Genomic DNA, 72,089 nt, shown 5'->3' on the forward strand with positions numbered 1-72,089 from the left:
TGAATTAACAATTTTAATCCTCATGATTGATGGATATATCACAGCTCCTTATAAGATGAAGTATATTTTATATCTGGTAATCCTCAATGTAGTGTTCTTTTCCTATTCAAGTCCCTGATGTTTGGTGCAAACACAGTACATTTAATGGTTTTTATTTGTATTATAATATATCTATTTTTTAAGTATTGTGTATACTTTGAAATGACAATATTATAGCACTTTATTTCGGTGAGCACTTTATATTTCAAGTTTATAATGCAACAAAATCAATTTTTGAGTAATTGACGATACTCTCATTATATATTTCCCCAAACAAGCACATTATTGAGTTATACATATTTATATGTATAAATACAAAAGGCATTTAGGCTTTTTATTGTATGTGTAAAATTATTTTAACAATGGGGGATTTCCTCAACATGATTGAAAATAATTTTTTATATAATGTTTTGTGAACAATGATGGCAAAAATTTGCCGTGATTAATAATAATGAGACCATAGTATGTCATCTATGTTTATTGTTGCACTTGCACTTTAAAAATGGGTCACTCAGTGACGTGCGATCAGGTGATCAAGGCCGCTTGGACGGCCGAAACGCGTTCTGACACAGGAGGAGATTGAAAATAAAAAATAATGCTGCAAAAGTTGGTCTGTACTGGTGATTTTCGTGCTTAAACGGATTGCATCACGAGTTGCTGCGATATATATATATATATATATATATATATATATATATATATATATATATATATATGGATATATCCTCCGTCGTAGTCTCTTGTGACCTGCCGCTACTTCTCCTGACCATAGTTATAGTTAGGACCATGTTTCCATAGGAAGAGCATTTTTTGTTTTGCTTATAACTTTGGCGTTGTTTGATGAATCTTCATGAAAGTTTCCAAACTAATTCTTTGTTCATATCAGCTCCTATGTGGGAAGTTTGGGGGTGATTCGTCAGGGGGGGGCGAGAAAAAAGGGGGTCCCAAAACGTGTTTTCTCCATGTTCATTTTCATAGGAGACTTTAGACAAGGCTACAGGTCGAACGGGTGAACGGAATTGCCCCAAATTTGGCAGGAAGAAGGGTATGGTCTAGAAAGCATGCTTTTGTTTATTTGGTGTAAATCCGTTCAGTAGTTTTGGAGAAATATCGAAATTTACAGATATCGATATTTGGGAATTCTGCCATCTGATTGGCTGAGGCGTTACGAGCACGAGCTTGCTGCTTATTGGTTGTGAGCACTGCGAGCGGATGCAACAAGGAAGTGTTGGCCACCATTTTGTGATTCCATTGAAGCGAGTAAGGGGGAAAAAGGGCGAAAAGAGTAGGGAACAGGAGGATAGGAGAACTGTAACCTCTGTGGGGGAGTGCGAAGCAAAGTAGTCACACCTACCGGTCTGAAAGTGCAGTGTTGCTCAGAGTGACATGGTGGTGAGAAGAGATGGTGCTACAGTCGGGTATGAAACTTAGAGCATAAACCGGGAGGTCTTTGCTGTAAAGTGATGTGCTCTGGTGTTTGTAGCATACCTGTGGAAGTAGTGTTAGTAGGCGTTTATACCATACAGAGAGTGGGAAGCAAACTACTGAGCTCTACAGTGTGTTTATACTATACCGGAAGTTTGGAAGCGAAGTACTACGCCTACCGGTGTGAAGACTCGGGGATCAAGCCAAGTTGATTGTTGTAAAGTGATGGGCTGTGGGCGCTGTAGCATACTGGCCGCTGTAGTATAACTGTAAGTAGTGTTATTATGCGTTTATACTATACAGGGAGTGGGAAGCGATCTACTCACCCCTACTGGTCTGAAGACTCGGGGATTAAACCGTGAGCTCATTGCTGTAAAGTGATGTGCTCTGTGTACTATTTCAATGTAAGTCATAGTACAATGTTAGTATGTAATGATACGATAATGTAAGTATGTAATGTTAGAATGTAGGGCTGTAATGAGGGGAATCTTGGGGAGTTTGTACACAGTGCTGGAGAAGACGGATGCCTTGGTGTCTGGTCCTTTTGGTGGCTGTTTAAGCTGTCTTCTTTTCCTGCAATAAATCTACTTATCGGATCCAGTGCTGTCTTCTTGTTCACTACATAAATTTGACGACGAGCAGGAGAAGGTGAAAAGAAGGCAGCACTCACCAAGATTTTGCGCTTGCTTGCATTGTGCTGTAGACCCGTTTTCTTGGTGAATCTGTTTCTACTCATCCCAGGGTCGTGTGCTGAAGACCAGTTTTCTTGGTGAATCTGTTTCTACTCATCCCAGTGTCGACTGATTGAACTATGTGATCCTACCTCTGGTAGGATTTATATTTTTTGATTTTGGGCTTCCTCTGCCTCTTCACTACACTCTGGTTGCTGTACCACACGTGTGCAAGAAGTGTTAGTATTCGTTTATACTAATTCTGTAGTTATGCATTAAACAAAGCATCATGGTCCCATGGAGCACCACCTCCCAGGCGCAGGTCATACAATGTCCCGGGGTGTGCAAATGCGGGACATTTATGTTTGCTATTACCGGGCGGGAGCATTGCTTGCACCCTGTGATAGTAAATTCTTGTTTGCCTCGTTGAAGCGAGAGGAGAAAAACCTGGTATCGTTTCAATAAAGCAGAACTGGATGGTAAAAATGGTGAAAAAAAAAATGAAGCGGGGTCTCACCCATTCATTTAAATGAGCTCACTGGTGGGTAATGTTCTGGGGCCAATCCTATTATTATATTGCAGGGTGTCTGCAGTACTGGGGATCTCAGACTCACATGTAAATTAGGTGCGGGAGGTCACAGAGACGTTTCGCAGACTAGGGGATCAACACCTCCCCGGTATTGTTTACTAAATGTTCAGGGGGCTTCAAGGCCAACTCAACACCGGGGATCGGCAACCTCCAGGGCTTTATTTAAATATGCAGGGTGGGCCTCGCCAGTCCTTAATGCCTCGGTGGCCCTAGGCTGTGCCTTATTGGGTCTGAAATCACACCAGCAGTACTCATGGTGTTATAAAGTGATACACTCATAGAACTCTTGCCGTTGTAGAATTACCCAGGCTTCATTTATGTACTAGTCTGTTGGTTTATATTTGGTAGGTGCACCGGAAAATTAAACAAAATTTCCCTTATAACCTACTATCAACCACCGAATTTCAGAATAAACTACAGACAAGTGTTGTCAGAAAAAGAAGACCCATACACTCAGTTATTTATTGGTAAAAGAAAATAACTTTTATTAACAGAACACAAATAAATGGAAATGTAAATTTATTCGAACAACAGCAAAACATAAAAGAAGTGGGTGGGACTCCTCCGGAAGGAGAATACAAAACCTGCAAGACAAAAAAGAAACATAAGTATGTGTGCCATGTCTAAGAGAAAAAGAAAGGTAGTTAGAATGAATGGAGGAAAGTGAGAATGGGACAGAGAGTGAGTGGGTGGAAGGGAGAAGGGGAGAGAGAGTGAAAAGAACAGAGGGAGGAGGAGACCGAGCGCCGGCCTACTGCACCCAGCCCTCACTGTTCACCTCCCATCACCCGTGTGTCTGGGATGCTGGGGTCCGCGAGAAAGAGTGCGGTCCAGCAAGTCCTTAAAATTAAACAGAGATATGAATGAGGCCAGAGATTACATTATTATCTATGCCAACATCTCTTGCCTGCACCTGTGCCCCCAGGCTGCTGCGCTCCAGCCCCTTTCTCCACACTGTACTCAATTGCAGCTCCTGCGCGCCGAGGCTTGACTGCTCACCTGCCACAACCAGTGTGTCCAATGACGTGCCGGTGAGAGCTCCAACTCTGGGGTGCCGATATCAGGGTGGCCCAGCAGGTCTCCGGTCGGGGACGGTGTCTTGATACCACGGTGGAAGGCGTCAGAATGCCCAGGGCATCATCACGGGGTGAGCACCCGCTCCGCCCATTTTGGCCCACTAACCCAGTGTCCGAAAAGGGAGAAAAATATAATGTTGGAAACGTCTTGAGGTTAATGAAGGTTTTTTTCAACGTTAATATAGAACACCAGTTGAGTGAATCCTTCCTTCTTGAAGTAAGATCTTTGAACTGTTAGTGGTAATTGTGGTTCAAAGAGGAGTTGGAGTGCACGAGAATACACAAGGTTAAATAATAATGTGTTATGCCAACGTTCACATACAAAGGAACAGAGCGCACTACCGTGCCCCAAAAGGCAACGTCACGTGTCTGTAGGGCATTGCTGCCCGCTGGCTCAGGCCTACAGTACGGTCCAGCAGGTCCTTAAAATGAGACAGAGATGTGACTGAATGAGGTCAGAGATCACATCGGTACGCAGGGTAACATCGGTTGTTCGCACCTTTGCACACAGGCTGATGCACCCCACCCCTCCCGCAGCACTGCGCTCAACACGTGTCTGTAGGGCAGCACTGGCTCAGGCCTACTGTACGGTCCAGCAGGTCCTTAAAATGAGACAGACATGTGACTGAATGAGGTCAGAGAACACATTATTAAGCAGGTCAATAGCACTTGTTTGTACCTGCGCACCCAGGCTGATGCACCCCACACCTCCCGCAGAATCGCGCTCAATTGCAGCCCCTGTGCACCCAGGCCCCACCGCACACCTGCTGTCATTGTTGTGTGTCCAAACACGACGGGCAGCAGGGTTCACAATTCAGGTGCAGTGTTGATTGCGACGATGGTGTATGCCGTATGGATCCCTTTTTTTATTGCGCATTGTGATATGCGAGGTGGATGCGGCCATATCACCTGAGGCAGTGTAGAAGAACTGGGACATGTGGCGTCGTCGTTATCCCATTTATACGTATGCAAAGTGGGCTGGGCTTGCGTACGCCAGGCGAGCATAGGGGTGTGAATAATAGTTCCGGGGACCTGGGCGTTGTTCAGTTCCTGCCTGGCCTTAGCATTTTAAAAAACCTTTAAAATTCACAAAAAAAACCCATAGATTTTACAGACGTTATAGTTAGGAATTAGTATTTAAAAAACCTTTGAAATTCACAAAAAAACCATAGATTTCAGGGACGTTGTAGTTAGTTGGACATTTGACTAATATAACACCAGAGAAATTCGCCTGTTATAGTTAGTTGAGCTAACATTTAACTTGCGCGCCCGCAATGCACTGCTGATGATGTCACATATTACATCACTCATGACATGATCAGTGACATCACTGATGACATCACTGATGACATCTCAAATGACATCACTGATGACATCACTGATGACATCATCCACGTGATAATCTGATGTACATACTGATGCCCTAATATAAACTTTGATACACCCATTCTAAAATGCAGACTACAATTTTTGAAACTATACACACAACAATGCCATATACTACATACCACTTACTGTTTCCTAGGTCTACTCACACATCCAGTCACTTATACATGTAGTTACTCATCAATACAGTAGTATAATATGCACTCATACATCTATACATGCAGTCACACTCCGCCGCTCACCCATAGAGTTACTCACACACCTAGTCAGTAATGCAAAGAATCAATCACATATCCATTTACTCATGTATACAGTTATACACACCAAGTCCATTATTTATAGACACACCATATCACTTATTTATAGAGATACTAACACATATTTACTGTCTTATACAATTACTGATACAAGCAGACACTCATTTATACACAAACTCTTCAAATAACTTACTCTCATGTATAGTCATGTATATACTCCAACACTCACATATAGTGCCTTAAAACATATGTAGTTAGTCACACATATACCACTGAGACATTCATTCACTCACAAACACACCCATACACACAGTAACTCATCCATACAGCCCTTCCCAGATGCGCTTTTGAATCCATACAACCAGTGAATCACCCACTCAGACATCTATGCACAGAGTCATACACCCACCCACACAGACACTCAGGGACGCATACAGATACTCAGACAACAAATCAATAACCCATATAGTGCCGGGACACTCCATGGAGTAGCCGTGCGCTTAAAAAATACCCCTATAACATAACATATAGATACTCATGTAGCTATTCAGCAACCTATGCAGTTGCTTAAACACCAACTGGGAGACTAATACAGACTTTCACACAGTGTGTTCATTCAGTAAGACACATTCAATCACTCACTTATACAGTCAGTCACGCACCTACTAAATAATCCCTTCAGGCAGTTGTAAATGCATTCATTCTTCAATATACCTTGGCATAGATATATATGAAAAATATTTAAACTTTACAGAAACACACATTCACTGGATGATGTCATCAGTGATGTCATCAGTGATGTCATTTGAGATGTCATCAGTGATGTTATCAGTGATGTCACTGATCATGTCATGAGTGATGTAATATGTGAAATCATCAGCAGTGCATTGCGGGCGCGCAAGTTATATTTAGCTCAACTAACTATAACAGGCGAATTTCTCTGGTTTTATATGAGTCAAATGTCCAACTAACTATAACGTCCCTGAAACCTACGTTTTTTTTAGTGAATATATATATTTATATATATATATATATATATATCACCAAGAACTACTCTCATCAAGCAATGGGGTCGCACTCCGTATTCACCAATTCTGTTTTATTTTTCAAATATTCTGCTCATTGTTTACAAGAAAAGCTACAGATCAACGCGTTTCGGTATGATCTCAAGACCTTACTCACGATCTTGCCTCGCACCCCAACAAACACAGTTGGAATACATATATATATACATATACACACACACACACACACAGAAACAGTGGCTTTAAGTGGTGCATTGGTTATCAAAATTAAATATATATATGAGATGTCACATTAACTCAACTATAGATTAAATCAACAATCTTTGCCATCTATTGCTTTCAATACTTTAATGAAGATATGTAAGAAAGATAAACCCTGGGTGCTCAGTGCTCCAGTGAGCAGACAGTGAAATAAAGTGAGGTGAATTTGTTTTTATATACTATGGGGTAGTTGGATAATGCATGCAATGCATATAGTTGCTCTGTCTATTATGCATATAATGCACAGCACAATTTGTAATATATATTCCTAAATCAGAGTGAATGCACCAACACCTTGAAGTACGAATAGTTTGAATACAACCAAGCAGTAGCGGCTGCTACCAAATGGGTGAGGGGGGCAGAGAGGGGGAGCAGAGGGAGGGAAATAAAAATATATTTTTTAAAACCCACTTACCTGGATGCAGACGGCCAGCCAGCCGGACGCTGCCTTTCCTCCATTTTCTCGTCCTCTTCCTGGCTTCTGTGGAAGCAGGAATCACCCAGGCTCCCCTTAGCTAATCACAATGCTGCAATGCAGCGTTGTGATAGGTCTGAGTGCGGTGGTTCGGTGCTCAGACAGGGAATAATACCCTGGTCATGAATGTTTGGCCAGCCTCAGAGGGCCGGCCAAACATTCATGCTCACCTGGGAGGGTGCCAATACTCCTCCCACAGCCTCTAGACAGCCCAGCACCACCACAAACAATGGAGCCAGTACATTTAAATAAACTTACAATAGCGTTAAGATATTATCATTTTATTTTTCCGTTTTTTATTGCTCACTCAGTCAGAAGTGGGGTGACACTCCTCCGCCACTGCAACCAAGGCAGCAGCGAAACTTACTGAAAATAGGAAGAGTGTGCCAGCCTGTCACTGTAAGACCTGAAAAATAGGACAAGAGATGGACTTACCAGTATTGTGAGTAAAAGCACCCTGTCAATGTACACAAAAAAGACAGAATGCTCACAGAAAGATCCAAATAATCTGAAAGTACTTAATAAACAACCAGACTCAATCAAAAACTGAAAAATAGGAGGAGAATTAGATACTCTCTGGAAATAATTCTATCTGTCTGTACCTGAAAAAAACATAGAGCATTAAAAAATGAAGCAGAGGCCAGAAAAACAAAGTATTTTCATTAAACTGCAGTTTCTCAGCATATATATAATTCATGGGATTCTGCAATCCGTGAATATATGCACGTCTCTAGTGGCACACACAGTCGCCGATTATAGAGAAAAGATGTCAGAACTGGGCAGTAGAAGTTTGGGAAGTCGAGTTATGCAGTCACAATGCCTTTTGGCAAAGCCTGCAGCCCAGGTGAAACACAGGTCAGGTCACTGAGCAACTGTTTAAAGCAACCAAAATGAAATGTGGATTTTCTTTCTTCTGCTCTATTTTGTTAAGCCTACAGTCACTAGCAGAAATAATATAATTATTTTTTGCATTCCTTCGATAGTTATAGAAAAGGGTACTTGGGACAATGGTACTTTATCCCTTATATATATCAACAAACCACAAAGGATTGGATGCCTACTTGGAACTACGTTGCTGAAAAAGTGCAGATTATTGTTGGAAGCAATTACCCATCATGATATGTTTCGTTCCAGAACCTGGTCTTGATCACATTACCAGCAGTGTCCTCCCCCGCCCCATAAGTATTGCAAAAACACGAAAGACAGACTAAGTTAATACAGCGCAACTTAGGTGCCATCTTAGGGCCATATGTAGGTAGCATCACATTTACCGACTGATAAATACCGAATTTTACCGATTCGGTATTTATGAATCGGTAAATGTGATGTAGGTAATGATTCGGTAAATTTTACCGAATCGGAAAAATTCGGTAAATATGAATCGGTATTTACCGATTCGGTAATGGGGCATACCTTCCCATTGATTCCTATGGGCCTAGAGGCCCATAGGAATTAATGGGAAGCCAGTCACCATTACCGATTCGGTAAATACCGATTCGGTAATGGGGGGAGCATATACAAGGGTGGCAGGGTGTCACATTGACACCCTGTTGCACCCCTGATTCTTGCATGTGTGCACATGTGGCGCACATACATGCCCTAAGGGCATGTATGTCTGCCACATGGCACTCTTAAATCTTCAAAATATTGAGTTTTGCAAGGTATTCGTTATTTATCACCAACCTGTATTTGGTGGTAAATAACGAATTCTTAATACTAATTTGCACTCTTTAGAGTGCTCCCTACATTCAGGATTCGGTATTTACCGATTCGGTATTTTACCGATTCAGTAATTTACCGAATCCTGAATTATGCCTCCTACATCTCAAGTAGCTAAATACCGGTCGGTAACGGGATATTTACCGATTTTCGGCCGTTACCGACCGGTATTTAGCTACCTACATGAGGCCCTAAGTCTGTAGAGAGAGCTTGTGTTCTAAATCAAAATAAAATGCAAGGAGCATATTGACACATACCTGTACATATATAGATACCACAGAGGCTAATCAGATGAAAATGTAAAAGCAGAACAAAGGTCTTTGGCAGTAAAGGGTAGGGGCTCCTGATCAGCTGGAAAATACCGCATCAAAGTTAGGTTCCCTTTCTTTCCCCCTAAAACAAAAAGTGAAAAAGACAAGAAAATCAAATAAAAAAACACTTAGTATTAGCCAAGTGAGGGAAAGAAAAAACCTAAGGTAGAGGACTCCAGAAAATAACAGGAGATCAGTCCTCCTCCAGATGTCTTCTACGTTCTTGCCCAGTGGTCCACCCGCCAGGGAACCTGGGGCCAGATGTACAATGCTTTTTAGCGTGCACAAACGGGTTTTAGACCCCTTTGCGTGCGCTAAAAAGTATGGGCCCATGTACAAACAGTATTTTGTGAGTTGCAAAAAAATTGCGATTGGCAAAATACATCTTTGCAACTCGCTATTAGGAAGGGGCATTCCCTTGTATGTACCAATGTTTTGCGACCGCAATTGCAGTCGCAAAACACTCGCAAATTACCACCTATTTCAAGTGGTAATGCATTCGCAACTGGGAAAGGGTCCCCAGTGGATCCCTCCCTTTGGAAATGCATGCAATATTTATTTTGAAGAGCAGGAACTGGTCCCAGGGACCACTGCCTGCCCTTAAAAAATGAAACGAAAATGTTTCTTTTTTTTTTTTAATGCATTCCGTTTTCCTTTAAGGAAAACGGGCTGCATTAAAAAAAAAAGCTGCTGTATTTAAAAGCGGTCCCAGACATGGTAGTCTGCTGAGCCCAGCAGGCCACCATCCCTGGGAGGCCCTGTCATTCCCAATGGGCTCGCAAATTGCGAGAGGCTCATTAATATTCATGAGCCTCGCAATTTGCGACCCCATTGGGAATCGCAAACAGTGTTAAACACACTGTTGTACATGCCAAATAGCGCCTCGCAAATTGTGAGTCGCAAAAGCGATGCAATTTGTGAGGCACTATTTGGCAGGTCGTACATCTGGCCCTTGGTATCTAGATATTAATATATTTAATATTGAAACATATATTTCAATTTTTTTCTCCTAACCATATTGGTTCTGTTGCCACCACAAATGTTAAGTGGGACTTGCTCAATGGCAAAGTAGAATAGATTAGATCTGTCACTATGATGCATTTCTTGAGGGGCATTCCATAGGGTAGAGAGATCGGCATTAGCAATTAACCTCACATGCGCCAGTCTTCTTTTTAATTCGATGTATCTTACTACCCTCATACCGTTTGTCACAAGAGCATTCCAATATATTCATACCAAATTGTAAGCTGCATAGAGAATTAGGTAATGTTCCTCATACCCCTGCGATACGGTACAGCAAATTACTTCTTAAATCTACTGTATTCGCAGGCCTTACATTTCCTGCATGGAAAGAAACCTTTGAGGATGTTGAGATTGGTATTCCTCACTGCAATATTAGTGTGGACAACGTGTCCCTCAAAGTTAATTCCTCCTGTGTGATATATTGGGTTTATCCTCAAGAAGGTCACTTAGAATAGGATCACATTTGAGAATCCTCCCATTTTTTTGGAAGCTCCCTAGTACTTCCTTAGCTCTATTGTTGCATGTAGTTCTCCTCCTAGTAGTGGTATTCAGGTTTTCTGGACTATTGGATGTGTTCTGAAAAAGGATACAGCCTCTGTGATACCATTCCTTTTCGCCCTCAGCAGCTACTCAAGCGGAATGTACACATTGAGAATTTCCAGGTGGCTACTAAGCATGAAGAATACTGTTGCCATCTGTAGATGTTTTAAAGAGACTTGTCTATCTTTTGTTCACTTTAACCCCTTCAGTGCCCATGACGAGCTGGACTCGTCATGGGCCGCGGTGGCGCTGTGCCCATGACGAGTCCAGCTCGTCATAGACCCCGCCCGCTAATGCAACGGCCGGCACTGGGCGGGGAAAGGGGCGGGCACTGAAGGGGTTAACCTCAATCACTACCTCAAGAAATTCCAATCATTCTTTACTCACTGTATAGGGGAAGCTCAGGTTAATGGTTTTAACTTTAATCTTGTTAACAAAACCTCTTGCTGAATTTTCTGTACACTTCCATATAATGAACAGGTCATTGATGTAATGGAGCCACACAACGGCCCGTTCCATACTACTGGCAGCCTCTGGTGCAATGGACACCTGTTCCTCACACAAGCCCATGAATAGATTTACAAAGCTGGGTGCGAAACAGGTGCCCATCACAGTTCGTGTCCAGTGTCTGTATTAAGGCCCATTGAACATAAAGATGTTGTTAGTAAGACAGTAGCGTATCATGTCCAACAACTTATTGGTGTGTGCCCAAAGGTGAATAGATCTAGCCCTCTGAACGTGTTGACATGCCTCAATGCTTTATGTAATGCATCTTTTAGAATCAAAGCAATTGTTTTGTTTTTATCAAACATGCTAGTCATTGCTTATCACAGAGTTCACAATTTATGAGCTCTTATTGTGAGAACTGATCTCAAGGAAGCAATAAGAAATAAAGGAATCATTGCTCTGATTCGAAAAGGTGCATTGCATGTGAATACCTTTTACAATCAGTGTCACCACACAGAAAAGGTGGATTTCCTAAAATCAATCTTTAAAGAGTACATTGTGGTGACAATGGGATTATGGGTGTTGAACCCTTGTGTCACTGATACAGGCTACTATATCGTTTGGTTTCCACACTAAGGGGCTGATTACGATGGCGTCGTAAAAGGCTCCGACTGTCTGTCAGAGCCTTTGTCGACCGCATCGTAATATGCTTGTTGGATTCCTTTCTGACCACCTCATTACGATGGAGGCATTTAGAAAGGAAGATGAATGGTCAATCTGACTGGCTTCCGACGGGCAGGCAGTAATCCCAAGGGCATCTCTTCTGCGGGATTATGATGTTGGGTTTCGGCAGCCTTTCCGTGCTGGCCTTTCTGACACAGAAAGGCTGTCGGAACTCGACGTTGAGGGCCCCCCGCAGGGCCCCCTTGGGTGCGCGGCCTCCGGTTGGAGGCCAATCGGTGCCCCCCTGTTGATCCCTGCACCTCCTATTTTACAATGGGAGCATGCATTCCAGCCGGAATACATGCTCCCTTTGTAAAGTATAGGAATGCGACCGAACAGTGTTCGGTCGCATCCTAATTGGTCGGTTGGGACTGCCGACCGGGTGTCAGTCGGTCCCAAGACCGAGACTGTGTCCATCATAATAGGGCCTTGATCACTTTTCAGAGAGCACTTTTTTGCAGTGGGTGCAGAGTTCTCCTAGGCACAAAACGTCAAGTGTGCTGCTTTTTTTATCAAAATCAATCATACATCTCTGCCAAAAGACATACTTGACATGGCTTCAAGGTGACTTTTTTTGATCTCAGGCATTCTTGTCAAGTTCATTTTAAAATGTAAGGAGCATTGTAATGGACGCAAATGAAATGCCTGTGTTTGCAACAGTTGTCAGTAGATTTCCAGAGGTTGATAGATACAAATTCTTATGTTTAAGAAACCTGCTGCAGTTTCTTGGACTCAACGGATAAAGAGAAAAGTGAATATTCAGATTTCATCTATTGGAACCAATAACATTTCACCTCTGAAACTTAAGCACAGTTTTGTATCAAGGGATACTCAGCCTGTTTATACTGACTTCTACCACACACCCTCTTTAAACACACACATTTTGCAATGACTTAATTGGGAAGTGTGTACATTACCACATCTGTTTTGGCATTCACAGCTGATTCCAATGGGACTTGAGATACAAACATGATCTAAAGGACTGCTTCTCCCAGAGTATTATGAATAGGGAGCATTTGAAGGACTGATGCCAGTGACTCCCATGGATAGTCACCTCAGTGCTTGCTATGAAATTATGGAAATTTAAATCTAAAAGTTCTGCTGAAAGTCACACATTACTTAACAGGAGTTGTAGTCTTGTCTATGCAACTGTGTTTGGGAAACTTTTCATGTCCATTTAGAGGTGGAGGAAGAGCCAAGTTTGCCCAACAGAGTGTCAACTGTTTTGACATGGTGATCCGTCCCCCCCATTGACCACCCTGTCACAGTTACAATTAGACTGTGTTATTTAGGGTGGGGTGACTGTCATTGGGTCACCAGATCAATTGGTAGCCCTGAATGGCAGGGAAAACTAATTGCATGCCAGAGCTAATAGTTCTTCTTATGCCAGCAATGCATTACTGCTTTGGGAGCTTGTTCACAGTCCTCGCTGCAATTGCAGCACTGACTGTTGCAAAGAACACTTTAGAGAATCCAGCCAAGCAGGGCCTTTGGTGACCAGGTGGTACAGTAGGACACCCAATGCCCGAACACTGGATCTGGCCCTAAGCTATCACAGTGCCTCTACAATTAGGCTTTGTAAGAATTAGGAGTATTACATGTGGGGGTGAGAAAACACCTCAAAGAAAAATCAAATACCAATATTTAAAGTTGAAATAAAAAATTGTACCGAAAATCACAAAGCACTAACCGCGGTTATCTTGCCATGCTACACCCGTTTAAAGTCCTAAATTAAGGCTGACACCAATCGGTTGCCGGTTGGCTACAGGGACCAGGTTTGTCCCAGTGGAAAGTTTACCTTCTGACTTTATGGCGAATATAGTTTGATGTAGAAAAAGGGGTCATCAACGTGTCAGCGGCAGGGCAAGCTACAAGCTAGATCCAAAGTGGGGCTCAACGATGGAAGGTTTTTAAAGTGAGGGGTCCTGGTATGGTCGGCAATGAACATGGGAAAGCTCCGATCAGGTGACGTCTGAAGTCATTGTCCAGAAAGGCTTTGACATCGACCGGTTGCTGCTTGGCATAGGTCCCAATAAAGCCCTGTACGTTCTGACGTAGAAAGTTTTCTGGTAGTCCACACTCGTAGAGCAGGGTGAACCTGTAAGCTGAGGCTGATTGGCAATTCAACATCAATGGTTTGCAGTCTCAATGTAGGCCCCGGTCTCCGTCAGTTCTCCAGGCAGAAAGTTATAAAAACATTTCTGTCTCAGCTGTTGCAGTGGGGACTGCAGGAATACACTTGAACACCAGCCAAGGGTTCAATACTTTGAGGTCCACTGTATGGAAGCCATCCACATCTCACAACAGGGGAGCCATCAACAGTCAGGTGACAATGGTAACTGGCAGAAAAGCCCTTTTGGGTTAGGCAGAAAAATGACAACTTTCTAAAAGTGTCATTTCTGAGATGGTAATGTATAACCAGAATTGACCATTAGAATGGATTACTACGATTCCTTGAATCATTTTCTAGAAGCTCCCAAACAGGATTCAAGCACTATAAATTGTTATAGTGTTAGCCAGTGTTTTAATATGGGAGAGACAGCCTTACTACAGTGAAAAATTACTTTGAAGATTTTTCACTGCCCCGACATGTAAAACATTAAATATGCATGTCCTTTGTATTAAATACCGTGCAACCTGCCCTAAGGGTACTTAGGGCCTACCTTACCGGTGAGTATTAAAAAGGAAGGACTAGACCTGTCAAAATGTTTTTTTTCCAGGTCCATATCACAGTTAAAGACAACAGGCCTGATTCACAAATGGCCTCCGCACTCGTGGAGGAGGCTCTTAAGTCATGGGGGAGTCTCCGCAAACAGGGCAGAATCTCTGTAATGAGAAGTCTCATTGCAAAGATTCCGCTATGAGTGCGGAGACTCCCCCGCGACTGCCGGGCCTCCGCCTCGAGTGCGGAGGCCCTTCGTGAATCAGTTCCTCCATACCCAGGCTGCAGAGGCAGACCCAGGTGTATGTTTTATAGAGCTACTTTAGTTGGTGGTACTATTAGTGCTGTTGTCCACTAAGGTCATTTAGTTTACAAGCCCATGGAACAAATAGTTCAAGGGACTTATGAGTAATTGAAATGTGGCAATTAAAAAGATGTCAATGTTGCCATGTTTAAAGAGAGAACACAAGCACTTTACCACTCGATACCAGGAGTAAAGAGCGCAAAGCCCTATTTCCAACAAAAATGTATTCAGCTAACAAAGGCAACAATCTGGGCAGATACCATGCAAAAGATGGTCTTTTCTAACAGAATTAAAAACAGAAATAATCTTCTGTGAGAAAGTTGTGGCTTTTCCTTTGGTAGAATTGCTGAAGCAGGCTGGCATATCCTTAAAAGATCCAAGTGTTATAGGTGCAACAACCAGTCAAACAACAATACAGTAAGGAACTTAAAAGGTTCATATTGAAGGCCTTATTAAGAATTTAACTGAAATTGGGATATTGGTTGAGGGGATTTGAAGCCCCTCTCAGGCAACAACCACAATCCTTGTTCAGGTGAAACATAAAAGTCGCTAAATTAACCACTGCTTAACCCTCTTGTAACTTGGCACAAAAGCAGTCAGATTTACTTAGAGGCAATGTGTAACGTATTTATGCAGCCCACGAACAGTCATTAGAAGAAACACACAACACATGAAAGATCCCAAGCCAATTTTGGAAAATAGAGTCAATTCTAATAAATAAAATGATACCAGACAATAAAAATCCAGTCAGTAGAACCGTTGTCAGGTTCCTTTGTGTGTCCAGGAGGCTAAGGGACACATGCATCAACATAAATAAAAGCGAATCTTTATTTGCGATTATTAAGGAATCGCAATTAAAGAATTGCTATTGCCTATGCATGTAGGAATCGCAAAAAAAAATTGCGATTCCTACAAATTAATTCCCAGAGGCCCATAGGAATTAAAGGGAATTGCATGCACAATTTGCGAGTACGTAATAGATACTCGCAAATTACGCATGCAATTTCAAGGGTGTCAAAAGGATACCCTGTTGCACTCCTGACATTGTTAAGTGAACACATGTTGCACACACACATGCCCCAAGGGCAGGTGTGTGTGTGTAACCTGGAACTTTGAAAAATGCACTTTAGTGCATTTTTCAAAGTTTTTGCAAAATACCATCAAGTTTCATTTGACGGTATTTTGCATCCCCTAAGAGCGAAATCGCTATTTTTAATGGCATCATGCATTGCATTTCAGGCATCGCAATTTGCAATTCCTTAAATGCAATCACAATTTAAGTAATCGCAAATTTTGCGATTCCTTAAATTGCGATTTTTTCATTGGGGATGATGCATCCCAAATGCAAAAATACCGGTCGCAAAGGGGCAGATTTTGCGAATCTGCCCGTGTGGGACCGGTTTTTCCTTTAATGCATGTGGCCCTTAGCCCTTTGAAATGTAAGTGGGGCAGGGTACAGCTCCTCCCCCAGCAATCCTGCCCACTCCTAAGCCCCTTTTGGTTTACTGTCTGGAAGCAACACACAAACCCAAACAGCAGAACCATTGATATTCATGTGACCCTGGACACTGGCATCCATTCACAGTTATGTGACCCAGGACAGTTGTAGTGGCTCAAATGGTTGGGACAAGTAAAATTCAAACTTACTAAAAGTGGAATTTTCAGAATTGTGACTTAAATCAATAAAAAGGATTTAATATTACAATGCATTTGAGTGTTAATAGCATATTTCTTTCTGCACAAATCATGTTATCAATTATTAACGATAATAAGGTCATTCAGTGTTGGTAAATAGTAAAGAAAGGCCTTGCAACAGTGAATAATGACTTTAGTAGTTTTTTACTGCCAGGACATGTAAAACCTAAGTATGCATGTCTACTTTTTGAATGCGATGCACCCTGCCCCATGAGACTTTAGGGCCTACCTTAGGCGTGATTTACAATTATGAATAAGGAAGGTTTAGGCCTGGCAAAAGGTTTCTTATGCTAGGCCAAAATGGAAGTTTAAAAACTGCACTCTAGGCTGCGACATGTTTTATAAGGCTACTTCAGTGGGTGGCACAATGAGTGCTGTAGGCCCATTAGTAGCATTTAATTTACAGTCACTAAGTACATGCAGTATACAAGTAAATTAAACATGCCATTAGGTGTATGCCAATTTTACCATGTTTGAAGGGGAGAGCACAAGCTCTTTAGCACTGGCTAGCAATAGTAAAGCGTGCAGAGTCCTGAAGAAAACAAAAAGGAATCAGCAAAACAGGAGTGAAAACATAGGTTTGAGAGAATACCACACCAAGGATGTCAGGTATGTCAATGAAACTCCTTCAAAACCTGGTGGATATCCCATGTAACGAAGTTCAAGGCATATGCTGCAATGCACTTATAATATGGCAGACAGTCTGTCCCATCTGCCATACTCTAAAAAAGTAGGTGAGGAAAACAAAGGGAAGGCATTTTAAATTTTTTGCAGATCCAATGGTAGAGGATAGTTGAAGGAGGGGGAGGTCAACCTTTTCTTATTAACTAATACCTTTGGCACAGTTATAGTGATCTGCACAAAATTCGGCAGATTTAGCATGTTTAGCTTGTTCTTGGTATTCTCAGTTTCATGCCAGCTCCTTTGGTGGGGGCACATTTATGGAGCAAAACAAAGTTAATTTGCTAATAAATTTGGCACTGTTTGAGGACTCCAAACAAACATTGACAGACTTGTAGCTGATTTAGCTTTCTGTTGGTATGTTAAGTAGGGGTGGCGCAGGGCCTAGCCAGAGGCCAGGCAATGCAGCACCAGGGGGTTGTTTGCTGTCTGTCTGTGGGTGATTGACCGCAGGTGAGGTCCTATAGCTATCCCACTGCTGCACAGAGCCAAAGGCTTCCTGTAGGGGAGAGGTGTAGGAGAAGGGTCGGCTGCAAAATATTGGTGTGTTGTTCGGCCTCCTGTGGGGCAAAGGCAGTGCACAGTGGGGGTGGCTGGCCATAGGGCTTGACCTGTGGCCAACCCCCCACAGGCAGGCAACGCCCAGGTGGTAGTGTCGCATGACTGGCCTTGGGTCAGGCCCTACACCCAACCCCCTCCTTGACCTTGGGCGGCCAATCCACCCCTACATGGCATGTCCACAGAAAGCTTAACCTGCTAGTAGTTGGGTGTCCAAGGGTGGTTGGGTGCAGGGCTTGGGCAGAGGCAAGGCCCTGGGACCAACCACCATCCATTGAAATGAGGTGGTTGACAGCCAGCAGGGGTATGGGCACATATATATAAATATAACAAAAACACACACAAACACACATGCGTATATATATATATATATATATATATATATATATATATGTGTGTATATATATATATATTATCTACTGGCGGTCACCAGTAGATAGTTATAGTTAGGACCTATTTTCCATAGGAAATCCGCAACATTCTATTTGGAATAACGTTGGCGCCGGTTAACGAATCCTCGCGAAATTTTCCAAACTTTTGGCCAGCTCCGCTGCGCTCCTACCCTGAAAGTTTTGCGGTGATCCGTCAAGCGGGGGCCGAGAAAAAAGGGGGTCCTAAAACATGTTTTCCCCATGCAATTTCCCATAGGATCTGTTGTCGCAGCTACAGCCCGAACCGCTGAACGGAATGACACCAAATTTGGCAAAGAGGTAGTCCTCAGTTCAGACTCGTGCCTTTTGCATATATGGTGTGAATCTGTTCAGTAGTTCCTGAGAAAATGAGGGTAAAAAAGTTAGTGATATCTATGGCCGCGGAGGATCCGCGGACCGTACCCGCACCGTAAGCGCACCCTCCCCGAACCGAGCGCGCACCCTCACGATCGCGCGCTGAATGCTAATTGGCTGTCGAGTGTCTCTCTACATTCGAAACCAGGAACTGTTGGCGGCCATTTTCTGCCTCAGTAGAAGCGAGGCTGAAGATGCAAGGGGAATAAGTGTGTAAAACATATAAAGGGGGCAGAGTGGAAATACTCTGACCCTCTAGAGGTGCTTAGGGGGTCCCAGAAGAACCCCCTGGGGCCCCCTTTTTTTAAAAAAAAACGGGGAAATGCGCGCACAGTGCGCATATCCTATCGCGTTGTATGCACGGATTCTCTCGCGGTGGGTGCGCGGATCCACGGCAACGTTTTTTGAAAAACGAAAAGAAATCATTGGTTATATGACAACTTTCTATACTGAAAGGTAGGGTGTATATTTCTGTTTTTTAAAGGTATGATTGTTATTGGTTAACAAAAACAGGTTGTAAGGAATATTATATATGATAAGCTGATATGTTGAAAAGTCAAGCACACTTCCTGTCTTGTGTAGGAACATTGTGTGCTGAACTTGTGACCTGTGAGCTCAGTGCAGTGTTCCATGACCTGTTTCTATGGTAACAGGCAGAAGGCAGATTGGGGGAAGGGTTGAAATGTCTTTCAGTTGAAAAGGGTTGAAATGTTTAACAAATAGAAATGTGTGTTTGCTTTTGAGTTTATGTGTGAAGGATTGTGATTTGATGTTAACATGTATATGTGTGGAAAATGAAAGGGAAACTTTTCCATTCTTTGTTTTTGCTGAGAGGTGCACAGTGTAGAGATTCTGTAAAAGAAAATATGGTGAGTGACTGATATACTTCTTAATCTACAAAAGAACTTGAAAGATGAGTTATTTAATTGTGAGGGGATGTATGTAGACTATTTTGATTTTAATCAAACTAATGTATTTCTCCTGCTAAAGTGTAGGGAGTACTTTTTTTCTCTACAATCCTATTGACAGTGTGTGTGCATGTAGAAACCATTCTGTGATAAGCATTTGTGTTTTTCATATGTTTGCAGACAGATAACTGTGCTGTTTTTATATTTTGGTAGAATTAGAAACCAGTCATTGTTTATGAATTTGTGAGATGTTATGTTTCTATACTAAAATGTAGTACTACTTCTAGATGAAGAAATGTGATTTGGTATAGTGCAAGGGATAGTGTTGTTTGTCTAGAATCACACAGTGAGTCTGTGTGCATTTGGGAACCTCTGTGAGAGAAGCATTTGGTAACATTGTGTATTTGCTGACAGATAACTGTTTTAACCTGTCATGTTGTGAAGTTTTAGTAGCATTAGAAGACAGTTATGGCTTATGATTTGATTAAATGAGTCAGGCTTTGACAGAAAAGTGCAGTCCTGAAATATGTAGATTGTGTGCAGTTCCCTTACCACTTGCACTGTAGTGAATGAGTTTTGGTAAACTCCTAGGGATAGTGGTGCTTGTCTAGAATCACAGTGTGAGTTAGTGTGTTTTTGGGATCAGTGTGAGAGAAGCATTTGGTGACATCATATATTTGCTGACAGATAACTTTTTTTAAACCTGTCATGCTGTGAAGTTTTAGTAGCATTAGAATTAAGGGTGGGCGTAGTTCGCGAAGTAGCACTTCGCGAAGCTACGCAAAGTGAAGTTCGCACTACGCGAGCTACGCGTAGCACTTCGCGAACTGCGAAGTAACATGTTCGCACTGTGCAAGATGTTGTTTTCAATGATTGCACAGTGCGGACAAGCAACCGGCACTGTGCAATCATTGAAAATGGCATCTTGCACAGTGCGAGCTGTAGTTTTCTGCTGCTCGAGTAGATTTTTACTCGAGCTGCAGCTTTCTCAACGCGAACTGGTAGTTTCTCATCGCGAGCGGTCGCGAGCATACGCGACCCCTCGCAATGAGAAACCTGACCTTCTCGCGTTGGGAATCTCGCCGGGAGGTTTATTTTCCATGCTCGCGATCGCGAACAAGGAAAAAGTCTCGCCAGGATGTCATTTTGCTTGCTCGCGGTCGCCAACTTGACGTTGAGGACCGCGAGCAAGCAAAAAATGACCGCAGCACTACGCAACACTACGCTACGCGTGTTCGCACTGTGCTACGTGCAGTTCGCGTAGCGCGAAGTAGCGCGAACTTCGCAAACTACGCGAGCGTAGCGTAGTGCTTCACCCAGGCCTAATTAGAATCCAGTCTTTGCTTATGCGTTGATTAAATGAGTCATGCTTTGACACTGATGTGCTGTACTTAATATGTAGATTGTGTTCAGTACCATTAACTCTTCTAGACTAGTGAATGAGTTTTGGTAAACTCCTAGGATAGTGTTGATTGTCTAAAATCACACTGTGAGTCTGTGTGCATTTGGGTAAGGATTGTGAAAGAAGCATTTGGTAACATTGTGTATTTGCTGACAGATAACTGTTTTAAAACCGGTCATGTTGTCAAGTTTTAGTAGCATTAGAAGCCAGTCTTTGCTTATGCTTTGATTAAATGAGTCAGGCTTTGACACAAAAGTGCAGTCCTGAAATATGAAGATTGTGTGCAGTTCCCTTACCTCTTCCACAGTAGTGAATGATTTTTGGTAAACTCCTAGGTATAGTGGTTGTTGTCTAGAATCACACTGTGAGTCTGTGTGCATTTGGGAACCACTGTGAGAGAAGCATTTGGTAACATCGTGTATTTGCTGACAGATAACTATTTTAAAACCTGTCATGTTGTCAAGTTTTAGTAGCATTAGAAGCCAATCATTGCTTATGCGTTGATTAAATGAGTCAGGCATTGACACTAAAGTGCAGTCGTGAAATATGTAGATTGTGTGCAGTTCCCTTACCACTTCCACTGTAGTGAATGAGTTTTGGTAAGCTGCTAGGGATAGAGTTGTTTGTCTAGAATCACACTGTGAGTCTGTGTGCATTTGGGAACCACTGTGAGCGAAGTGTTTGGTAACATCGTGTATTTGCTGACAGATAACTGTTTTAAAACATGTCATGTTGTCAAGTTTTAGTAGCATTAGAGGACAGTTATGGCTTATGCTTTCATTAAATGAGTCAGGCATTGACAGTAAAGGGCAGTCGTGAAATATGTAGATAGTGTGCAGTTCCCTTACCACTTGCACTGTAGTGAATGAGTTTTGGTAAACTCCTAGGGATAGTGGTGCTTGTCTAGAATCACACTGTGAGTTAGTGTGTATTTGGGATCACTGTGAGAGAAGCATTTGGTAACATCATGTATTTGCTGACAGATAACTGTTTTAAAACCTGTCATGTTGTGAAGTTTTAGTAGCATTAGAAGCCAGCCTTTGCTTATGCTTTGATTATATGAGTCAGGCTTTGACATAAAAGTGCAGTCCTGAAATATGAAGATTGTGTGCAGTTTCCTTACCAGTTCCACAGTAGTGAATGATTTTTGGTAAACTCCTAGGATAGTGTTGCTTGTCTAAAATCACACTGTGAGTCTGTGTGCATTTGGGTAAGGATTGAGAGAGAAGCATTTGGTAACATCGTGTATTTGCTGACAGATACCTGTTTTAAAACCGGTCATGTTGTGAAGTTTTAGTCACATTAGAAGCCAGTCTTTGCTTATGCTTTGATTATATGAGTCAGGCTTTGACATAAAAGTGCAGTCCTGAAATATGAAGATTGTGTGCAATTTCCTTACTAGTTCCACAGTAGTGAATGATTTTTGGTAAACTCCTAGGTATAGTGGTTGTTGTCTAGAATCACACTGTGAGTCTGTGTGCATTTGAGAACCACTTGGAGAGAAGCATTTGGTAACATCGTGTAATTGCTGACAGATAACTAATTTAAAACCTCTCATGTTGTTAAGTTTTAGTAGCATTAGAAGCTAGTCTTTGCCTATGCATTGATAACATGAGTCAGAGTTTGACACTAAGGTGCTGTACCATGTACTATTCTGTTCACTGTGGCAGAACTGAAAATTTAAAAGTTTTACCTAAGCACTGTCCTAGAAGTAGTCTGATTATTTAGTCAGTTTCTAAGTACCAAATAGATTGCTTCAAATGTCCATGCAGTATGCATGTAGTGTTCTAACATACTATACACTTGTCTTTTACACCTTCAATTTCCTAGTCAGTATCCATACACTTCCAGGAAACATCCTGTCACTTCCTTTGCAGTTTTCTAGAGACCCATTCAACAGCATGTACTAATTCATTCACTGTGCTAAAAGCCAAACACTTATAAATTCACCAAGACACTCTCTTTCCAGTACTCTAATGATTCAGTCACTTCCTAAGTATTCATGCACTGAGCCAGGTCTTAGCACATGGACTTCTTCAAACCCCTATCCACTATGCATGCAGTCCTCTAACCATCTACACACTTGTCTTTCACACCTTCAATTAACCAGTCAGTATCCGTTCACTTCCAGCAAACACCCTGTCACTTCCCTTGCACTCCTCTAGTGACCCATTCAGCATCATGTACTAATCCATTCACTGCGCCAAACCCTAATAAATTCACCCAGGCACTCTCCTTGCAGTACTCTAATCATACAGTCAGTACCCAAGTACTCATCCAGTGACCCAGGCCTTAGTATATGGACTGCGTCAAACCCTTATCCACTATGCATGCAGTCCTCTAACCACCTACACAATTGTCTTTCTGACCTTCAATTCCCTAGTCGGTATCCATACACTTCCACGAAATACCCTGTCACTCCGTTTGCAGTCCTCTAGTGACCCATTCAGCACCATGTACTAATCCATTCACTGTGCTAAAACCCAAACACTTATAAATTCACCAAGATACTATCTTTGCAGTACTCTAATCATTCAGTCAGTGTCTAAGTATTCATACACTGAACCAGGCCTTAGCACATGGACTGCTTCAAACCCCTATGCACTAAGCATGCAGTCTTCTAACCACCTAGACACTTGTCTTTCACACTTTCAATTTCCTAGTCAGTATCCATACAGTCCAGCACTTGTCACTGCCTTTGCACTCCTCTGGTGACCCATTCAGTACCAAGGACTAATCCATTCCCTGTGCGAAAAGCCTAGCACTTATAAATTCATCTAGGCACTCTCCTTGCTGCACTCTAATCATTCAGTCAGTACTCAAGTAGTCATGCAGTGAGCCTGGCCTTAGCACATGGACTGCTTTAAATACCTATGCAGTATGGATGCAGTCCTCTAATCACCTACGAAGTTGTGTTTCACACCTTAAATTCCCTAGTTAGTATTCATACTCTTCTAGCAAACACCCTGTCACTCACCCAGTGTGTCTCCTTACAGTACTGTAATCATTTAGTCAGTTAGCATGTAGAGTTTTAGTGAGGTAGGCTTTAGGGCATGAACTGCTTCAAAGTAGTATACACTATGCATGTAGTGTTTTAATGATCGTATCACTTGTGGTTCAGGGCTATAGTTTCTTAGTCAGTTTTTATATAAAATGTGTTTGTACTTTTTTAAAGATACAGAACAGGAGTGTTTCTCATCTGTTTGCACTCTTCTCGTGCAAGATTGTTTGGATGAAGGGTCCTTAGGTGTTTCATCATACTTGCTGTGTCACACGAGTATTTTTTGTTAGGATCCCCTCGTAACAGAACTCTTTGGCGAATCTTGCGAATGAAGAAGATGGCATTGGTCTTTGTTTACCCCTTGGAAAAAGTTAAAAATTTCTTCACCACTGAAGAAAAACGTTGTGTGCGTGGTGCCTTCTGCAAAAAAAATTCCTCAGATTCGGTAAATATTTTAAAGCGGCAACATTTACAGTTTTTGTAAGTTAAACTTATAAAATTTTGTTAGCTGTATACATTTTATATATCTGTGATTTGTTTCTTGTGGTATTTTGTTGAGAATACCATGTTGTTTTTTTTTTAACAATCTTTCTGATTTTCCAGGTCTGTCGTCGAGATCCGTGGTTCCCACAGGAGTGTTCCGCCTTGTTGTTTTGTATTATTGTTGTTACATTTTGTTTATTAGTTTATTGTTTATATTTATGTTAATAAAAAAATAAAGATTGAAAATAGTTTATCGTTTATATATTTATTATTATAAAAAAATAAAGATTGAAAATAGTTTATCGTTTATATATTTATTATTATAAAAAATAAAGTTTGAAAAAAAAATTAATAATGTTTTTGGTTGTTCTCTTAACTGCTGTGTGACTCTTTCTTGTTCTTATTACTGTTATTTGATGGAGTCCACCATGGTGTTAAATTTTGGGGCACTTATCGCTGGAATACTGGTGATATCTTCAGTTTGCACCAACTTCTGAATAGTGTGTTAGATTTATCTCAACTTTACTTCTGTTAAAGTGCTGATAATGAAATGGAGACTAGCCGTTCCCGTGCAAAAAGACACGAGGTGCACCTTTCCGATTTATTCTAAATACTAAAATCCTGTATTGAATTGCACTGAGGTATTGGCTGCACTTACAGTGTACACACAAAATCTATTAAGAAATCTCATTGTATTTATATTGATTGGGAATAGTGCGTCAGGTGCTGGATCTTGACGAGATACACTGCTCAGTTCATATATTGTTCTGCACACGAAAAAAATCACATCACAACTTTCACACCAATTGCAATGCGAAAGAAATTCCGGCGATAAGACACGTTATCACCAGGGATTTTACACCTGCTTTCTGCTGGTGTTAAGCAGGACAACTACCTGCACCATGAAAGGGAACACAGCCAAGAGCCACACCAGAACACCCACAGGTGCCATAGAGTCAATGAGCATGATACAGGGATACCCATGAGGGCCAGAAGACTTATCTCAACAACTCCAGGACCGCCAATGTCCCCCAAACCCACATCTTAGTAAGTGTGTCCCTGTGGTCATTGTCTTAGCATGATAGGCACGAGCCCTGCAACATCATAGTGTTCTGTCACCTCAGCGTTGGCAGTGAGCCTGGATGTGTAGCTACGCACGCATCCTCCTGCATGCACAACTGGCGAGTGCTGGTCTGGGGTTCACAGATCAGTGGAGGGGTGTGCCTATCCGGCAAGGGGAACGGGGTGTCTCGGACATGTCCGTGTACAGGGAGTGCGGTAAGTGTGTCTCTGTGTTCTGGTGTGGCCTGTTTCAAGAGCCGCAGCAGTCGATGTTGTAAAGTGGCATGCACCACCTCCAAACGGCACTGTGATGTTGTAGTTGGAATGTAGCAGGACATGCGCAAATAGGCATTACAATGGTGTGCCGTACGAGTGCACGAGATACAACAGCGCACTGCACAAAAGTGTGGGGCCTCGTGGGAGGGAGAAGCAGCCGTTTGGCAGCATAACACACAGTGAACTCGACCATGTGCCACAAGCTGGGCGTCTCATCCATGATGACCACGGTCGCAGACATCCCACAACACCAACGACTGGCCTTTGTACACATCCTGTATGTATGCTCCTTGTTAGTGTGTTTCATTTTGGCCATTGTTTGTCTATACTTGTGCTGTACTTAATTTTGCATGTGTGCCATTTTGCCCATCTCCCCCCCTCCCCCCACTCCCAGCTTCTTCCTCTTCCTAGTGCTGTTGTGTCTATAATTTTGTTGCTGCACACATAAATACATGTAAAGAATAAATTAGAATAGTTCCTTGATTCTTTTAGGTTTCAAAACTTCTCTATTGGTTTCTTTTTAATTTTCCATATGAACCGTTTTTTAAATATTCAACAACACATAGAAGTCAGAAGTGCAACGTATTCTATCAACACACTTTCTAGAACATTCTACAATACGTACAGGTTAAAAGTTCATCAATTTTTTAAAACTTTACGATATTTTTTTGTAACATTTTCTTGAACATTTAACGACACGTGCAGGTTAAAAGTTGACAATTGTTTTAAGTTCGAACAGTGCCTTCCAAATGCAAGTAGCAGGTGTGGTTCAGCTGAGCAAATTTTATCCTATGATATGTACTCCATGTTGAAACTGCTTTTTCTTAACCAATCACAAAGATGCTTTTCCACAAAACTAATGTGCACCCTACTTTTAAAAAAGAATGCTTTTCATGATATCTTTAGAGATAAGTTATAGATAGGAATTAGCATTTAAAAAACCTTTGAAATTCACTGAAAAAAACATAGGTTTCATGCACGTTATAGTTAGGAATTGTCATTTAAAAAACCTTTGAAATTCACTGAAAAAACCAAAGGTTTCAGGGGCGTTATAGTTAGGAATTGGCATTTAAAAAACCTTAGAAATTCACTGAAAAAACCATAGGTTTCAGAGGTGTTGTAGTTAGCTAGACATTTCCCTCGTACAAAACCCTAGAAATTCCCCTGTTATAGTTAGTTCAGCTAACTATAACTCGCGCCCCCGCAATGCACTGCTGATGACGTCACATATTACATCACTCATGACATGGTCAGTGACATCACTGAGGACATCACAGATGACATCTCAAATGACATCACTGATGACATCACTGATGACATCATCCATTGAGTATGTGTTTCTGAACAGTTTTAATATGTTTAATATATATAGGGAAAGGCCTGTTGAAAAATAAGTGGGTGTGCAAGTGTGTGAATGGATGATTTTCTAGGTGCGTAACTGAGTCTATAAGTGAGTCATTAAATGTATCTTATTGCAGACTAGTGACTAAACTGTGTGAATGTCTGTATGTGTCTGTTTGTTGGTGTATAAGTGGCTGCATGGTTTTGTGAATAGCTATATGAGTGTCTATATGGGTTATTGATTGGTTGCCTGAGTGTTTGTGTGGGTAGGGTGTGTGTGACTCTGTGACTATATGTGTGAGTGGGTGATTCAGTGGGTGTATGTTTTTAAGAGTGCATCTGTGATGGATTGTATGGTTGGGTGAGTGTATGTATGGGTGTGTTAGTGATTGAATGTATATCTCAGTTGTACATGTGTCAGTAACTACATATGTGAAACGCAGTGTATATGTGTGTAAGAGCATATAACTATCTATATGTGAGACTGTGTGATTTTGGGAGTGGCTGTATGCGCCATAGTGCAAGGATATCTGTGTCATGTGCTGTTTGTTTTTCTGCAGGAAGACACAGAATGTGTTAGTATTTTTATGAGTAAGTGAACTTGAGTGTTTTTAACTGTATAGGTGAGTAAATTTTACTGTGATTAATTATTTTTAATTATTTGCATGACTGACTAGATGTGTCAGTACCTCAATGGATGATTGGCGGTGTGTGAGTGTCTATATAGGTGTATAAATGCACAGAGTGACTGTAAGTATGAGTAACTGTACAGGTGAGTGAGTGGACATGTATGTAGACCTAAAAGTCAATGAGTGGGTGAGTAGTTATTGGTATTGGAGTATCTATGGTTATCAAAATGGCCGTCTGAAATTTTGAGTCGGTGTATCAAAGGTTATATTAGGGTGTGAGAAGATGCACTCATTTATTACATGGATGACCTCATCAGTGATGTCATTTGAGATGTCATCAGTGATGTCATCAGTGATGTCACTGACCATGTCATGAGTGATGTAATATGTGACGTCATCAGCAGTGCATTGCGGGGGAACGAGTTATAGTTAGCTGAACTAACTATAACAGGGGAATTTCTAGGGTTTTGTACGAGGGAAATGTCCAGCTAACTATAACACCCCTGAAACCTATGGTTTTTTCAGTGAATATATAGATATATATATAACATGTATAACCACTGAAAACAACTATGTTTAAATTAACATTATAGTTAGATGAATATGTCAATGACAACCTTAATATTTTGAACTAAAGCAAAACTGAAATTCACCAGTTAATGTTAGCAGAGCTAACTATATTTTGCACCCCACCATCTTATGACCTCACATACTACATCACTCACGACATGTTCTATGACATCACTGATAACATCCCGCGTGACATCTTGAGACATCATTGATGACATCATCCAAGCTTCCTTTGTGCACATTACTGTATAAACTAGTATTGCATAAAAGGCCTAAAATTAAGTACAAAATAGCTCAAAACAATGTGAAGCAACATTAATGCCATCACAGATACAACTCCCTTAGGAGTAGCAAGCATTTTTTATGAACTGTGGGCTCTGCCCTCAGACCTGGAGACAACACGAAAGAACCCACTCGACTTGGACATTCCCTACAGAAGAGATTGAACTTCAACAAATAAATGATAAATTCACTTCCAACAAGGATTTTTCAGTGCCCAATTGTAGGGAAAACACACTGTCCATCAACCTGGAAAATGTTGGGAATGCCGTTGCATACTTCTAACGAGGAAGTGGTGGGGCCAAACGGGTGGAGCTTGAAGGTGATGTAGTGCCTATCAAGCAGCAATTAATAAAGAGAACCGTAGACTCTGCCCTCAGACCAGGAGACGATGAGAAAGAACACACTTGCCTTGGACAGTCACTACAGAAGAGATTGCACTCTACTACATCAACGATGCATTCACCTCCTTCAGACTGTTTTTCAACCTGCAGTTGTAGAGAAAACACACTGTCCTTCAGCCTGGAAAATGGTGGGATCACCACTGCATACTATTAATGTGGAAGAGGCAGGGCTAAACAAGGGGAGCTTGTCGGTGATTTGGCGCCTTTGGATATTAATCAGCATTTAAAAGGGAGAACTGTGGATTCTGCTATCAGTCCAGGAGACAAAAAGAAAGAGCCTACTTGTCTTGGAAAGACACTACAGAAGAGATGTCACTCCATGAAATCAGCAATGCATTTACCACTTTCAAGGATTTCAGATCGTTTTTCATCATGCAGTTGTAGAGAAAACATCCTGTCCTTCAGCCTGGAAAATGGCGGGAACATAGGTGCATGCTACTAATGTGGAAGGAGCGGGCCAAATGGGCATAGCTTGTAGGTGATTTGCCATGTTTTTTTTAATGGGGGGGCTGCACCTTCCTCCCCGCCCCCAGCCTATTCTTGCTGTGGGGACCCCATCCACTGGGGCCTGCGTTTAATATAGGTGGATGCCCAGTGCCCACCCAGGGCATCCACCATAGTCAACGGGGAAATAGATCAAAATTCTGCTACTAGCTGGCAGTAGCATTTTTAAAGCTCTTCCCCATCTCCAGAGGCTAAAATAAATTAAAGGAAATCCCTGTGCCGAAATCTCCACCCTTACTGCGGAGATTTACGCAGACATAAGTATAAGGTTTAATAGTAAATGTGGGAGGGATGGAGGTAGTTGCTGGAAACTGAGGAGCACTTATGGCTAAAGAGGAGGGTAAGGTAGGAGTATGGAGTAGTTTTGAGAGGCTTGGGCAGGGGTTTGGAGTGAGACATGCACCCACTAACAAAAGGGTAAGCATATTGCAATTTAAAAACTGCCTTTCTAAAGTTAACTCTGCCAAAAAGCATCCCAACACTCTGTAAATGTATAACAGCTAAGAACTGGAGTCCATTGCCCCACAAAGACCAATAACTGGTACTTTAACTCTAATACCCTCCCCACAGAAAACAGAAAGGAGGTTGGAAGTTGAACTAAAACCCCACATGCACTAATGTTAAAATAAATTACATGATTTAATCTTTAAAAAATATATATAAATACATATATTACAAAATAAAAAGTCTCTAAATAAAAAACACTTATTTCATTTTAGAATATCTCATTCATATTTTTCAAATGTAAAAGTAATGTAATATTCATATTTAATACAAGTATTATAATATAAACTTCTGGAAAATAATTGTATTTTAATTTAATATTTTCAAAATAAATACATTTTTATTTTAAAAATAATTTATTAATTCTGTAACATTTTTATATTGTTCTACATTTAGAATAAATATTTAAAATTAGCTACCATTAATATTTCTCTCAAAAATATTTTTGCTAATGTTTTTAAAGCTGTCAAAACCTTGCCACTTTCCCCTACATTTTAACATATGGAAACTCCCCCCCCCCCACCGATTGCAGAGTTCTCTGCCAAGTGTGAGGAACTTGAAACACTGTTGCAAAGTCACTACAAGTAGTAACTTTATTGCTGTTTCTGGCATTTTTACTGATTCCATGTAGGGGACATGTAAATGTTCAGTTTTGAGTAACTTTGCACTTGTAAATGGTGGCTAGCCAAAAGTATCAAAGTTACTTAAAAATGTAAGAGTAGATGTATTTGTATTAAATCCACACACGTAGATTTACCTTTGTGAATAGGCTCCTGAGTCTGGAAACTAAAATCTCAGAGAGCGAGTCCTGTGCCCATGTTCACAGACTGTTGCTATTTCTTATATACAGACACAACATATTCCAATACTGTTTTCATGCAATGGATTAAAGTTGTGTACAACACCTGTAGTAGAAAACCTGAGAATTAACTCAATAGACAGTATGAGATTTTCGTGAAAGTTGTAGATTAAGTGCTTCCAAGTGCAGTAGATTGAAGGAATGTGAAAAGAAAAGTAGAGCAAGGGATCAAGGGATCAAGGTAGGAAATAAGTGAAGGAAAATCGTAAACCAATGAAGAGGCTTGAGTGGAGGATTTCGAAAACAAGTGTGTTCACCATCGAGTATTTATGAATTACAGTAGTGGACAGCGAGAAGCTGAAAACAGAAATGCAGTTAGAAATATTGTAATTAACATTGGTGGTAGATTAGAAGCATAGTGAGATTGTATGATCATCTACTTGAAAGTGGAATGCTAGTCCAAAAGATGAGATATCGGCCCTAATTAGATGTCAGCGGACTTGAGTCCGCCCGACACTGTTTAGGTGTGGAAACCGACTGACCCTAGGTCGGCGGTTCTGAACACCCCATAATGATGCGACTGCATGTGGTGCTGTCGCAAAGTCCCATTTCTCTATGGGAGCTTGTGCAAATCCCTGCAGCGTGTGGCAGGCACCTCACTGTGCCTGCCACACGTTGCAGGGATTTAAAGGGGGGCACTCTCTTGCTATAGAGGATTATTTTCCAACAGGCAGTGGTCAAACATTAGGGGAGCAAGAGCCACAAACAAAATGCTAATAAAATGCTGGTACCTTTGAAACTACTGTATTTTCATGCTATCCATCAATAGATCATGGAACTGGAATTGATAATTATTGTTACAAAACCAGAATGGTAATACAAACCCCATGTTGGAAGTGATAGACTCCAAGTTGTTACTCTGACTGACCATTTAACTCATTTGTTACAAACTGTTCCGGCAAATCTCAAAAGTAGTCTGGGGTGTTTACCACATGCAGATCTGCAGCACTGAGTGGTGTGTAATAGGATGCATCTTAAAAATCAATTAAGGTATACAGTGTTCTGACACAAGAGGTCAGTTTAAAAACAGACTCAGTGGAAAACGAGTCATGTTAATACAGGACAACCAAATATTGTCAAAGCCTTTAGGTCCAACATAGGCCACCAACATTCTGTCATTGTCAATGCTTGTTTTATTTTCTCCTGGTTTTTGCAAACTTTATTGGTGGAGTAGCTGCCAAGCTCTAGTTAATCTTTAAAAAAAATTCCTTAAAACAAAAATATTTGGGGCTTCTCAAAAATCACACACTGATTTAGCAGTCCCTGACACTTAAAGGATATACTTTGTATGTGTGAGCTCTTTGTGACAAGGCAAAATGTTCTCAGGCAAAGTGAAGTTAGCCAATGGCTGAAGTGGGCTGACCAACGATCCCATGCTGTATGCTTTATTGGGTTGAAGTAAAATGCGAATGTCACAATGCAAGGCCAATGGTTGCAGAGGGCTGGCAGACAGCCAATATAAATAAATATATAATACAAATATTTTAGTAAAATCAAAAAATATTGGCTAATGCCAGACCTAACAAATTAGAGTAAATATCACATTGCTAAAGTGAAAAATATCTAAATCATTTAGAACAACTATATTGAAGAGGTTTAGAAAAATACATTATTTTTGGAGTGATGGTATTAATTTGTCATGTGATTTAAAATCAGTAGCCGCTACCTTGAAAGTTCAATTGTCTGAGTGGTATTAGGATGTCATAATTAGTGACCCTTCAGTGTGCCACATCCAAAGTTCACAATATTACCCTAATTGGCTTTATGTTGTTGCCTGCAATGACACAAAATAGAGGTGAGAAACACTTCTGAGTGAAATTTCTATCCACTGGGAGAAGAATGTAAAAAAATAAATCCTACTTTTCCATAACACTGGGGCAAGTGGAATTGAGAGAGCTGTTATTAGAAGTGGACATAACTCCATTCTCTAATCTAAAAATGACCTCATTAGCACACATTATACTACATTCGTAGTGCAGGGAATTGATTGGAAAGTATCACCTGTCCCTTAAGACCATGGGTCACATTGCAGAAGATGTGGTCCATGAGTAAATTGCACATGTTGCTTTATTCCAAGCAAGGATTAAATAATCATACTGCGTAAGAGATCAAAAAGTATCTACAGAAATACAGGGGGGCCTCATTTATGGGGTGTTGGTGTTGGGCAGTGCAGCAAGTCACCTTCCTGCACTGCCCTACATCAAAGTGAAAGGGAAGCAATGCACTGTACTTATCCAATATGGTGCATTCCTGCCGTTTCCCCCTGTGCTGGCACCATTTCGGCAGCCTAGTGCCAATGCAGGCCCCCTTGCACCAACGTGTAAGGGTGCCTGTGTTATCGGCAGGATTCTTTTTGTGCAGGAAGGGGCACCTTCCTGCACACAAACAATCCTGAGAGGCTTTTTCCTCACACACATAGAAAGAGGAAAAAAGCAAGGAGAAATATAAAAACTTTCTCATCCTCGTTGCTCCTTCCCTGGGGAGGTGTAGTGTTTTGGCGCATCCCCATGTTCACATGGTTTTGTAAATCTGGGGAAGCGTCAAAATCCTTGGCGATTTGCGCTGCCTTGCGTTACTCCATATCTATGAGGACATTCAAAGCCATGCACAGTGGCTTTGCATGGGTTCATAAATATTATTTTGTAGTTTGCGCCACTGGTGCATTTACATTTGGGTGGTAGCAACCAAGGTGCCCCTGAATACCTTTCAATAGAAATCCAGGACTGCTATGTGCATTTTAATGCGGGAGAGTCAATCTTGTCAATATGCATGGGCACCCTGCACTCTGACCCCTGGCTCTAGCACAAACATTCGTGGATTCATCACTTTCGCCTTCAGGGTCATGGTTGGAGCCCCCTCCACACAGACACAAAGCTATAGTTTTATCTGCCCCTCCATGCTTGTCTGTTGTACGTGAACCAACTCGGACACTAAGCAGCCTTTTTGTGCGAGTTTTCTGTTTGATCGTTTTGCAACTGGTTCGGATGCACCCAGGTGCACCCACTTTGTTAATATGGCCCTACTACTGCAGTTTTATAACCTATATGGAGTCTGATGCTAGACACGAAAATCAAAAATGAATCTTGCAACCTGCTGGGATATCTGACTATAATTTGAAATTATTGATATCTAGGAACGCAAGACATGTAAATAACTCTCTGGTGACTAAGAGGCAGACCTATCTGTAGCTTGCTTGTAGAGATATTTATGGTTTCATAAGCTGTACATGAATATTAGATACCTGTGTAAATGTTCTACGACTTGCTCGGAGTACTCTTGCGAAAAATGATGTAAAATATATCTGGATGGATTGTAAAACTGATTCATAAAAAGCATGAGTTATTGCAGAAGCATTCCATAAAAATAATTAGATCGAATGAGCCCTCCTCCAAAAGTGAACTATATGTAATATTCTAGGTCATATGACAAAATAAACTCCTCTTGTCTATGCGAAGGTACTGCGCGTGTGTGCAACTGTGCGTGTATATTAGTGTGTGTGTGTAGTTATATATGTCTGTGTGCACACGTGCGTCAGTGAGCATATTGCGCTGATCCTGATCATGCTCCATGTTTATGGTTAGGCTTGACAGCGCAGCTGTTACCAGATGATTATGTGAGTGTCACTGGAGGTGGGCTTCCGCCCAGATGTCAGGGGCCAGGAGTACATGTTTTGATTGGATAGAAGTAGTGGGCATCCACAAAAAAGTGCTTGTCTTTCACACAGCTGTGATCTAGCTGTGTTTATTTATTTATAAACACATTTATTTTATTTATTTATCCAGCTATCTAAGCTTGCACTTTCAGGGGCACGCAAATGGCTTTGAAATGCTATTGAAGTGTCTTAGATAACTAGATATCTGATGTTGTTTTTGTTTGGTAGCAGCACTGACAGGAGGAGGTCAGTCATTAACCTATATGGATTTTTAGTCCACGTTTGACAGTGCAATTGTTACCTGACCATTTAACGTCCACCAATATTATTTTACTGTTCTGTGCTTCCATAGAAATACTCATCTATTCCCATGGTATTTACTTGTAATGCTTCACATTACCAATCATATATTCCTTTAAAGCCAGACCTATTGGCATGGTCAATGCTTGTCTGTCCTCTGTATATGGGTGCTTGAACGACTGCTTTATGTCACTAACATTCTTTGTATAGATGAACTACTCAACTTGGTTGGCTCTTTTCCATGATGCTGTACCTCATCTATGTGTCAGGTATGTGCTGTTATTTGTCATGCTGCCCTTGCTTTGTGTGTGGTGAGTGTGTGCATTGTTATTCTTGATATGTCTTTTACCAGTGCTGTTAGGGTCTGGATATGTGATGATGCTGCACATGCAGGGGTTCTGCATTTGGTTGAAGGTGCAGTTTGGAAAATGCCTCCTAATGACAGAGCCCGCTACCACCTAGGCCTTGCAACTATAATCATATTTACTCAAGTTGAACTAGAGAAAGAAGACACAGTTCTGTGCATTCATCTCAAGGTCACTTGGTTACAGTTGTGATGATTGCTGTACAGGTTGAGAATTGTCCTGTGCTGTTTGATTTGATGAATTCCCTTGTTCTATGAGATTAAAGATACTTTGAGCTGGATAAATAAATGGACTGTCTGTGCTGTGCAGTGAGGGTTGGGAAATACTCACGGATGTGATGTACGGTCCATCTAATCTGACTCCTTTTTAGGTAGGCCCCTTTCACCATTTCAGGCCATGGAGGAAGTCATCTTTCTCAATGTATGCACATTTATTCTCATGTCTGATATTTAATGCAGATGTTGTCTGACCTTATCTTTCTAAGAACTGTGACAGTGTCACATATAACACCTGATGCAATATCAGTCTGAGTCAAGTTTCTATTTGTCACCATCCGATGTTCAAATAGAACACAGTACAGACATTTAGTCAAAACAGTGTAGTCTGAATTGATGTGCTCGTATGTCAGAAATCCCAATTGTTGATAATATTTAGTGTATGAGGACCACCATTTGACCACTTAAGAGGAGAGGTCCTTCACTCAGACTGTCGCCTGAGATTCTGCCAGAAGACGGTCTCACCTGCTGTCAGCACACTTTGAAGATGCTACATCTCTCTCAGTGGTAACAAAGCAGAGTCTCGGAGGAAGGTTGCTACCGCAGTGTGTGTTTGCCCTTCACAGGGAACACTGCCTTTATGCCTCCCTGATGACAACCCTTGCTTCAGCCTGGGCAGAGGCCGCGGAGTTCCGCTATGCCAAACTCTGCCAAGTGACTAAAAAACTCCACCGTGCTACGCGGGGTTTTGCAAGTGGCGGGTGCGTTTGGTCACACCGTTCACATAGATTTTATCCGCCGGGTGTTTGTCCTGCGCTGTAAAATCAGCACAAATGGCACAAGGCACAGCGCAAGAGGGTGCCACTTCTTTTCTGCCACTCGAGTAGATTTTCTACTCAAGCAGCAGCTTTCTCAACATGAACAGACGGTTTCTCAATGCAATCAGTCGCGACTATCCGCGACCACCCGCATTGGGAAAATCGTCCACCCGCGTTGAGAAATCTCACTGAGAGGTGGATTTTCCTTGCTCGCGCTCGTCAACTTGATGTTGGCGAGCGAGGAAAGATCTCAGGGCGGAGTGCGGAAAATTCCGCAAACTCCGCAAACGGAGCGGAGTTCAACACCCAGGCCTACACTTGCTGTGAACAATGTATGCAGTGGGTCTCTTCTCCCTAAGAAACTCTGGACTGTAAGTTGCTCTGCTTTCCATGCTCTCGCGTATAGAAGTCGGTTTTATGATGTTTTGTTTTAGATCACATTTTAAACATGCTTGAAAGTTCACTTTGTTCTTGTTCCTTACAACTTGCTTTCCTGCTGCTTTAAAGATATCCTGTGTAGTTGTTTAGTCCTGAGAAACAGGTAATTCCTGTCAAAATACATGTTTTTATTTGAAAGTGTCTATCCTTCTTAGTACAATGTGTACATGATATAGTGAACAACAAAATAGATTTTTTTCTGTTACCATGGTTTCCCTGATCCCCTCATTGGGACTGTTAGTAAACCAAAAGCAATAATTACTTCAAAAATGTACTGGAAGGCGTTATAGGGCTACAATAACCTGTTGCTCACATTCAGCGCTGGTGCATTGAACTAGGTTCACTGGTGTCACCTGTGGGTGAGAAAGCAAAGTTTGAAGAATTACGCCAATGACACTTAATGGTTTGAAGGCTACTCTGTTCTGTCGAGTAAAGGTTTATATATACCTTGAGCTGCAAATGTTACGAGACAGAAACCTCCTCATGGGTAAGGACTGTTAATGACCCTATGATATTCATGATGTGGAATGTTACGTGCTGCTATTTGAAGATTGGAGAAGATTTATATGTGAATTGAGGAATATTAAGTGGTACTGAATGGTGTTTCAGATGTAGCCTGAATTGTGGGGGGTTTAAAGATACTTGTACTCTGCAGTGAGGGTCAAGCAATTTCCTACGTCATATGGATGAAAGACTCCCCATATAGGAAAGTTCGGTGATACCCTGCACTTAGTAAGTAGAGAGGGAATACCCTGTAGTGTGTGGGATTCGGTGTCCAGTAGTAGGAATGGGAAATGCCCTGTGCCATGTGGATTGCCTCTGCTATGTGGGATACAAGGGACTGGAGTGAGGTTGAAAGGTACTCTGTTGTTGTAGGGTCTTACCCAGGTGCTTTGGTGTTCTACCACAATATTGTGTTTTTTTGTCAAGGTAAATAAATGGGGAGTAAAGAACAACACTCCATTGTCAATTCTTTATAATTGAATTGACAACCTAGGTGCCGATTACGATCTGGCAAAAACCGGGTACGAACCGTCGGACGGAGGCTTTTTTCCATCCGACTCGTACCAGGTCGTAAAACTTTACAAACATGCAAGTACGATTCGCACGGAAACACCATTTCCGTACGAGTCGTACAAAACACCGACCGACGAAAAGATACATACAAATGGGATCCAGGGAATGCGCCGACGTGACGTCGGGACGCTCTCAGGCCGCGTTTCACGACCCAGGAATTACGATTCGAACCGACAGCAGTCCGGACGGCAATATTTTTACGGCACTCAAAAAGTGCCGGAAAAGCGAAGTACGGCGCGAAACGACCAGAGTAGGTGGCCCGGTAAGTGCCGTACCCCCCCCCAGCCCCCGCATGTACGTGCCGTACCCCCCCAGCCCCCGCATGTACGCGCCGTACCCCCCCCATCCCCGCATGTATGCGCCGTACCCCTTCCCAGCCCCCGCATGTACGCGCCATACCCCCCGTGTATGTACACCCGTGTATGTGTCGAACCCCCCCGTGTATGTACACCCGTGTACGTGTCGAACCCCCCGTGTATGTACACCCGTGTATGTGTCGAGCCCCCCGTGTATGTACACCCGTGTACGTTCGAGTCGTACCCCCACCCGCGTATGTACACCCGAGTACGCGCCGTACCCCCCCGTGTATGTACACCCGTGTACGTGTCGAACCCCCCCGTGTATGTACACCTGTGTACGTTCGAGTCGTACCCCCACCCGTGTATGTACACCCGAGTACGCGCCGTACCCCCCGTGTATGTACACCCATGTACGTGTCGAACCCCCCCGTGTATGTACACCCGTGTACGTGTCGAACCCCCCCGTGTATGTACACCCGTGTACGTTCGAGTTGTACCCCCACCCGTGTATGTACACCCGAGTACGTGTCGAACCCCCCCGTGTATGTACACCCGTGTACGTGTCGAACCCCCCGTGTATGTACACCCGTGTACGCGCTGGGGGTACGCACCGTACATACACGGGTGGGGGTACGACTCGAACGTACAAGGGGGGTTCGACACGTACTCGGGTGTACATACACGGGGGGGTTCGACACGTACTCGGGTGTACATACACGGGGGGTTCGACACGTACTCGGGTGTACATACACGGGGGGGGTTCGACACGTACTCGGGTGTACATACACGGGGGGTACGGCGCGTACATGCGGGGGCTGGGGGGGTACGGCGCGTATATGCGGGGGCTGGGGGGGGGTACGGCGCGTACATGCGGGGGCTGGGGGGGTTACGGCGCGTACCGGGCACCTGTTTGGACGTCTCCATGGTTGCTATTGGAGTTCGGTGCGGACGGTCTTTTAACCATACGGTTGTATATTCGGACGCCCGGGACGGATCGTGATTCCCCGGTCGGGCTTCGCTTTTCACGTTTGTACGGTAAATCGTCCGAGGACGTGTCGGACACATTTTCCGACCCGAGGACGTGTGGGGAATAATTCCCAAGGCGGTTCGTATGGACTTTTTACCATGCGAATCGTGATTGCCAGTTTGTACAGCACTTGTACGATTCGTACGGTAAAAAGACCGGATACGAGTCGTACGGGAATTTTTTTTACCGGATCGTAATTGGCACCATAGTGTTGCTTAATATTCTGGAGATGACACTGTTGCAGCTCTATAGTTTGTACCTCAATAACCTGCCAAACAACTTTTGGTTTATTGATATGAAGCGCTATGTGGGTGGAAATGGCCGGAAGGTTGCAATATGTAGTTTGATGTGGTGTGCTCACTGAAGTGATACATGGACTGCACTGTAGAGGCTGAACATTTGGAACTGACACTTATGCTTAGGAGGGAAATCTGTTGACATCAAACAGATATTCTACTCACGGTGCCACATTTACAACATTTTGGCACACGGCAGCGAAACAAGCCTTCCTACTGGGCTACAGTGCGTCAAAAGAAAAGGGCATGAATGAGCCATAACTAAAAGATATTGACTCATTCCTATCCTTTTTCCCTATTCTGGCGCACAATGAGCTGCCATGCGCCAATGCATTCACCCTTGTGCCATAGTGCAAGGGTTTCTGCGCAAGAGTGCCTGCACTGTACTGGTGATTGTTCTTGTGCAGGAAGGGACACCTTCCTGAACAAAAACAATCATGAGAGGTGATTTCCTCTTTCTATGTGTGCTTCAGCAGCACACACAGAAATAGGAAAAACGAGGAGAAATAAAGGTATTTCTCCACGATGCGCCTCCCTTACAGCTCCCCTTGGGAGAGGAGGAATCTGACGCATCCCAGGGTTACAAAACCTTGTAAATCTGGGAATGTGTCAGGTTCCATGGATAGTGTGTGGGAACACCCACAGCAACACCCATGGATTGCCCCTTTCATGAAAAGGGCCAATATTTACAAGGCCATGAAAAGCCACGCAGGGTGACTTTTACATGGCCTTGTAAATATGGGCAGGCACCCAGCACCGCCCGTGCAACAAAAAAAGACACACACCGTCGGCACAATGGGCTAGTAAAGAAGCACCACAATGTTCACAAGAAGGCGCTTTCAAAGTGAATGTGTATACGAGATAGATGTTTTCGCGTTTTGCTGGTGTAGTGTGTGGTTGCTGTATTTTGTGTATTTTGTGTGGGGAGAGATATTTTGTCTTGGGCTGACGCTTTGATTGTGATGATAAAGCAAAGTGATTTATTAATGACATATTTTCTTTGTATTGAGGAGTGTCGATAATAATAGCAGTAAGTATAAACATTAATAACAGAGTGCCACAAATTCTGTATAGAGATATTGATACATTTGTATTAATTATTGCATGGATTATCCTGCGTTTTTCACACTATTTTCTCTACTCAGGATATGTTTTTGTAAATGAGTGCATACGAACAGAATTAAGAAGAAAAGAAGAAATTTGACAGTACATGGAATACTATAAATAAGAGAAACAGCGCAAGGATAGTTGATGGTGTAATTTACATCCAATCAAAATGCTACATCATGATGAGTTACACAACTCTGTACAAATGATTACGACATATTCAAATATTTGGGAGTTATTTTCTATTTTGTAAGAAGCCTTCTTCAATTCAGCTAAACTAATGAAACAGAAATAAAACTGATGCATGAAATGAAAGGCATTAAGTGTATGATTGCTTGATGTGTCCTGCTGAAAGGCTCTTGAAAGGGATTCAAAGAGATGTAGATTTAGGAGAGAAATATGAGCCTTCAGCTGTTTTCTAAAACCGAGAGAGTTGGTGCTAGAGTGTAGACCGAGAGGAAAGAAATTCCACAGAGTAGCAGCTAGGAACAAGAAGGAATTTACAGTTGGTGCATGCCATATGCAAGACTTCTTAAAGATTAGCTGCTATGAGGATTATAGGATGAGAAAAGTCCTGTAAATTACCTCTCGTGTATATGGCATGTTGTGCTTGACCGATTTAAAGGCAATCCGTTTTTTAGGTCTCGCCTGACCCAGCGCATGCGCTGGTCTGGCGAGACTTTTTGAGAGGGCTCCAAAAAGTGCTGTCATGCCAGCCTAGAGCTACAGTGCATGTGCACGGGCGCGCGCGCCGCGCTTGACCGCGATTACTTTCACATTTGCGGCCGCTTTGATGTTTGATCGCGATCACTTTCGCGGCTGCACGGTCGCTTGACATAGCCAATATGTCTCGCTTTTGGGACCTTATAAGTATTTAGTTATGCAACTGTTGCATGGCTAAACACTTATAAGGTCCCAAAGGCGAGACCTATTGGCTATGCCAATGCTTGTTATAGGGAGTCAGTGGGGAGTGGAAAGGTGGTAGAAGAAAGATTCAAACCTACTGAGGCCCAAATAAAGATGAGCAGCCTTGTTTCAGACATTATGCTGATCATCTCTACAGGTGAACCAGAGAAGGTGCGTTACCGAAATGAAAGGAAGAGGTTGTGGTGGCTTGGACTGCCATTTTGCCGCATTCAAAATGTAAAAAGAGAAGGGATTTTATTTGCAGAATATTTAAAAACAGAAAACAGGTTGCAGTGATCCTATTGTCTTGAGCGATGATGTCAGATTGCTAGCGAAATCCACAAACAGATTACGGGATTAAGAGTTAGGGATTGGTTTAGTGACAAAGGTGGAAGACCACAAGTATGTGGTCCAGATGGAAGGAGGGGCTCACAAAATTGTGGCCTCTGTCTTTTCTTTTTTAAGGTTTAGAGAGTCCAGCGAAAAGAGAGCATAAATGCAAACAAACACGAAAATGAAAGTTAATTGGGAGTTTGTGTAAAGGAGGGTAAGGGTATTCATAGTTGGAAATGGCAAGTGAATAGACAAGACTGTCTGGTCGTACAATGAACTCGGAGGAAAGTTTGTAGGTACACTTCTAACAGGACACACAGCTTTTATGGGAAAGCAGGAAGTGATATCCAAAATCCAATAATAGATTCTACAGACTTGGGTGGGGAGGACATGGGAGAAAAGGAATGCAATTTTCATCTGGGAAGATTTGTTGTGTGAACCCAGAGATTGGTTTGTTATCCCCCAAAGCCCTCGCCATGGATAATTCAGTGGTTTGTCAATGCATGTGCTGTGAATTTGTGTTTGGAGGTGTGGGGTGAGGGAGGGGGGGTACTCCGTGCTAATAAAATGGAGGTTATAGTTTAGTTTTTTTCTTTTATTTACAGGAAATAGTTCAAAAGGAAACCGGGCCACAAACAGCCCATACATGTTGTGAAATGTGTGTGCAACTTTTGGTAGAAGTAATGATATGTCCGGTGCATTAACTCCTTCCAATAAGAAGAGCAAGGTTTAAAGGTATTTGGCAGGTGATCAAACTCAGTTACTAGACACCCATTGTCTTAACTGTTGAGACACAAGGGGAAGCATACACACATAATATTATATATGGCCTGAATACTCACCAGGATGAATTCCTCTGAAAGGTAATAGAAGATCATGTGGGCTTTGCAAGTGGCTGTTTAAGTGAGGGCGGGAATGTCAATTTAGTGTGGGACCCGGAACTAGATAGTTCAGTCCAAGCTTCCTCATATATGAAAGCTATGTCCATAAAATTGAAAGAACACATTTTGGATCAATGACTTTCAGATGCATGGAAACATGCACATCCAGGGCAGAGAGATTTCTCTTTCTCTATTCAGCATTACACATAACATATACCCATATATATTACCTTTTTCTAGCTAAGAATCTACTTGACAGGTTGAGTAAAGCACAAATGGTGGGAGGAGCCATTTTGGAACAAAGTGTTAATCCACGTACATGAGCGACAAAATATCAAGTCATAAATATCAACTCACACAAATTTTGAGTTTTTAATATCGCGATGCAGAAAGATTGTGATGCAGTAATATGGCAGACAAAAATGTCGATTTTCAAAAGGTAAGTAATATTGTTTTCAAGACTATCGCTGTTAATATCGTTGTCAAAAATATAGTTGTACAAAATATCGTGTTTTATTATCTTTATGTGTTTTAAATAATATTGTAATTGTATATGTTTTATATTGTTTGTATAATTGTTAATGTTTTTAAATATAGTTTGTCATTTTAAGTAATTTCTATTTTTCATGTAATTGTAAAATAGTAATTGATAGTGTTGTAGCGGGTTGGTAGGTTTGCAAGGGTACAGGGTGGAAAGTTAATTAAGTAGTATAATTAATTAATAGTTTTTTAAATGATTTAATTGGTAATAAATGTTGTACATTTTTTAACTAATATTTGTTTAAGTTATATTTTAGATGCTGGTTGTTGGGTTTGAAGGGGTATTGGGTGGGAGGTTAAATAATAATTGATTAATAATTCATTATTGATTCATTATTAATTAATTAATTGCTAATTAATTATATACATTTTGAAAATATTATATTTTTTATTGTTATATTTTAGGTGTGGGTTGTCAGGTGTGTAGGGGTACAGGTTGGGATGTTAATTAAGCAATAATTGATTTATAATTAATTATTGATTTATAATGGTCCAGGGCCAGAAACTCCGCAATGGTGCGAATGGGCGCAGATGGCCTTGCCTTTGGCGTGCCGGTGGTTCAACCATGCTGCAATATCCATTACGTAGATCCTGGGAGAGGGAGGGGCACTGGGTGGCAAGAGGTGGGAGAAACACAAATGGAGAAAATGACCGGAAAGCAAGTGGCAAGGAGGCCAGCTCGCTGCGGGCAGAAAACAACAAGTGCAACAATTAGAAGGATACTGAACAATTGAAAAGTAAAACAGGTAATTGCGACTAGCGTCTAGCTAAACATGGAAGGAATGGCTAACAGGTGTAATGATCAGTGGAAACAGAGAAAAAAACTGAGCTGGGCACAGAGAACATAACAATGGCACAGACAAAGTGGTAAAATAAACAAATAAGGTGGTAGCAGTGCGCGGTGGTGAGCGGGGAGGCGAACAGCTGGGACAGCAGTACACTGGTGTCCCAACAGCTGCAGCAGGGATACCAGAGAGGCTGTGAGGGTGAGCTGGCACAAGGACATGTTAGCTGTGCAGCAGTGTGGGAAGTTCCATGTGTGTGAAATATGATAGGGCCACCCAAAGAGTGTGGGATTTTCTCAGACACAAGATAAATCTTAGAAGCTTTCCATCTACATTCACTCCACAGGAACTCAGATTTTCAATCAGGGCTGGATAGTGAGGCTTTTCAAAAGTGGAGAGAGGGGTATTGTGCAGAAATATGATAGGATTCTGAATGGTTAAAATAGGCTGTTTGAGCACGTCAATGAAAGGCTTTCTCCTTCTGGTTAAAGGAGTGCTTGGAGCACTGATGACTTTTGAGAAACTGGTGTTTCTGTGGACTAGCCACTGCGCTCTAGCACATAAACAATTTCGCAGCAAAGAAACAAGAGTGGTGCGCCCTGTGTGTGGGGGGGGGGGCGGTGGGAAGAGTTAGGAAAAACATACACTGGCGGTGGTAAGGAAGATTCTTCTGACCACATGTAAGGTGGCTTCATATGCTCAGGGAACAGACTAGTACCTAGATAACCGGCTCAGGTGGTCGCTTATGCTAACGTGCTCTTGTGTGATCGATTAAGAATGCTCCAATTACTTTTGGAAGGACTATGGACAGAGACACCCTATTTCTCACAGTGAAAGGGGGCATGGACTCCTGAGGGGCATCTGTAAAAATGTGTTGTCAAATGTATAGAAGGCCACAGAAATGAGGATTTTGATTTCTCCTACATGTGTTCTTCTGGAATGGATGTTGGAGTTGGGGTAGAAATCTTGGGAAAGGACCTGATCATTAATTTTCCTCAGGTTGTTGGGAATGGGGCAGACACATTAAAGCAAATGGGGGACACAGATCATCCTTCTGTGTTGAATTGGTATGAAATAATCAGAATCAGAATTCTCTTTATACGGCTGTGAACAGCCATATAAGCATGCAAGACGTGAAAAAATTGCAATGGTATACATACAAGTTATTAAAAACATGCAAATAAAATATGGAAAATCATCAGGTTTGGGATATTAATGACTAACAATCTGGGTAAAAACAGGCTGTGATGAATAAAACAGAAATTAAAATAGAGTCAAGTATTGATTTAACAATACACTGAAAATAATCTAAAATGATTGATCTCCTGGAGCAGACAGCGGCTTTAAGAAACAGAGTCGCATGACCACGTTTCATCATCTGATAATCGAATAAAAAATTATATGCTTCCATACAAAGTTGGGATTCCTAAACTTCAAAAATTGTATGAGGAATTCTTTGGTACACATTTTATAATATTCATAAAAGAAGAGGAAATGTACCAAAGTTTGTTTGTGCAAATTAGTACATGGGCATTCTCTGGAATTGAGCTGGGGGTTCGTGTCCAGCCAGAAAACAAAATAAATATTTCACAATACCAGCACCGAAGCTGAAAGATAAAAGCCTTTCCCAGCTCTTATTAATGTTCTGCAGGTAGTTGGTAGAAATAGCCCAGGGATTAAGATATAAATAATGCTTAACACTTGATTTCTGTCTTTCAGCGCTCATCCCCTCTTCTTTGGATTCGTTCTAGAAGCAAGATTTGCACTTGTTTTGTAACAGGGGCTGTCCGCGGCGTTCTAGATAAAAACATATCAGCCAATCCAACAGCTTCCAGGGATTTTTTGATATATGCATCCAGGGGATTGAAAAACCCTTCTCACGGGCCTAACAGTATAAAACTCTCTCTCTAGTTAATGTTGCTTCTTCTGAGCTCTAGCTGGGAAGTCACAAGAGAATTGCCCGACTGCAAATACAATTGCTCAGAAAGTCTAAACCTAGTTCATTGTGGCAAATGAAGCTGGAGATTGAAACGGGGCTGACAATTCTCTCCAACAGAATTGATTTTTCTCCCTTATGAGGGTAGCTGAGTCACCCAGGCCCCATATGCCTGTCCCATAAGTTGCTATATGGACACATTGCGCTGAATATATTTGCAAGAGGGGTGTGAGAACCCTCTCTCCCTAGGGTGACGTGAGACTTAGCAGGGAGCCAATAGCCCTGGAGGACTTTGTCCAACTTTGTGCAATATGCGCAGTCTTTGTCCCAGGAGAGCTGAAAGTGACCCCCAGGTATTAACGCTGCGTCATCCGCATACAATAATGCTTATAGGGGGGCACCATTCACCACGAGCACGTCTGGGGTGCATTTACTAATCTCCCTACTAAGATCGTTTGTATACAAAATAAAGAAATAATGTGGGGCTAAAATGCACCCCTGACAACCCCTGACCGATACTAAATTCATCAGTTACTTCTCCTTTCTTCCCACACCGGACTCGTGGCCTTATGTCCGTATGCAAGGAGACAAAGAAGTGGACAAGGAATGGGTCCATTTGCAGATTAATGAGGGATTGCCACAGTTTAGCCTGATTAGCACAGTCAAAGGCCATTGTCAAATCCATAAAGACTAGACACAGTACAGACTGCTTGGCCACCATGTATTTCCTGATAATCAGGTTTAAGTTGAGGCATTGATCGATTGTTCCTATGCCAATTTGAAATCCAAATTGACCATGATTTAACATGTTATTTTCAGTGACCCAATGTACTATTATGCAGGACTCTGACTAAGAATTTGGCTGGTATATCTAACAGGAGAATCGGGCGGTAACATTAAGGCCCCACATCTCACCCTTTTTAAAGATCGGGACAATGACGGAGGAAGCTCAGGAGCGGTGTATCAATGACCTGTTCAGGCTGTCATAAACATATGTCAACAGTGGGGCCCAAAGGCCCATGTTACACTTAATAATGTCAGTCTGGACACCATCTGGCCCGGGTGCTTTCCCTCCTGCACTCTCCTGGATGGTGGCATTCACTTCCTGTAATGAAATGGATGGTAATGATGGAGCCCCCCCCCTCTCCCAGGCCATACCTACAAACTGACCCAACTGGCGTCAGAAGACATTTTTTCAAAGTGTGCCACCCAGTCCTCCCCTTTATGTGACAACTAACCATTGACCCACCTTGATCTAGGGAGCGCATACAAGAGACAACCTTCCAGAAAGACTTGCTTTCCTTTGTGCGGGCAGCGTCACTTAGAAGACACCACTGCAGGGAGATGACTTCTTTCCTCCTCCTTTTTTTAATTAATTCATAGGTTTTGCGCTGAGTGGCCACTAAGCTGCGATCAAGGGGCCGTGTGTTTAAAGCCCTTCGAAGGAGTCGGTTTGCTAGTAATATAGCTTGTGGTACTTCCTAGAGATAGAAAAAGTAAGACATGATATGGGAGGGCCAGAATTATTAGAATGTGGCTCTTTAAGGGCTTGCATGAGGTTTCTTACTCCCTCGCAGATTCACCCTGGGGAGACCTCATGATGTTAAAGGTCCACCCTCCTTGAACATAGTCTCAGATTTAAGAGGAACAGAAAATGTGGATAGACCTTTCTTTTAAATCCGCTTTCTAAGCCTAGTTCAAACTCGAGGACAGGGCAAAAAAATGGAGTTCCTGCATCCCTTGAACGGCGATAACAGGAAGAATGAGGAGTACTTAATCAGATCTTTGATGTTCTCCGCTTTCAAAAAACAATAATATTATTATTATTAAATCATAAATCCGCCGCTTCTTATATGACCAGCCTGGGCATTGAGACGTAGAAGATTTATAGAACTCATAGCATCATCTGCAATACAGATAACATCAATAAATGCATCTAACGTTAAATTAAGTTTAAATGTGTTTTAGCATCATAAGCATATCAATTATGTCAACAGAATAAAAGAGTAGTAAAACATATATAGTCCTGTGCAGTGGGTGTTAAAATGTGTTATTTATATAGCCCAAAGCATCCTCCGTAGGCTTCCAGGATGTGAAATGCTCTCACCCCAGTGGAAGAACGCCAGGGTCGCATGCAAGCAAATGTTGAAATGTGGTAGATTCATAGGAGAGCACTTTAAGACTAATGTCACCTAGGGCAGTGTGCGAAAATAGGGGCAAATTAACAAGGACTTTATCTCCGCTTTTTTGGCTTTAAAAGCCAAAGAAGCGGAGATAAGAATATCACCCTATCGACAACAGGGTGCTAACTTGCAAAATCGCATGTTAGCACCCTTTTTCACTACGCTTCCCTTTGCATCTCTAATGAAATGCAAAGTGGGCGTTCCAGAGCAAAATAATAGGAGAAATGTCGCTAAGCGACATTTCTCCTATTATCAAGCTTCACGCTAACCCTGTTAGAGACAAAAAAGCAGCGCTAACCACGGTTAACGCTGCTTTTTTACGTCTGCTTATTTTCAGATTTAGCCATGTAATCCAATGGGAGGTGGATTACATGGCTAAATCCACCATGGGCTAACAACAAGGATATCCCTACCCTTGTAGTCTTATCGCTGAGCGCCAAGAGATCCCCATTGGGGATGATTCGTGCGCGATACAAGTGATCCAAATAAATGAATAAATCGCTGCATTACCAGCGATAACCTCCCAAAATGCCGCTATCGCTGGATTTTTTATCGCCTAGGCGGTTAGCGTTGTTAATAATGCGATAACCAGGCGATATTATTCAGCGATAGCGGGCGTAAAAAACATTAACGCTAAGCGCCCTTAGCGTTAATTTTCCCTGTTCCTTGTTAATATGCCCCTTAGGGCAAATCCAAAAAAGCGGAGATAAAGCCCTTGTTAATATGCCCCCACATTCTTTTTTGTTTATGAATTAAACAGAAAACATACAGGCTCATCCAATTGGATTTTAACTAACAATAATCTTCTTTCTCTATAAACATGTCGATCACTTTACTTTCTGATTTATTTAGGAAGCAGTATTCCCACTACGGGTATTACATGTGGCACAGATGCGAAAACTGTTTCTAAAATATTAATAGCTGTGTCAACCAAAAGTGTCTCCTCTAAAAAACAATTGCAGTTTACTAATTTTTATATGGTATGATTAATATATTTTAGATATTCCTTCCTGTTTGCTCCGGAAGGAAAACTAAGCTTCCCCATATTGTTTTGTTCCATACAATCCTCGTTATTTCTCATTTCTGCTCGTCTTGAAACCCGGGTGAATGGATGTGGTTGTTGTGTTTGCTGTTTCGGATGTGGCTGCCTGTGCAGAGGAGGCAGCTGCTCTGCTTCCGGTGCTTGAGCTGCATTATTGTTTTTGTAGACTCCCAGCACTGTTTTCCATCTCTTTCACCCGTACCATAGTTCACATGAAAACACTTAACGAAAGACTGTGCAGAGAAAGCAGAAATCTGAATAATTCATTTTTAAACTCATACTCTGTAAAGCTCTGGAGGATGCAATCTGGAATAAATTCACCCGTGAACCGCAAAGCATGCTTTTTCGAGTCACACCGTGGGCCAGATTTACTAAAGTGTCATCTGGTGATGTTTGGTATAAAAAAAAAATTGCAGCGCGCCAGCGGTCCATGCAAAGGCTGCACCAAAATTACAACTCGGGCGCTCACGAAGGCACGCGGCGCAAAAAATAGCGAACGCAAAACATTGCTGCATCACGTAAGCTAAAAAAAAACCAAACACCCCAGGCAGCCCAAATGTGAAAATGCACACCGCGAGGCAGAGCAAGCAACGCAAAATGGAACAGAGAGGGCAAAGCCAACAGGATCGCCAAGTAAACAATGAAGACGTGTCAGAAACAGCAGCAGGGTCACCACAAGTATCCTCACAGGGAGGAGGGTGGAAAAGTAATTTAAAATTCACCCCAGAAGAGGTAAAGATTCTAATAGCAGAGGTGACAAAGCAACAGCACCAACTTTTTGTCACTTCTAGGCTACCTCGAGCTAAATGAACAGCATTATGGAGAGCAATACAAAATAAAATCAATGCAGTGGCCCCAACAGTGCGAACTCTTGATGAGGTAAAAAAAGGTGGCATGAGTGCAAAAGGCGCGCAAAAGAGAAAATGCACACAGCTGTCATAGCACAATCGCAACAGGTGGGGGTCCGGACAATTGCATCCCACTAACATTAATGGAGGAGCAAGTTGCAGCAGTAATAGGATCAGAACTGGTTGAAGGAGTAGAAGGGCCTGATACAGCCATGATTGTGGACAATACAAGTACTAGTAAGTGAATGTGCAGCATGTATTTATACACATCTAATAGCAAAATACTTACACAGGCAGCAAATGATTATCTCGCAACAATAGTACATCTGCAGTGGAACCCCACAATATATGTCAAACAGATGATCACGGTCTCATGTACCCACATATCACAATGGTCAGACCCTAAAGCAGAAAATATGAAGGGCAAACATGGAGCACATATGTCAGTCCTAAACAGTTCATTGTGTAGGTATAGTATAGGTCACAAGACAAGTGGAATCAAGATTCCACATGCATAAATCTTGATAGAAATTGTGATTGGGTGAAGTCAAATGTGTAAAGGAACGTATGTACGCTTACACAAGATAGATCCGAAAATATCCTTACGACAATACCCCCTTGCATGTTGTCAGACAGATAACATTTGTGGGTTTTGCACTTGCAGATTCTAGTAAATTGACCCCAAAAGGGTGTGTTGCGTATACTTTCTGCCCAGCTGCGGTTCCTCCTTTAGGACGGACTAGTGACGCCCCAAGTGCAGGGAGTGCAGCAGCTGCATGAAACAAAAATGTAATAACATGGTTATGATGATTACCATTCTAGTGCACCTTGCGTATGAGGATGGGGCTGGGCCACTCCAACTTGCAGACAATTGCCTAAAGTGTGCATGTTGGATTGGCCGGCTATCCTGCCATGGCAAGCCCGACATGCCCACTTCCTTCAGACCGCAGAAATCTGTGAGCTGTATAACAGCCCCTGGGACTGCACAAACAGGCTCCAGGCCTGAAAAGAAGCACTGCCGTAAGCTGCTCTGACCCATCCTGGAGCTGCTTTCATACATGAAAGCAGATCCAGGATTGGTTTACTTCGTTTGCTCTAGCCGTGGTGGATTCTGGGAACAGTTGCGGTGGAAGTCCCTTCTCTTCATTTTGCAGTCACCAGCACCTATCACTGTGTGCACTCTTTAGTTTCTTGCCACTTCCCGCCTCTCGCTGTGGCTGCGTTCCTTTCATGAGTGTGAGAGGCTGGCTTAGTATATGTTGCTCATTTATGTAAGTGAAGCACCCTGCACTAATCCAGACAACAATTACTGTGATTTTAGTGGTCTTAGACAACCTAAGAAAGCTCTCTGAGTGGTAGCTGTGAAGAGCAGTCTTCAGGCTTAGTCCAGAAGGAGTGTAAAGCAGCTTGTTTTACCAGTACTTAATCTTATGGTATAGGTTAAGTGAAAAAGAATCACACAGTGTAGTTATAAAAATATGTATTTTATTACCAACACTCACTAACACATTGGATTATCTCCTACCCGGAGACACAAACACATATGGGAGACCAAACCATATACTGAAATAGTTGAATGTGAATCACGACTCAAGACCAGAGTGGACCTACAAGACATAGAAGAGCTGGGGACCCAAGGAACCACCCAAGGTGAGTATCAAGGAACGTCACGGAGGTCGTGTGCAGAGTGGGAACATGACAGCATGCTCAATGTTAGTCAATAGGTAAGTTGCGGTTGCAGTTTTAAAGAAAACGGAACCTTCTGAGCAGACCCTGAAGACACACCATGGAATATGGAAGGTTGGAGAGTCAACCCACCTGTGCATACCCCAGGAACCAGGATACCTACACCAGGGAAGCCGGGTGCATATGTGTCAAGTGATGTCAGAAACCACTGTAGACCACAATGGAGGACTTCAGGAAAGATTCTGCTGGAGAAGACGATAAAGGAGTACGGTGGAATCCAGAGGTGGATTCAAGGTGAGAAGAACCTACAAGCAGAAGGGGGAGAGTCTATGCCCCTCAGGAGTGACCAAGAGGCATGGAAGATGAATGCCCAACGATGTCAGGGATGCAGGAGAGTTTGGCGGTGCCCTTGAAGTTGCGGCTGTGTGGACCAGGCAACACTGTGAAGACCAGGAGCCATTTATGAGCTGTCCCAAATCGTATTCCGAGAGCCAGGGGGTCAATGTCCGGGAGGGGCACAAACAAGCCTTGGCAGCGGCAAACAACGTGGTCGACGAAAATGGTGCAGTGTTGGGACCAGCAAGGTCTAAGTGACTCACCACAAGTAGGTATGTCAGAGCAGGCCCCGCCCAAGCCGGGGAGCCCACTAAAGCCAAAGAAGACCCTCAAGGCGACACACGGGCTGGTGGCACAGGAATCGCAAGAGGACCTTGAGCAGCTCACCAATGAAGAAGGCCCATGGTGCGGAGTAAGTGGTGAGGGTGAAGATTTTGGCTGCAGGAGTTGCTTGAGGTTGGAGATTTTTGGAGTTGGAAGATCTCTGGAAGAGAGAGTCAACAAGCCATGGCAATAGCAAGTCAACACGATGCACAGGGGTTCTGTTGCAGCGGTTTCGACGAGGGATACTGGCCTCAAACTCGGTATAAAGACAGTGCAGGCCTCGATGGAGTTGAAGAACCACCACCTGTGTTGCTGAGCTTTTAGGAGTTCATGGGAGCCCAGGACCAGCAGACCAGTCAGCTGTGTTGCGGTGCCCGCAGATGCACAGGAATGACTCCTTCACTCCAAGGAAGATTCCTTCAGGTGTCTTGGATGTGAACAGGCCTGGTGAAGAACCTGGTGAAGAACCTGTATGGAGCATGGGCTCAGATGTTGCTGAAGACCAGAAGAAAGATGAGACCAGGAGCACCAGGAGCAGCAGGAATCTTCCCCGGTGCAGTCTCAGTTCCCAAAGCGAAGTCCAGCGAAGTCCAGAGTGTCCAGATGGTCGAAGTTGAAGTGGTATGTGATCTGAATCTTGTCCCATGATGAATCTAGGGACCCACCCACAAGTAGGCCCTTAAGTACCCTTAGGAGAGGGTTGGGACAATTCAGGGGCTGGACAGTGGGACAGTGGGGTGCATACTCCCTTTGTCCAGTTTCGCACCAGAACGGGAGCCAACGGCTCTCTGAAATTGTTTGAAATGGTGTATGCAAGGAGGGCACCAAATGAGCATTCACACTGGCAAGTGCCCCAACCCTGCCACAATACACTAAAACCTGTCTGGGAGGTGGTCACACCTCCCTGTGTCAGTATATCATTGTTCTGCCTTCCCCAGCTCAAGCTTGGCTCAGCAACAGGAGGGCAGAAACATGTCTCTGGTCGGCAACAGCCCTAGCTTGCTATCTGGTTCTGGAAGACTGGTACCAGGAGCACTGAGGGCCTCCTGGAGGAGCTTTACAGTGTATGGAATCATACCTCCCACACCGTATACTGTGTGGGGGTATGATTCAAACATATTTGATACCAAACATGACAATGGTTTGTTACAGCCACTTTAGAGATGGTTATCGCGTAATGACTCATGGTCACTTTATATGTTATAATGGCTGATGCACTTACAACCTGGGAGAATGGTTGTAGCGGTGCCCCCCTCAAGCAGGGGCAACCTCACACTTAGGACCCATCAACCTGCCTTCAGGATTGAAAGGCCTGCCTTAGGGGTGACTTATAGGTTTTAAGTGTAGTGACCTCAGATATAGGCAAACCTATATCTGTCATAAGTTGTGCTAGCACCAGCTTAAACAGGCTACAATGGCAGGTTTGGAGTCAAAATGTGTGTGGTCTCTCTCATGGGTGGCATAATACATGCTTTAGCCCATGGTATAACCCTGGTGTACCTATACCCTGGTTACCTTAGTACCATATATTAGGGACTTACAAGGGTACCCCAGTAGCCAATCTGGAGTGTACCTAAGTACTCACTATGTCCAATTTCGAGAAGAAGCACAGAGACTGGGGTACTGATTAGCAGGATCCCAGTCAGACTAGTCAGAAAAACATAATAACACCAGCAAAATGTTGGGGTGACCATGAAAGCAGATACTACTTTCCTGCAATGAGCATTGCCTTTTGTGTGTGCCTGAGAGGAGAAGTAAGCCTCCTCAATGTCGTTAAGTACTTTTGTTATCACCCCATATTGTTTGTAATGTGGTAAGTGCACCAAAGTGCACCCTTGCATTCATCTCACCTGCACTCTGCTGTTGCAGATCATGACTTTCTGTTTCTGAATACAAATGAACAGGCTATGTTGTTTAATCATGCGCATCCTTATTTGCATAGTTCTTAAGTAGCATGTCTACTCGGCTACTGGGCAGCAAGCTTGAACCGGAGGGGCCTTAATGAGATGGCGGATCTTTCACGCTTTACGCAGGGGCAAAAGAGCTCCGAGACCTGCTGCTTTTGCCCGCCTCTTTCATAAGTCACTAGTCGCCACTGTTTCTGCCTAAGTACTTGACAGTCATTAGCTGATCAGGATGTCATCTGTTCGACTGTGAGTTTGTCTGATCTGCCATATAATTGGGACATGTGTTTTCCAATCAGAGATGTGAGTGAAAAATTCCCATACGACCAGACAGTATTGGCAGACCAGGACATTTATTTGCTGTTAGCACCATCTATGACACATCACCAACATTGTAGACACACATGCACTGACTTCTGACTTGTAGATAGAATGTATTATGTGATGTCACATCCCTGTGACTCCACTATGCTTCTGGTAGTTTTAGTATGACTTATTCATTAATTATTTCAGTGATACATAACACATGGTGGCAAAGTTGTGGTTTTTGGTACTTTTTACTACTTACCTTTTTTTTCCTTTTTTTCTATTGATCTCAGAGAGGTGTTACACATATAATTACACCAAATGATTATTCACTATACAATGTCAATTACTTTCATTCACATCATAATTAATTTCCTAAAAATAGAAAATCAGGTAATAGCAGTACTTGCATAAATACAAAATTCATTGTGAATCCATTCCTGGTACATTTACACTACCCCAAGCAGCCAGTTTGATCTTGGGAGCCAAAGTTTCTTCCCCCCATCTTTTAGCCTGATGACCCTTACATTCGTAGAGTTCTTGTTCCAATTTATAAATTGCAATTAAGCGGGCCAGCCACTCTTGGAACCCAGGGGGCTCTGAGTCTTTTCATCTAGTTGAAATTATTAACCTAATAACTGTAACTGAAATAAATACTTTACCAATCTGGCCTCGGTCCAGCCCAATACCATTGTTGTGGCCCATCATCATAAGCGAGGGAGTTAGGTCACCACTACTTCCTAGTATCTTCTCCTAAAATCTTTCCAATTCCCATTTTAACGGATCTAATTTGGAGCAGCCGTAGAACTTATGTATCGTCTCTGCCGCTCTGCACGTATCATCCTCCCTTTTTTCCCAAGTGAATAATTTGGTTGGGGTATAATATAAGTTGAAAATTGTCTTGATATGTTGGGCCTTTAGGTTAGCTGATAGAAGCGTTCTTTTGGCCAGCTCAAGTGGCATATCTAAATCTATATCTTCATTCTCTAATATACTGGCCCATTTCCTCACTGTTCTCTCCACATCATCGGGGCTTCCTCTATCATAATGCCTTATAAGTGTTTTATTCTACAAACAGATCCCCCCAGGGTCTCAAGTAATAAGATCTTTGCCATTGAGATCGCCTGTCTCCGTTTGCAAAGAATCTCTTAATTTGGAGATATTTAAAATAGTGCCTGTCAGGGATACCATACTCTCTGCAAATCGGGAAAAAGATGTAGTTGATCAATTGCTTGTTATCTCCCACTATCCTCAAGCCAAGCTGTTCCCATTGTTTCCCGATTGCATCATAGAAAGCAGAGGGAAAGAAGGAAAATCGTCAAATAGGTGTATGCCTTGTAAATTTTTCAATGCTCAAGTACTTTTTCATTTTTCCCCAAGTTCTCCAGGCATTTCTAATAGTTTTGAATCGTACCTTCTTAAAATAACTAGTTTCAAGCTGGTGAAGTAACAGCACCCTAGCCCCTTCCGCATCCTCTTCAAAGAGAAATATATTCATAAATTGCAGTAGCGCTGCCCAGTGGGGAAAAGTGGGATTGGATTGGGAGCGGCCCACCCACCCTGTGTTTGCGGTAAAGTGAGAAGTTTCAGGGATCTTCTAATCTTACCATGTTGCCAAATAAAGTTGCTAAATATAGCATCTAGTGTTTTAATGAATGACCCTTCAATTTCCACTGGAAGTGCCCTAAATAAATATAATATCTTGGGAAGCATTACCATCTGAAGGACGTTGATCCTCCCTATGATGGTCAGATGTAATGAATTCATCCGTCTGAGATCCGATTCTATTTTATTGATCATTGGGTCAAAATTTATTTGTGTGATCTTATCTACATCTGGAGTAATCCTGACCCCAAGTTAAGTGGCCGTGGATACTCGCCTATTATCCTGAAAAATGATATCATTATGCATATTATTGGAGTCTTAGCTTTGTTCAGTAGGTACCCCGACTCCTGTCCATATGTGATAGCAATGGCTTCTATTTCCTTTATTGACATATCTGGGTTTGATGTTAATACCGCAATGTCGTCTGCGAAGGCTAACACTGTGGTTTTGAACCCCTGGGTTACAGCTGGAATAATTGCTTGAGTCTCTATAATCTATTGAATGAAACGGTCAATGTATAATCCAAATAAGATTGGGGAGCAGGGACATCCCTGCCTTGTTCCCCTTCCTACTCCTATGGTATCGGATTCTTTGCCCATCAGCTGAAGTTCCGCATATGGTGCCCTATACATTGCTTGAATTGCTGTAATGGCCCTAGTGCCGAAACCCTAAGCAGCCTGAACTCCCCATAAGTACTCCCATGCCACCCGACCAAACGCCTTTTCCGCATCCAGGAGGATCATAGCCAGATATTGCATAATTGTTTGAAGGACGGTTTCTAATGTCGGGGGATGTGAGCCAAGGGTACCCTGTGGCATTGTAGTTTGAGCGGTAATTAAAGAGTCAGTTAGAGAATAGTCCCATTTCAAACTTGCAGCCCTCTGCATGTGATGCCCCATTCTCTTTCCCCCACTCTGATGTGCTGTCGTAAAGAGAGAGTTCCAAGCCGCATCTGGGTCACTGCAATTTGCACTTGAGGATATGGAGGATCCTGAGCCGTCCGCCGACCACTCTGGACCACCAGAGAGGGAAAAAAACAGTGACTAGGGGCTATCTCAGCCTCAATGTTTGCACCCACTTGATCAGTCGCTTTAGAGACTGGGGGGCATGTACCAGATAAGTGTCCCCATAGCATTTAGCATTCCTCCCCCAGCCTACTGTGGTCCCCCATTCACGTTGTCCTAATCTAGAGGTAATATGATATGTCCTGGACCCTCCTGCTGGCACATGCCCAATGTTTTAGTAATACTTTTATTTACTTACACTCTCAGCCCCTGAGTGCAGCTCTTCCACCTTGTTGGTGTGCTGCATAGCATCTTCAGTAGTCTCTAATCAGCTCCCTTGCACCGGTCCTTCAGCAGGACCTGGTGTCTCTGCTTCTGTCTCTGCAGCAGCCTGTTTTTCAGCCGGAGCGCGTAGTAGCTCCAACACTGTAGCACCGGGAAGGCATCGTCCTGAGGAAACCTTGCCGCTTCCCTTCTCAGCTGCCGTCTCATTCTCCAGCGCTTGCCTTACTGAGAGACGCGTTCGTCTAGGACTTTGCCGCCTGCCGGGTTTACAGTCACCGTCGTGGGTGCAGCCGGCTTCCCCTTTGTGGCGCTGATGGTCTTGGGGACCGTGAGTGGGGTTGCCTTCACACGGCAGTGCCGACAGCCCGTGTAGGTAAAACCAGCCTAGATAGCCGATCAAGAACGGTACAACACTCCGGCAGCAGCGCGGCCCCTGGGCAGCCTCCAAGCCCTGACGAGGAGTCGGCGACAGCGCTGGAGTTTTCGGTATCAAGGGACTTTGAACTCCCACCGGTAAGTGAAAACTTCTAATCCTTTTCCCCGTCAATTGATGTCCATTTCACAGTGTTTGATGTCAAGTCCGCTACAACGGCCTCAGGCAGCCACCATCTTGCTTCCCTCCGTCTTTAATTCATTTTTACTACTTACTATGTATAATCTGATATAAATACATAGCCAGAAGTACACCTTGTCCATATATTCCACTTTCCAAGATTGGTTTGATCCTCGACTGCCAAAATATGTAGGACTCATGTGCTGATCCTGGACATTTGGTCACAACGTTGATGAAGCAGTATTTGTCATCCCAAATTGCCTGCACATTTATTGAGTAAGTATGCTTCAGATTACGGTACAGATCTGCTGTTCCAGAAGGTGGGGGAAGGTTGACATGGTACAGTCCATTGCTCCAACAACATGGGGGAAGTTGGCTATTTGGTAGAAGCCTTGCTTCACTTTCAAGATTTCTGCACCAGGTTTGGGGAAGCTGATATGTTGCAGCGTCAGGTTCAATATTGCTGACAAGACTTTGGGCAGGAAGGCTGACCAAGCTCCCTGTGACACACAAGCCACAGCAGTTACTGTATGCTGGAAGGATCCAGAGGCTAAAAGGTGTAGCACAGACATCAGTTTCACACGTGCTGGTAAGACATGTGATTTTGTAGTTGTAGCCTAAAATGCTGGTGCACTTTTTGGAGCAGCCAAACAATCATGTCATTGCTTAATCTGTATTTGTTTTATGTCCTCCTCACACAGATCAAACAAGGATATCCATTGCTTGAATATTCTCTCCTTTCACTGTCTCTTTCCTCCTTCTGCAATGAGGCGGCGCCTGTGTCTGACTACCACTATGTCCATTTTGGTACCCTTTGGTCAATTTCTCCAGTGTTGCTCCTTTCACAGTCTCCACTTGTTCTGCTCAGCCTTCTTTTGCCCCTGCTTTATATTTGCGCTATTTTGTTAGCGCGAATGCTGCATGTGCTACCTTGTGGAGATTTGCGTTACTTTAGTAAATATGATTAGCGCTGGTTTGAACATGATTCTGCATGCGAAACACCCAACTACTTCCACTTTAAAATGGATTTGCATGTTTTTCACGCAAAACAACACCAGTGCTATTTTGCGTCATACAGCCATGTGGATGTGGGGCAAAACAGGCTTTGCATGACATTAAAAATTTCTGCGAGATTTTGCGCCTCTTTGCATCGCGCAAAATGTCACACTAAACTCTAGTAAATCTGGCCCTGTGTGTTACTTACTCTCTGACCTAAATTAATAAGATACCGGAAGATGTAGGTAAGCTCTAATCATGAAAATGACGATCATTGTAAGGAACCCTATTTTGCCATTTCTCATGTGTGAACACAAACACATACTGTGAGGTCTATACATATATGCACAAACTGGCCCAGCTTTCTGGAGTTAACCCTGGACTGACTTCATTTCCACACATCGGACCTGATTCACAAACTGCATTTCTAATATGTAAAATATGCATAGGCATACTTTTTAATCGTAATTGGGAGAGGACCTGGGGGAGTGGTGGGAAAATGAGGAATATTCACTACGTAATACGCGGGGTATGGGAAAGTCAAGGGGGGCTGTAGGGAGGAAAATGCATTAACAGTGTCAAAACAAGCTTAAATGCCCTCTTCCTCATTCACCTTGCAGAAGTAGTAAAGACTGTCAGAAGGGGCCACCCTTTCACAACTGGGGGCCTCATTTATGAAAAGTGACGCATCACTGCGTGAAAACAGTGATGCGCCACTTTTCACTGCGCCCTCCCTGCGACTCCAGTGATGCGTCATATTTACAGTATGACGCATCATGTCGCAAGGAGTCACAGATACGTCAGTATTTCTGACGTATCTGTAGGCGCAAAAGTGACGCATCGCTGGAGTGTGTCACAAAAGTGACGCAACTCCAGCAATGTGTCCTTTCACAGGGGTTTACAAAGTGACGCATCTACCTAGATGCGTCACTTTGTGTAAATATGGCGCAACATGGCACATGTTTTATGCCACTGGTGCGTCACAAAAAGTGACGCACCGGCGGCGCAAAAGTGACGCAGGGGCTCATAAATGAGCCCCATAATGTTTAACTTTTTTAGCACAGTATCCATCTCCACAGCTTGGAGCCATCTTTTCTTTGCAATAGTAGTTGGTGAATCACTGTTGTCACACAACCAGGCCACCATCAAATCATTCTCTTCATACAGTTCACTCTCACTTTCAATTAAATCACATGGAACCTGCGACAATCCAATCCGCAGCGACATTCTGTCAGCCTATAATATATTGCAACTTAAACTGTTACCCTGCTAATTTGCACACTAGTTTGACAATCCTAGGAGAGATTTCACCTGGTCATCCTCCTTCCATTATGCTAATTGCTTGTGGTCACTCCGAATTAAGAACTTCTTCTCCAAAGAAAACTATTAAATCTGTTTACCTCCCAAACAGCCAGTAATTTGCCTTTAGCCACAGAGTATTAAGTCTCTACTCCCTTGAGTATTTGTGAAGAAAATCCAAAAGCATATTGGCAGTATTCTGACTTAGCAGTACCCCTAGACCAAATTGGCTGGTATCATTGTTGACTATACAGGGTAAGTGTTCATCGTAAGATTTGAGTGAAGGTGTTTTTCTAATTCCTTTCTCAATTTCTTGAGGCTCACTCATTCATCGTTCAATATATGAACTCAACATCTTTCTTAATTAATTTACGCTTTGGTTAATTGTTGTCAGCATAGTTTCAAATAAGCTTTATATGGCATTCCCACAATCCTGTGAAGCGTTCAAGCTCATTCTTATTGCAGCGAGAGGGGAATTTTAAAATGGCAGACAGAAGTGATGGTCTAGGTTGGAAACCCCTCTCGCCAATCACATGTCCAAGTAACTCAACATGGACCAGATACCTGCTTTGATCTTTTGGCAATGTCAAACCCCTTTCTTGTATTTTATGTTACATTTTCTTTAAAACTGTGAAATGCTCACTGTATATCAAAACATCCACAGAAAAAGCCATAATCCCATGCGTCCCCTCAAATATCATTTTCATCACTCATTCAAAGACAGCTCAGAGAGTCCAAAGGGCATTCTGCAGGATTGGAATGCCGCTGCAGGTGTTATAAATGCAGTGTATGTCCTTGAGTGCTTGTGCAACAAAATTCGGTTATACCAGGGACAAAAGCTTAGCCTTGCCTATCACATAGATGAGGGGTCGAGAGTGACAATTTGCTACAACACAGTGATTCAGCTGGTTAAGGTCGATACATAGACTAAACTTACAGGTCTCCTTTTTGGCTATCACCACAGACTACAACCATACAGATGTGTTAATTGGTTCAATAACTGCTTCCTTGCACCATTCATTAGGATGGATTAAGCCAGAGCTGTGTGTCACATCTGTGACCGCAGTGTACACCCCCACAGTTTGGTACATTGAGTAGATAAAGTGCGGCCATAGCTAAGGCTTGGTGCACGAGCCCATCAGGTGTGACGAGACATGGCATTCAACAGTGGTGTTAAAAAGAACACATTTTTGGCTGAGGTGATGAAAACGTTCACAAAATGTTATATGAAGTGCATGAATGAGATAGGTTGCTCTCCAGACTCAGCCTTTTTGTAATAATGCACCTCACAGCAGGGTAGTCTCCATCCTGGATCACCCACAACAGAGGCACAAACAAGGGGGCCCGCACTGAAATATGATCAAGGTAGACATAGGCTGGGCCTCATCTAAAGGGTCCCTTCCACCTCTCCTCACCCATAGCATCTACAAAGAATAGTGCCACAGGTAGTCTAATCAGCTGCCATTTGCTAAGAAACGCTTAATTGAATTTGTAAAGGATGCCCTTTCACCATCCTCACACTCACACCGGTGTTTGCATTTCCAACCCTCCAGCCACTGGAATGCAGGCAATACACTTTCGCTGTCTGGGAAGCTGCCTGCCCCTTCCATTTTGCGCCAATGCAAACCAGAGGTATTTAAATGCTTTGCACCATGCTTTGTAATTAATATTGTGAGCCAAATCTGAGTATGAACACTAGAAGACATCCACTCCAGCATTTACAGAATCTGTTTCTCAATGTGTATATCATTTCCCATGCATATTATCACACTAATATGATCTTCAGGTTACTGCTTACTCTGAGTGCAGCCAAAAGCTTTTGATATTTCTCAACATTAGCGTCCAGCTGTTATTTTTCACTTTCAACCCTTGAGCTGATCATCTGATCTATCAAGATCAGTTGTCTAGCAGCAGCCTAGCAGCGGACAAATGGTTTACTTGATTCTAGCCTATCAAAAATTTCTAATGTAACCTAATCTTCACAAGTAAATAATGTTGTTTCTCTCTACATTCTTTCATCCTCAAACTTCGTGCTGTCTCAAAGACATTCTACACATCCCTTAAACCTGGCATGATTAAATTACCTTTTAATTAAAACTACTGATTGTCGCCTCTCCTTCGATTTTTTCCCCTTTCAAATGTCGCTCTTCTTCCCTCCTGTCCTCTGCATGCCTTCTCTCTTTGAGAACAACCTATGCAGGCACATATATTTTTACCTTATTTTCTAATAATGTATTTATGCAAACTGCCAATAACTTATTTACAAGATCATACTCTTTCGGCCTTCCTCTGAAATTCATACCTATGCAACCTACCAGTACCTAATCTCTTCTTACTCAGCCATTTATCCCACCAACCATGTACATGAACTCATATAGCTCTCACTAGTGATCGCAACTAACCTCTACTAATTTAGTCCACCTTAAAGAAACTGGAAAGAATGTAAGCAATGGTTTGCTTGAGTGCACAAGACTAATCATAGTAAGTAACAGTAACCAATAACACTGGATTAACCATTAACCTTGGGTTCCGGAGCAATGTGTTGCCTGGTGTAAATCGATTCAACGCCTCCTATTAACCCAGATCTCTTGGCTGGGGGTGAATGTTTTGATTTGTTCTGCATTCCGTCCATCAAATTTTGTGTCTTTTCCTATTGGGTAGTAAGCACTATAAGAATGCAATTACAAATACAATTATAATTCTGTCCCAGCCTTGGATTAGATCAGTCACCACACATGGCCAACCACTGCAACACACTCCAATAACAAACAAAAGTAGCACGGAATTAAACTAATGCACTATAAAAATTTATGTTACATTGGTTAAATTTAGTTGAATAATTATTGATGTTCAAAATGTAATAATACACTTAATTTGAAGATAAGTTAAACTTTTTCACTTGAAAAAAATTAAGTATTTAAATTCAGTAAATAGAAAGTTTTAACCAACTTTACTACACATTTAAGCCATAACTAAAAATGTTAGAGAAGGTGGGAAATGTTATTTTTAAGTTATTGTTTAAACATTAATATTTATATATTGAAGTACTACATTTACATGTACTTAATCATTTATACAAAAGTAATTTGAGGGGTAATGTGTTGTAACATTTCGCATATTAATATTAATTATTCTTAATAATTTTTTTAAAGAATTTACCTCTATATTTTACTTTCAAATGTTTTTCATTCATTAAAAAGTCAGCTTTATTATATGTTCCTATAATTTCCAATAGAGAGATCTCTGCCCTGCTGGTGGATGTTACTTATAGTAACTTTAAACTCATAAGTTTGGAAGTAGAGGCTACACGTCTTAATTGGATAGGGTAGAGACATGTATGTCTACCCCAATGTTGAAATCTCCACTTGAAAATAATGAAAAAGTGGAAAGTCACATGTACATGCGTGTAAATCTACACATATGTGGACCTTTGTGACTAGGGTTCAACGTCCCAAAAAACTCAGTCAAACACACCCACCCACACACGCATACACACTCATGTTACTGGCACTATTTGTCCTCTGCGCAGACAGACAATAAAAGTGGGACCATTTTTCACAAATTCATACACTGTCTCCCAAGTAGATTTATACAGACAACCATATTCTCATATATAGAACAAATAAAGAGAGAGACAGATAGTGAGATAATAACACATACTGACTTACTTCAAGCACAGATGCATGGATGTAGACATGTACTCTGTCTGTTCCTGACTCACACACACAAGGACACATAAACACTCATTTACATCCACAGGAAGGCAGACGCATGAACACACAAACAAACTTAAATATTAAAAAAAAAAACTGAGGAAAAGAGAAAGAGCGCTATAGTATACTTTTTTCATTCTTTATGAAAAGCTCAAAAATGTACACCGCATTCCCCATCTCCCCAATACACACACATTCCTTATGTCTCCTTCTAAAGCAACACTGCAACTCACATACACATAACTGTGGCAGAAGCGAATAAATAATGTATATGCTGGGTATAATGTGCTTGAAGAGAGGAAAATACATCATCTGGGGAGAAGCAGCTTTGTGTCCTTCCTGGAGATTTCATCTGGAGGTTCCACATGAGTACAAGTGATAATTCTGAATTTAGGGAATTATTATAATTCGATATTACTATAATACCTTTCATTTAGAGGTGGGCAGTATTGCGAAATCAGGCAACATTGAGGGATGATCTGCCCGCCCAATTTGTGTATACCAATTTTATTATAAGGTCAGGATGGATGTCTCGTTGATGAGAGAGGCGCTGCAGCTCTGAAGCCAGGAATAGTCTTTTCGCACAGCAGGTGGACAGGGCTTCCGTGTTTAGGGCTGCCCTTTGAACATCTTGTTCATCCACCTTTCTCCAGTCTGGGTTCGACATGTGAACTATGCCAGTCCTAGACACATTGAGTGCGATTCATAAAGGTAAACTTAGACTTTTGGTCTAAACTTAGACCAGAATTCTAAGTTTACAACTTAGGGAATCCACAAAGGGCATTTATATGTACTATCTTTGTGTCCGCACTCAGGACGGATCTCCGCCTCGAGTGAGGGCATAAAGATAGTGATGGAGCAGCAATTTCACTGTAATTCTCATGAAAAAAACACCATTACCCCTTGTTTTGTACTCGAGTCAAAAGGAGACTTACATGAACATGAGCAAATCAAATTAGAGAACAATAAATTTCACCTATAGATTTAGGCACTACTAAATGACAAAAGCTGCTTTGAGTTTCAAACATAAACCTGCATTTAAAAAGTGGCATGTAGACATTCGGTGCATGAAAAGTGAAAACAAATGATTGGGGCCTGGTCAGATGCTTTCAGTCTAATGAATCACGTAAACCCATGCTCAATTAATTAATTCATGGTTGATTTAAATGTGTTTAGTTTAAATTTGACCTCACTATAGAATGTACATTAAATTTGGAAAATGTGTTTTGAACTTTCAAAGTAGCATATATAGATATTTGGGCTGAATTAACATGCATTTCAAAGTGTAGAGAAAAGCTGAAATACACAACTTGTGATTTAGTTTGCTTTGTGAAGTCTCCGCACAAGACCTTGAGATAAGAAAGGAATGCATGCCTCCCTGTCTGTTTCTTCATGAAAAGACCTTTCTTATAAATTATAGTTGGTAGGCTTGCTTTTATCAGTATGCAGTTGTTTAAACAAAGCTTAATTCATTTCATAATGTAGAGTGAAACTGCAGGGCACACATTTTTCTTCATTAAATGTTTCACAAGAACTCGCCTGATTGATGACGTGAAACTTTCTACAACTTCAATTGGACGAAGTACGAAGACCAAGTCACATGTTTTGTTGGAAATATATACTGGTTGCTAGATGAGAGGTGTGGGGGCTTTCCTTATTCTTTTAAGCCGGAACGTTTGCTGAATCACACAGCTTTTTTGGAGTTCTGCAGAGGGAGGAGGGGCCCATGGGCAGCTTCTGTGAAGAGTCAGTCAGACAGAGATGTGCGAAGAGAGAAAATCCAGAGAGAAAATCCGCATTAGGGGAACAGGGGCAGATTTAGAGGTAGAATTTCAAGACTCATGTGACCTATGCATTTATTTCTCTTTATGGGAGATTTTGCAATTATTAATTATTGATTTAGCTCCATGCTAAGCTCACTCTTGCATTATATTTCTTGAACTCTTTATGAGTTCGGACTGACATTTATGCCTCATTTTACATAGAAACTGGGATTTCTTCCTTTATGGAGCGCTTTGTATGCAACCTATAATATGTTCTGTATTCATTTCTATTTTTTTTCCTATTTTACATTCTGTAACCTTATTGATATCTGACTAATGAATAGAGAGTCAGAGAACCTTAAATTTAGCTTGGAAAATAAATCCCTTTGAAACTACTCTCAACTCTCATTATTGCCTCTTATATTTATTTGCATTTGATTTGCTCATGTTCTTCTAGGTCTCCTTTTGAGTCATCACATGGTGGCAAAGCTCCATTGCCTTGAGCGGAAAACAAAGATAGAGGTGTTTTTGCAGGCAGAAATTACAGTGAAATTTTCGCTCCATCAAAAGTACTCTTAAATTCCTCAAACAAAAAGACAGCAGATAATGCACCTAACCTGTTCTCCCCAATTTATAAAAAACACACACTATATCTAAATTGTGCACTCAATTGTAGCACCTGCTGCCAAGGTGCAGTCCAACAAGAGGTCTATAAAGAAATATAGCAAAAAGGTGCACCATACGCAAATTGAATTTCTTCATTAAAAATAACCAAACTGTTCAATATGGTGTTCAAAAGTGTGTGCAAGTCTTCTTTTTATTCTTTCAAAATTCATGTATGAAAGGTATATACAGCAGATAATAGCCAACGCGTTTCATCCAGAACACTGGACTTCTTCATGGCTGTACGACAACATATATAGACATACATAAATATATACAGATATATTTCAGCTAACTACATATAAAACATACAAACCGATGCACATATACATTGTAGTTTCCTCTTTTGGCCCAAAACACAAACGGACCAAAAGTTTTAAATGACATATTCCAAGCTTAGTGCCATCAAACAGACAAGGAGAAACAAGGTCCAAGATAGATCATAAAACACATAGATATGCATAAACAAAATACAATTAACACTAAAATTGCATCAAAAGACAACACTTTGGACATCTAAATGCACCCCATATAATGTCATATAATCATAAAAAATACACATAGAAGTACTCCTAAAGTTACGGAAAGAAAGTCGAAAGGAGAGAGAGAGATGAAGGCTACATAGTATTATTGTTTTGCAGGCATAATGATTATTACAACGCCTAATGACCCAACAGTCCAAGGTTAAAGGAGCTATGTACATTATATCTTTTAATCAACATTCTTTGTTCATTCAGATGAAAAGGGAAAGAGCGCATGGTGTCCATAGCACTGGACCAAGGGTATCGGGGGGAGGGGGGCAGATGGCCAAAAAAGGGGGAAGAGTCTCTAGAGTGTAACCAAACATACAATATATGTATAAGGTACCCACCAAGAAAAATATTGATGTAAGTACTGGTGGTGCTGTTAAATCATCCATCCATGGATCAAAGTCGAGTGCTATCTTGGGGCATCATAATAGTCGCATCCCTAATATCAAGGAAAATAAATATGTATGGGTATCCCATAAGAAATCTACTACTCTAAGTCCGAAAAAAATCACCAAAGAAGAGAAGGGATGTTAATTCAAGGTTTAAAATACTTACTATATAAGAGACCAATTGGAAGCGTGTAGCTAGTATAAGCGAAAAATGAGAAGAAAATTCACTCTCTATCCATTCTGGAGGCTTCCAGGTAAGGAGGCCAACAGGTCAATCAACCCCAAGGAAGGCACCTATCAGTAAAGGGTGAACATATTTAAACAGATTTGAAATATCAACCTTTGTAGAGATTAGAATTAAAGTCATAAGTAAATGACAGTGCTCATACAAGAATTTCAGTCTTCCCATCTATGGGCTCTAATACTGAGTACTCAACTGATACTTCTGTAAGTAATGTAAGTGATGTCTAATAACCATAGAACCCTCTCCCCCAAGACACGGAATTAACCTGGTCATGAACAAGTGCCCTCAGCCTGCATGTAATAACCTACTCAATGATAAGACACAGCCTCGATGCGAAATTGTGAAAGGCTGACGACTGATAAGTAAACACTCATCTGTCCTCCCTCCCTTTCACAGACTATGACATGTAGCGAAGACCCACAGGGCAAGTGTCCCAGCATGGGCCGTACTCACCGGAATCCATGCCAGTTACACCAGAGCAGTGGTGCAACACTAGTAGTGTGCTGGATGAAACTACATTCTAGAAGCAGCTTTCTATTTAAACTTCTTGGGCCCGATTCACAGAACTAACTTAAGGCAAAATCCTAAACTTACTACTTTTGGTATTCACAGAAGGCATTTAGTAGTAGTAGAGTTAGGATTTTGTCTTAAGGCTGTCTTAAGTCTGTCTTAAGTCTGTCTTAAGTCTGTCTTAAGTCTGTCTTAAGTCGGTCTTAAGTCGGTCTTAAGTCGGTCTTAAGTCGGTCTTAAGTCGGTCTTAAGTCGGTCTTAAGTCTGTCTTAAGTCTGTCTTAAGTCTGTCTTAAGTCTGTCCTAAATCTGTCCTAAATCTGTCCTAAATCTGTCCTAAGTCTGTCCTAAGTCTGTCCTACTATGTTTGGTGTTCACAGAAGGTATTTAGTAGTAGTAAAGTTAGGATTTTGTCTAAAGTTTGATTTAAGACAGACTTAAGACAAAATCCTAACTTTACTACTACTAAATGCCTTCTGTGAATACCAAAAGTAGTAAGTTTAGGATTTTGTCTTAAGTTAGTTCTGTGAATCGGGCCCCTTGCATGCTGCCGCTAATGAGGCACACCTGATTACGCAATGGCCCGATGCGTTGGTAATACTATGGAGTTAACAACGGCAACTACAGCTGCTGTATTGGAGGTGTAGGTGCGCCCGTATAGTCAAACCAAAATGAAGGTTGGTAATGTAAGCGGGGGTAAAGGGGAACTCACAAATAAAAAGATAAATAGAAAAATACACATCCACAGTTCAAAAATAGAGAGCAATAACTTTGCAGCAACCAATCAAGTAAAATATGATGGAAATATCCATCTCAAAGTCAATCTGATAACAAAAGAAGTCACATTATAAGACTTTTATGATGGCCTGATCACAAATGAAATGCACAATAAGTGTAACGCATGTGGCAATTCCCCATATGTGGGGTATGAAGGTGTTAGCCCACTGTAGGCATGAAAATAGCATCAATGGTTTGTATATCTTATCAGGACAAGCAACCTTTGGAGATACATCATATGTACACATGCCACAAATATGGTAATGTCTGAACATACAAGCACCATACGGAGTTTAGTCATGCATAATTAGTCTCCAAGAAATAGTGAAATTCCTCATTGGAATAGTGACCAAGTTCCACACTCCACAACCTACAGATTCAAACAAGGGATATTTCATATCACCGTTCTTTCTAGCCCTAACATGTTCCTGAATATGCAATTTCAATGGTCTTATGTTGCTGCCCACATATATCTTGTCACATGGGCAGTCCATAATGCATGTGACAAATGTGTTCTTACAGGTTATGTATTGTCGGATCTCATACGTTCTAGCCCAGGGGTCTCCAGCAAGTAGCTTTAAGCTACCAGTAGCTCTCCAGCTACCTCTTCTATGTGCGGTTTACTAATATGAAAGCTTTTCCTTGGATTATTAGTTGTGTACAAGAATTAAAAAGCATATATTTGAGATGAAAATATGTATATTTTTTTAACTGTAAGGTGATGGTTGGAGAAAAATGGTTACATGTTCAAAATGAATGTAAAACTTATTTGAATTGGAGAATTGTATTAATCATATTATTACCTTGGTGCCAGGGGGTTGCAGCTATACCTGTTATGTATTACCTATAGATGCATTCAAAATTGATAATGCTTTTATAACTTTACTGCTGGCATCCCTGCCAAATGTAATGATGTGATCACTGATGACAATCCTGGATGGGGTGGGTCACTATTCTATAATTAACATTAGTAGCTCAGGATAATTTTCATTGAACCTATGTAGCTCTTATTACAGAAAAGGTTGGAGACCCCTGTTCTAGCCATATTGTAACAGAAGGACTTAGTCTTATCTCTTCCCAAAATGCACATGTTACAATCTCTGCATGTGTAAAAACCCTTTACAGTACTGGAAAGCCAAGTGGAGGGTTTTTGTGTCACGATATAACTGGCACAGAGCAAGTTTCTAAGCTTCATCACCCCTACGGTATGTCACCTTCGGTCTGTTGGAAACGGAGTCCCTGAGCCCAGGTATGTCAGTCAGAATATTTTAGGGGCAGATGTACAACCAATTTTAGCATGCGCAAACGGGTTAGCGACCCGTTTGCGCATGCTCAAATTGGAATGGCCATGTACTAACACAATTTTGCGAGTCGCAAATGAATTGCGACTCGCAAAAAAGTGTTTAGAGACTCGCTATTTGGAAGGGTCGTTCCCTTCCATAAAGCGACTCTCTAACCCATGTACAAATGTTTTGTGACCGCAATTGCGGTCACAAAACACTTGCAAATTACCACCCTCTCCAAAAGGGTGGTAATGGAGACGCAAAGGGGAAGGGGTCACAATGGGACCCCTTCCCCTTTGTGGCAGGCTCTAAAGATATTTTTTAAGGGCAGGCAGTGGTCCCAGGGGCTGCATTTAAAAAATAAAAAAAACGGCTTTATTGAAAAGCACTCCCAGACATGGTGGTCTGCTGAGCCCAGCAGGCCACCATCCCTGGGAGGGCCAGTCATTCCCAATGGGCTCGCAAAATGCGAGAGGCTCATTAATATTCATGGGAATCCCAAAGTGTTAAACGTACTGTTGTACATTGGATTCAGCGCATCGCATTTTGCGACTCACAATTTGTTGCAAATTGTGAGGTGCTAAATCCAATGGCCGTACATCCGCCCCTTAGTGTTTTCTAAAAATCCCATGGATAACATTTCTCCATCTATTATACTGGCTGTTAAATGCTAGTAAGTTCGGTCTTGTCCGTTTATATCTGTCACCTTTAAGAGTGTCACTATGCAAATACGTTAAAAAAAATTGCAAAAAAACTTCACCTCTATTTGGCATTTTAATTGCTCTCTCACTCATGTGTCGAGGCACCCACCATCAAGCATGATATGTATGTATGTTTGCCCATATCCCATAGTTCTTTGTAGATCTTCTGACATAACAAATCACGGTTACCTGTCTCCAAAGGCTGGCTCTCAAATCAGAGTGTAGAGCATCAGAGATACTTGCCACTGCCAGTCTGGAAAAGCTACGTGGTGGACTCTTCTAAAAAATATGATATAATGAGAGATTGGAGATGGTTTAATGGTTGGTCAGGGGGTTATGATCTAATTCTGTATTCTTAAAGTGATGTCTTACTACGGTCTATCTTTGAGGCGGCAAGCATGCATCCACTGAAATGGAGGCTCTGACCACCAGGCCTATGGAGGGAGTGAAATCTAACTCTTTTACTTTAGGTCATGTGAGATATAATGACTCCTCTAAGAGGTAATGAAGTTTCTCAAACAGAATGGCGGAGTGCAGTGTTATGCCACAATTGGTAACAACGCACTTGGACATTCTGGAAACGCAGGGCTTCACCGTATTTAAGGAGCACCTTCCTGCACATGAACAATCACTAATGGTGATGTGTTTATTACATAGAAACAGCAAAATCAGGGAGAAAATAATCATTTCTCCTCATTGTGCCAGGTTAAGACCAGGTTTTCTCCGGTCTTATATTTGTCTCTGCCCCATATTTACGCCACCCTTGTAAATAGGGGGCAGTGTCGAAGAGCAATGGGTGTTGTGGCGGAATGCTCACTGCAACACCCACTTTTGTCTCAGTTAAACTTTGTGAATGGGGCCCAATGTTTCTGTCGCAATACACCTTTGATGGCTAACAAATTAAATGGATCAAAATTAGAACTCCCTTAGAAATTCTATAGGGTGATACATATAGTACATCAGTCCAGATTAGCTCCACTTGGGTGATTTAGACAAACTTATATTGAACATTTGGTTACATTGAAAAATATTTGATAACGAATCTAAAATGACGAAAAATAGTTCTATGACAATGAAGATGGAATTCCTCCTGTCCCACTAGGAAAGACAATCTGTGCATTGCCGTAGCATATAACTGGCAGAGGGACAGAGCATTGCAGTGGAAAGAGGAGGAAATAGATGCCCTTCTTAGTGCCACCCTATGCCAGTATGACCCCGATTATATGCAGCTATACCCTATTGGAACTGCGTGTAATAGATGACTACAAGGGCACAGCTGGGCTCATGGACGCTTGCA

This window comes from Triturus cristatus, chromosome 9, assembly GCF_964204655.1.
Source record: "Triturus cristatus chromosome 9, aTriCri1.1, whole genome shotgun sequence".
Classification (NCBI taxonomy): Eukaryota; Metazoa; Chordata; class Amphibia; order Caudata; family Salamandridae; genus Triturus; species Triturus cristatus.